Source organism: Carya illinoinensis, chromosome 4, assembly GCF_018687715.1.
Source record: "Carya illinoinensis cultivar Pawnee chromosome 4, C.illinoinensisPawnee_v1, whole genome shotgun sequence".
NCBI lineage: Eukaryota > Viridiplantae > Streptophyta > Magnoliopsida > Fagales > Juglandaceae > Carya > Carya illinoinensis.
Genome location: NC_056755.1, coordinates 22,819,699 through 22,891,787, shown reverse-complemented (window position 1 = coordinate 22,891,787; position 72,089 = coordinate 22,819,699). Strand labels below are relative to the sequence as shown.

General features: G+C 36.3%; 4 protein-coding genes across 4 annotated transcripts; 2 read left to right on the top strand and 2 right to left on the bottom strand.

Moving 5' to 3' along the window:
* Window positions 1-22,421: 22,421 nt before the first annotated feature.
* LOC122306639 (probable serine/threonine-protein kinase PBL7) lies at window positions 22,422-25,693 on the bottom strand. Its single transcript, XM_043119078.1, has 6 exons — window positions 25,355-25,693; window positions 24,476-24,714; window positions 24,091-24,226; window positions 23,261-23,519; window positions 22,992-23,124; window positions 22,422-22,880 (listed from the first exon to the last, which is right to left on the bottom strand). Exons 1-6 carry the CDS (start codon window positions 25,506-25,508, stop codon window positions 22,608-22,610), a joined length of 1,194 nt encoding a protein of 397 aa, XP_042975012.1. The 5' UTR covers window positions 25,509-25,693; the 3' UTR covers window positions 22,422-22,607.
* Window positions 25,694-28,890: 3,197 nt separating this feature from the next.
* LOC122306370 (protein FAR1-RELATED SEQUENCE 5-like) lies at window positions 28,891-32,659 on the bottom strand. The gene is made up of 5 exons (XM_043118800.1): window positions 32,390-32,659; window positions 30,333-31,849; window positions 30,228-30,240; window positions 29,680-29,766; window positions 28,891-29,172 (listed from the first exon to the last, which is right to left on the bottom strand). The coding sequence occupies exons 1-5, from the start codon at window positions 32,657-32,659 to the stop codon at window positions 28,891-28,893; spliced, it is 2,169 nt and encodes a 722-aa protein (XP_042974734.1).
* A 3,163-nt stretch (window positions 32,660-35,822) lies between these two features.
* LOC122306853 (phospholipase A1-IIdelta-like) lies at window positions 35,823-37,427 on the top strand. Its single transcript, XM_043119380.1, has one exon. The coding sequence runs from the start codon at window positions 35,942-35,944 to the stop codon at window positions 37,190-37,192; it is 1,251 nt and encodes a 416-aa protein (XP_042975314.1). The 5' UTR covers window positions 35,823-35,941; the 3' UTR covers window positions 37,193-37,427.
* A 4,952-nt stretch (window positions 37,428-42,379) lies between these two features.
* On the top strand, window positions 42,380-44,047 carry LOC122306738 (phospholipase A1-IIdelta-like). The gene has a single exon (XM_043119249.1). The coding sequence runs from the start codon at window positions 42,493-42,495 to the stop codon at window positions 43,792-43,794; it is 1,302 nt and encodes a 433-aa protein (XP_042975183.1). The 5' UTR covers window positions 42,380-42,492; the 3' UTR covers window positions 43,795-44,047.
* Window positions 44,048-72,089: the final 28,042 nt, after the last annotated feature.

Here is a 72,089-nt window from a genome sequence, read left to right as displayed (position 1 = left end):
TCCAAAGTGGGTGCACATATATCAAAGATGGTGGTACCAACCATATAACATAATCAAAATAATCATTTTAGAACTAGAATCAGAAAGTCATGCTAAAGGTTTTTCATATACATATCATATTAAACTGGGTGCTAAATATATTCATATAATTTTCACATATTCAAAACAAATTTAGAATATCTTCATATAACTTGTACAAAATTTTCAAATTTTATGTTCGCTCTTTTGCGTAGTTCAGAAACAACGTGTGAAAATATTACCCGTGTCTACATCAGTCATGCCAAAAAACATTTTTTCCTTTACATAAATTTTATGAATAATGCAGAACACATAATTGAGACTATTTTCACATTTGTTTTCAAAATATATCATGCACATTTTCATAAATCAACGCCAGTTCATTTTTTTTCATGCAAATTCTAGCATAGAAACTTCACTTACTTGGACTTTTTAACTTTTTCTGAATCTTTTCACAACCGTGCTGAACGAATATTAATCATCACTTATACGAAATACTAGACGTTACCAAATTTCTAAAAAGACTTGCTAAAATTATCCATTTACTTACATACATACTACAACAATAGCTTTAATAATTATTTACTTATCAAAAATCTAATAAATACTATTTAACTTAATTCATTCCAAAAATTAACTTAATCATATTTAAAAGTCATATCTTTATACACTATTATTGAAATCATAATTTAATACTACCAACATATAATGTAGTAGGAAACCGTAAATCTCTTAAACAATAGTAGTTCATAAAATATCCTTATTAATACTTACATTAGAAATCATTGTAAACTCCTAATCATATATAATTTAAAACCATCAAATATTTATTTTTATATAATTAATAGGCTTAAAGGTTTTAAAATAAAAGATTAAACACTTACAATGATCTACCAAAATTTAGTTTTAAAATTAATACTAGATAATATAATTAAAGTCTTTAAATGTTTCCTTTGAAATCAAGTTTATGGGCTAATACATTTATCTGAATAAAACTATGTTTAATTTAAAAATACTAAACACAACCCAAATTAAAATAATACATCAGTTTCCCAATACAATAAAATAAAGCCTAATTAAAATCGTTAACACAATTTCTGTAAAATACAACAAACTCAATTTAAACATCAAGCTCAGATGAAGTCAGCCCATTTAAAATGTTCTAATAGCTTCTGGATTATAATAAATTCAAACCCAACTCCAATACAAGTCCAATTCATCTTAAGCCCAGCATAAAATATGCCCATTACAAAATAGCAGGACGGAACTTTAGTGACACACTTGACCTAAGGGCTTGAGGCCCACGGCCCATCTCTAAACTAAAGGTGCCGTACACCTTGGAACACAAAAAGGAAGTGCGTGAGAGAGGAGAGACCGAGTGACACTCACTGAGGGAAAAGGGAGGTGCGGTTGCGGATGGCTGGACCTTCTACGACAGCAAGTACGATGGAAGATCACTAAGAGAGAGGTGTTTCCGTCCGCTTAGAGAAGGAGCGGAGAGGAGCGCTGCTCTGTTTTCTTTGGTGTAAGGCAGGGGTTGTTGCGGTAGTTTAGCGATGCGTGGCAGTGTGGTGGTTGACCAACGACGGCGACATGTGGTCATTGGGGGTGTAAGGGCAGCAATGGAAGAGATATGTGGAGAGGGAAACAGAGAATAATCGAACACAGAGGGGAAGAGTTTGAGAGAGTGGCTGCTCTGTTGCGGCTTGACTAAAACAGAGGTCTTTGTGCGTGCGTTGGGCCGTGCGCCTGTTCTGTTTCCATGGTGATTCAAGGGGGAGGGAGAAGCTTCGGTTGGGGTATAAAACAGAGGGCAGGTGTCCACTGCGAGGTCCACAACGTGGAGCAAGGCTATGTGGCGTGGTGAACGTGGGACGTGCGGCTTGCCGTGAGCATCCGTTGGTTGGCAACAGTGATGGTGGCTCTTGGTGGAGGTGATGCGGCTTGGAACAATATCGGAGGGCAGTGGTCACAACGTGGAAATAACTTTATTTTTCCTCCGGTGATTACAGCGTGGAAATTTTTGACATTCTGATCACCTTCCATAAGCCATTTCTTTTTCGCCCACTGAAATAGTATAGTCTCTTCACGTTGCTCCCAAGAGTCCAACTCAAGTTTAGTAACCAAAAAATCACATTCAACCTCAGGATCATAGCTGTCTTGCAAACGACTTTCTAAGATCTTCAGTCTCACTTCCAAGTCCTTAATTGTCTGCTTAACATGCCTGAAAACCTGTCTATTCCATGCTTGGAGAGACAGTTTGTTTTTTTTTTTTTTTTTCAATTTTTCCTCCAACCTTAAAGGGCCCAATGCTTGAGTAGGTTCCTTCCAAACATCCTCCACGCATTGCTTAAAATCTGCACGAGAACACCACATATTTTGAAAGCGAAAAAGATGAGGGCCGTAGCTTACCACCGATTTTTGATTTGGAGATTGTCCTCACCAATCCGAAACCACCCAGTGATCATTTGATTAGTCATGGACAGCACCTCCCATTCACATTTTTCACTCCAAAAAATCCACAATTTGCCATCCATAGCCTCATTACTACAATAATGTGGGAGCCCCAATGAACAAGCCAAGCAAGGCATTTTATCAACCGCCGCAAAAGGTTTCAAAATCCCAACAATAGTCACTACATGTTGCTTTACTAAACATTTTAATCTATTTCTAGAATTGCATAACCTTCTCAAGTTCCACACCAATATGTCGTCAATCATAAATTCAGTTTGGAGGGTCGAGATAAAACCCATTGTGATTGTCTCACCGTGTGTTTCTTGATTTCAAAAGTCATGACTCTTGGTTCTTGGGTTTCAGGATCGGAGTCCCAATTCTTCTCCGGAGCAAGGAGGTTTGCCTCCATCCTCAGGATCTGAATGAAAAGCTAATTGGTCCTCCCTTACTGCGACAGCATTATCGGCCACCATATTTGACCTACATTCCAATTCCAAAATCTCATAGATTAGTACAGTTCCCCTCCCCGCCCCCCCCCCCCCCCCCCCCCCCCCCCCCAAAAAAAAAAACAACACCTCTAGGTGGGACATCTTCCAATGGTAACAATTCTACAGTTGGACTCCCCACAAAAAGACAAACTCCACTTCCCCCTCCTTCCTTTCAAGTGTAACCACTCTCTCTGGCAATGGCTTAGAAACATCTAGTCCCGTGTCCAGTAAAACAGGACTTAACGTATTCCTGGAGTCTACCTCAAGAGGTCTAATAACAAGATTGGTACAGTTTGTCTATCTTTGCAAAATAAATGACTGATTCCTATCTTATTTCTTCAAACCCCCATCCGCATCAGCCAAAACCAACATCTTTCCAGCCTCGTCATTTCGAATTGGTATACCTTCTGAAGACGAATGTTGAGAAGGTTTTTCCAAACCTGAACCTTCCGCATCTTGCCCCTTCTCTCCCCCTCCTTCTCACTTGTTCTTTCTTTACACCCTTTCTTATGAGGAACTCAGTACCCTGTCCCCCTTGCAATAGGTCGAGACTCCCTAATACGACAAACCACCTCCGTATGACCTTGTCTGCAACATTTAGAGCAATAAAACACAGTTTTTCATACCTCCTGCTGGATTGTCCTATTAGAAGACACAACAATCAGAAAACCTTGGACAGGTTCCTCCTTCAGATCCACCTCTACACACAAACGTGCACCTGTAGCCCTCATTTTGTGTAAGGTTGCGTTGTCTGTGCCCAAGTAACGACCAAATCTTTTGATTAGAATTTGTAAACAATTGGTTCTATACATATGCAACGGCAGACCTGGTAAAAATATCCATTGCAGCGCCAACAAAGATTCAACATGAAGATCAAAATCCTTTGTCCACCGAACAATTTGAAAACACATCCATTAATCAATCAACCCTCTTGTGCCCAGGCATGCACGAAATCACACTCAAACTGCAGTTGAATGAGCACATGATAGTTATACATAAAATTGATAATAGGAACCTCCATTAAACCCCAGGTTTTAATAACGTTCAATCGAATCTGATCAATGAAAGGCCTTAAATGTGAGAACTTAAATACAGGTGCAAATAGAAAATCATCAGCAGCCTTTGTCATCTCAAAATTCGTAAACATAAAACCTGGCTCACCATTTACGTCCACCGAATACCGCATTGGAAGTTTGAAAGAAGAAGGTTCCTACCTCATGATCACTTGCACAAATGACTTTTTACCAATCGAGTCCCCTAACGGTGTCAAGGACACTAATGGAGGTGGGGCGGGGGCGCCACCATGGGTAAACCCTGTAGCGGTAAAGCCACTTTTATGGACTTTTATGGGTCAAAAATGGTGGCTAGTTGAGGTTGCATTCACACTTGCTTCCATCATCTTCCATTTGCTTCCGTCATCTTCCACTTGCTTCCGCTATCTTCCACCGCCACCTTTATGGGTCAAAAATGGTGGCTAGTTGACAACCTACATCAAGCTTGCGTTCACATTTGCTTCCACCATCTTCCAGTTGCTTCCGCCATCTTCCACCTCCCTTAACTCCTATAAATACATGTTTTTGCTTTTAGAAACCTATCCCATTTTGAAAGAAAAATTTAGAGAAAGAGAGAGAGTTTTAGAGAGAAAAATAGTGAGGTTTCTCCTATATATTGTCTCTCCTTTTATAAGAAAGAGTGAGTTTTCTCCTTTTATAAGAGAGGGTATTGTCAATTGTGCTCTCCTTATTCAAGAGAGAAATTCTTGTAATCCTTTTGCTATAAGTGAAATTCTTTTACAATTGGAGTTCCTTATTATTTCTTTTATTCTTTCTCATTTCTACTTCAGTTGTAATTGTATGCCCCGTACCACAACCTCCTAACAGTGGTATCAGAGCATCAGATTTATAGCCGGTTTTCGTGCTACAGTTAGATCCAGTTAGTGGAAAGGAGGCATCTTCAATAATGGCGACGAAGTACGAAATAGATAAGTTCAATGGGAGTAATTTCTCATTGTGGAAAATGAGAATAAAAGTAATTTTGAGGAAAGATAATTGCTTGACGGCAATTGGAGATAGGCCCGATGAGATCACTGACGACGGCAAGTGGAACGAGATGGATGGAAATGCTATTGCTAATCTGCACCTAGCACTAGCTGATGGAGTATTGTCAAGTGTGGCGGAGAAAAAGACAGCAAAAGAGATATGGGATACTCTGACAAAATTGTACGAGGCCAAATCACTACACAACAAAATTTTCTTGAGAAGAAAACTCTACACCCTTCGGATGATGGAGTCAACTATGGTGACAAACCACATCAACACTCTCAACACTTTATTTTCACAGCTCACAACAATGGGGCATAACATAGAGACGGGTGAACGTGCTGAAATTCTACTTCAAAGTCTACCTGATTCGTATGATCAACTCATCATCAACTTAACCAACAACATTGAAGTTCTAGTCTTCGATGATATTGCAGCTGCGGTTCTTGAAGAAGAAAGTCGGCGCAAAAGCAAAGAAGATAAACCAGGAGGTTCACAACAAGCCGAAGCTTTGGTAATGACAAGAGGGAGATCAACGGAACGTGGCCCCAGTGGGAGTCAAAATCAGAGTAGATCAAAATCCAGAAGTAAGAAGAATATCAAGTGTCATCACTGTGGCAAGAAAGGGCACTACAAAAGGGAGTGTTGGCATCTCAAGAAGAACGAAGAAGCCAAAGGAAAAAACCTTGAGTTGTCAAAAGCTCAGGGTTGTGTAGCAAGCACCTCAGATGATGGTGAAATTTTATACAGTGAGGCAACAACAGTTACTGAAGGTAGAAGAAGATTCGCTGATGTCTGACTTTTTGACTCAGGAGCAACATGGCATATGACTCTCCGGAGAGAATGGTTCCATCAATATGAACCTATCTCAGGAGGATCTGTGTTCATGGGAGACGATCATGCCTTGGAGATTGCTGGTGTTGGTACCATCAAATTGAAGATGTGTGACGGTACAGTTCGCACCATTCAGGAGGTACGACATGTGAAAGGCCTGAAGAAAAATCTATTGTCTTTAGAACAATTAGATAATAGTGGGTGTAAAACCCATATTCAAGATGGGATCATGAAAATAGTTAAAGGCGCGCTTGTAATGATGAAAGCGGAAAAGATAGCTGCAAATTTGTACATGCTTAAAGGAGAAACACAACAAGAAGGAGAAGCATCCACTGCGCTGGCAAGTTCGACAGAAGAATTAACAATGATGTGGCACCGTAAGCTTGGCCACATGTCGGAACGAGGTTTGAAGATTCTTGCTGAACAAAAGCTTCTTCCAAGGCTCACAAAGGTTTCATTACCCTTTTGTGAGCATTGTGTTACTAGTAAGCAGATTGAAATTCAGTAGTTCCTCTGCTAGAAGTAAAGCTATCTTAGAACTAATCCATTCTGATATTTGGCAAGCACCAATTTTGTCCCTAGGAGGAGCAAAATACTTTGTGTCATTTATTGACGATTACTCCAGGAGATGTTGGGTGTATCCAATAAAAACTAAAGCAGATGTATTTCCAGTTTTCAAAATATTCAAAGCGCGGGTTGAGCTTGAATCTGAAAAGAAGATCAAGTGTTTAAGGATAGACAATGGAGGAGAATATACTGATAGTGAATTTGATAGCTTCTGTCAACAAGAAGGTATCAAAAGGCAGCTCACGGTGGCATACACTCCACAACAAAATGGAATAGCAGAGCGGATGAACAGAACCTTGTTAGAACGAACAAGAGCGATGTTGAGAACTGCGGGAATGGCCGAGTCATTTTGGGCAGAAGCAGTCAAGACTGCCTGTTATGTGATCAATCGGTCACCATCAACCGCAATTGATCTGAAAACGCCGATGGAGATGTGGACTGATAAGCCAGCTGATTATTCTCACTTACATACATTTGGAAGTCCTATTTATGTTATGTACAACGCCCAAGAAACATCAAAGCTAGATCCAAAATCTAGAAAATGTATTTTCTTAGGGTATGCTGATGGAGTCAAGGGGTATCGCCTGTGGGATCCCACTGCCCGCAAGGTGCTAATCAGCAGGGATGTTGTATTTGTAGAAGATAAGGTACAAGAAAAAGAAAATGATAGCGCTTCAAAAGAGAAACCAGAGACTACTACAGTTCAAGTTGAAGAAAGACAAGAATTAGAAGTTCCAGATTCTTCTGAAGCAATATCAGAGCATGAAGAACAAGAACAAGCTGAGTGTGCAATTCCACAAGTTCGACGGTCAACTCGGGAGAGAAGAAAACCAGCTTGGCACTCAGAGTACATCATGGAGGGAAATGTCGCATACTGTCTACTAACAGAAGATGGAGAACCGTCAAATTTCCATGAGGCTACAAATAGCCAAGAAGCTTCTCTGTGGATGGTTGCAATGCAAGAAGAAATTGAAGCTCTCCATAAAAACAAAACATGGGATCTTGTACCACTACCACAAGGAAGAAAGGTCATCGGAAACAAATGGGTTTACAAGATCAAACGAAATGGCAATGATCAAGTGGAGCGGTATCGTGCTAGATTGGTGGTGAAAGGATTCGCTCAGAAAGAAGGCATAGACTTCAACGAAATATTCTCTCCTGTTGTTCGACTCTCAACGGTTCGAGCAGTCCTTGCGATGTGTGCTACATTTGACTTGTACTTAGAACAACTGGACGTGAAAACTGCATTTCTTCATGGAGAAATTGAAGAAGAAATTTATATGCTCCAACCAGAAGGTTTTGAAGAAAAAGAAAAAGAGAACTTGGTTTGCAGGTTGAACAAATCTCTATACGGTCTCAAACAGGTGCCGAGATGTTGGTATAAGAGATTTGATTCCTTTATCATGAGCCTTGGATACAACAGACATAGTTCAGATCCTTGTGTTTACTACAAGAGATTTGGTGATGGTAATTTCATTATTCTGTTGTTGTATGTTGACGACATGTTGGTAGCAGGCCCCAACAAAGATCGTATTACAGACTTAAAGGCACAGTTGGCTAAAGAGTTTGAAATGAAGGACTTGGGACCAGCAAACAAGATTCTAGGGATGCAAATTTACCGAGACAGAAATAATAAGAAGATATGGCTTTCTCAGAAAAATTATTTGAAGAAAATCTTGCGACGCTTCAACATGCAAGATTGTAAGCCAATTTCTACCCCTCTTCCTATTAATTTCAAGTTATCCTCAAGTATGAGTCCTAGCAATGAAGCAGAGAGGATGGAAATGTCTCGAGTACCGTATGCATCAGCAGTGGGTAGCTTAATGTTCGCTATGGTTTGTACAAGACCAGACATTGCACAGTCAGTGGGAGTGGTTAGTCGATACATGGCGAATCCTGGTAAAGAGCATTGGAGTGCTGTAAAGAGGATCCTGAGATATGTCAAGGGTACCTCAAATGTCGCATTATGTTATGAAGGATCAGACTTTCCTGTCAGAGGCTATGTTGATTCAGATTATGCAGGTGATCTTGACAAGAGCAAGTCCACCTCAGGTTATGTGTTTACTCTTGCTGGAGGAGCTGTAAGCTGGGTTTCAAAATTGCAGTCTATCGTGGCTACTTCTACAACGGAGGCAGAATATGTCGCAGCTACACAAGCTAGCAAAGAGGCAATATGGTTGCAAATGCTACTGGAAGAGCTCGGACACTTACAAGAGAAGGTTGATTTATTTTGTGATAGTCAGAGCGCTTTGCATTTGGCAAAGAATCCAACATTTCATTCAAGGACAAAGCACATACGAGTTCAGTATCACTTCGTTCGTGAGAAGGTGGAAGAAGGAAGTGTGGATATACAAAAAATCCATACAAAAGACAACCTAGCAGATATATTAACAAAGCCAATTAATAATGACAAGTTTATCTGGTGTTGATCCTCCTTAGGCCTAGCAGATATGTAAGCGGCATAGAGATGGAAAGTGTAGAAAAGATAGAAGGATTACAAAAGTGACTTTAAGTGGGAGATATGTAGCGGTAAAGCCACTTTTATGGACTTTTATGGGTAAAAAATGGTGGCTAGTTGAGTTTGCATTCACACTTGCTTCCGCCATCTTCCACTTGCTTCCGCTATCTTCCACCGCCACCTTTATGGGTCAAAAATGGTGGCTAGTTGACAACCTACATCAAGCTTGCGTTCACATTTGCTTCCGCCATCTTCCAGTTACTTCCGCCATCTTCCACCTCCTTTAACTCCTATAAATACATGTTTTTGCTTTTAGAAACCTATCCCATTTTGAAAGAAAAATTTAGAGAAAGAGAGAGAGTTTTAGAGAGAAAAATAGTGAGGTTTCTCCTATATATTGTCTTTCCTTTTATAAGAAAGAGTGAGTTTTCTCCTTTTATAAGAGAGGGTATTGTCAATTGTGCTCTCCTTATTCAAGAGAGAAATTCTTGTAATCCTTTTGCTATAAGTGAAATTCTTCTACAATTGGAGTTCCTTATTATATTTTTTATTCTTTCTCATTTCTACTTCAGTTGTAATTGTATGCCCCGTACCACAACCTCCTAACAAACCCTAGGCACTAAAAATGAAAGAGATCTCAAAAAGGCAACTTCAAGAATTACGGAGCACTGTCTCTAGAGCGGTGCCAAATTGCGCTGCTATGAGAAATTCAATTTGCAATGGTTCTAAAACCTTGTGAAAAAGTACATTATTAGCATCGAAAAAAGAAATTCTTAATTTGCAATTGAGTTTCGCCCACTCGACATTTTCCACGATCGGCCAACGAGGACAAAATGTTGCAATATTTGCATAAATCACTACAAAAAAAAATGACCTTTTACGATCAATTTATAGCAACGAAAAGACTATTAGCAACCAAAAATTTGATTGCTAATAGTCTTTTCGTTGCTATAATTTTTGGTTGTTAATAGTCTTTTCGTTGCTATAAATTGATCGCGATTGTTAATAATCTTTTCGTTGCTATAAATTGATCACAAAATATCATTTTTCTTATAGTAAATATTATCTCCTTGCAAAAAACCCCATGCATGGAGACTTCACAGTTGAAGTATTTGCTTTCATGGTCAGATTTCTTATCATTATCGTGCATGATACATTAGATTCTGATTGGACATCGTGCAATATTAAATGATAATGTTAGATAATATCATTATTGGGCATGTATGCCTTGTGCATTCTTCGAAAAAGAAAATACAACTCCATCCCCATAAAAATAAATAAATTTTTTTTAATGAATCTCTTTTTTTTTTCAAATATACTAGAAAAATAATTTTATATATTAAAAATAGCAAGTACAAACTATTTTTTACTTTTCAAACTATTAGAGCTGAAGTTTTATTGTTTTTTTTTTTTTTGGTTTGTTCCGTGGTTTTTAGGTTTGTTTAGAGTTTTCTATTTTTCCTATCTAGGCCTATTTAGATTTATTCCTATTATAGGATTGCTTAGTTCTGTTTATTTTTCTGGTTTTGATTTTGTTGGTTTTGTATTTGGGAGGATTTTGAATTCTTTATTTGTAATCTCTCATATACTCTATTTGTAACGGTATTTTTCTGCTATAAGTGATAGTATATCAATAAATTTGAGACGGGGCCACTAAACATGTACCTACCGACTCTTTGCCAAATAATAATAAATAAATAAAACCATTAGAAAAAAAAAAAAAAAAAAAACTAATCCTTTTTGCTTTCCATCGATATCCCAGGTCTTGTAAGACCTTATTTTGAATAAGTCAGATCATTTTTTTCTTCAACAAAAATGAGAGGTGGGGGCAACCAACATAGCATCCCTTCCTAGATGTGACCATAGTCCCTCCCCACTATATAATGTCCAGTTCGAACCATAGCTACTGCCCCAAGGGTGAGCCCGTCACCACAACATCTCAAAATATTCAGTTGATCCAAAATTCATCCCATGGCTCAAATGTCAAGTTTTACTATAACAAGTGGTTTTAACTTGTGTCTTAATTCAAACTCATGACCTCGAAATCATAAAATAACAGCTCCAACCAACTAGACTACCACAAGTGGTGAATAAGCCGAATCATTTAATTATATAGAGTCCATTCTCTTTCTTCTTTCGACATCTATATATTTCATTTTTCATTATCTTGTAAATCAAATTGAATTTCTTGTATATGATAGGCCAGTAAAGTCGACTCCTTTCTATGTTTATGGTTGTGTTTCGTTTTCTTCATATTTTTCATGTTTTGTTATTGCCAAACGTTATTGAGTTATTCCCTTCAAATAAAGATTGACATAAGGCTGAGAAAGACAGGGAGCTTCGTCTCTATTGTTTCTCGCCCCGGGGAGGGCTGGAGCTTCATCTCCTCCCTCATTCAGTCTGTCCAGCTGTTGTATATATGACTTTTTTCCTAGTTGTTTTTAGTTTTTCGGTGATAGTACCTAGATGCTCCGATCTGCTGTTCTACAGCCGTCTTCAACAGCCGCGCACCCCTCCATCAGACTCCCTAGCCACCGATCTGCCGATTGGTGATAGAAAACTTTCAATCTATGTGACGCATGTAGCTCATGCGCGGCTTACAGTGCGCGTGGGCCTCATGTGCCGCCGCGTCTTTGGGTGTTTCCATGTGTCATGCGCGGCACCTCCAGGACCAAGGACTTCGAATCTTTAAGATCCGTGTGCTTTTTTGTTCTTTAGTGTAGCCCGTGTCTCTCACGCGCTACCACCGTCAGCGGTGGTCCTTCACTGGTGTATCGGGTCATCTTCGAGCTGTTATTCTCTTATGTTCCTGCTTTTCCTAACTAGTGATCTAGACAACGTATTCATGATAGTCTCCTATAGTTGGACTGAATCAGTTAAATGCAGTGCACCTCTCTCAACTGCAGCTTTTAGTCGTAGGTTTACAGTCTGTTTATCAGACTATGTTATAACCGCTTTTATGCAACATCCCCGTGTGGGATTGGGTTGGAGCCAATCTTTTGGCGAGATGACCTACTTTATTGTATATTTTTTTAGCGCTGCTTTGTTTTGGAAAGACTATTAGAAACTCTCACTTCACTAAATCTTATGTCATTAGAATCACATAATTTTTCTATCAAATAGTTTGCTTGTCAAGAAAAAAATTAAGGGATGACATGGAGTATTTTTCATGCTATTTCTCGTTAACCACACGAGGGTATGTGGAATACCTTTATAAAAGATATGTAAAAAGGAAGGAAAGGAAATGATTAGACGAAAGAAACGCATCAATCATAATGTCGCTCATTTATTTAGGTATAAAAGCCAAGAGCAGTGGACACCAATCACCATCATGTATAGTGGCAAAGTGTTTTGTTGTTTTAATTGCAGTGGATAAGAATTTGGTCCCACGTCGCAGCCCGCAGCTCCAACTTATATCGGATAAGTAGCCTAATCAGAAATAAAAATTTACAATATTTTATACAGTTATATTTTATATTACAAATATTTTTATAATATAATTTATAAAAAAAATATCTTTTTATATAAAACATATATTTTTTTTTCTTTTGAAAGGATCATTTGTATTCATCATAAAACTGCATTACAAGGTAGCATTACACTTTAAGAGCAAAGACTACTCGAGTTCCACAAGAACATCATCAATTTCAAGAGCTTTCTAACTCACTCAAAAATGAGTAGCACTAAAGCTATCCCAAGTGCAGGAGGATGTCGTGTAATAATTAGGAATAAATTCCAGTAGTAGTCTCCTCAGGGAAAGTTACTTAAAAATCAAACTCGTTGAAAAATGTGAAACAAAGAGAAATTAAAATGATAGTATGTGCAATAGATGGAAAATGGTACTAGTCATGGACTAGATTCATGTTTTTAGATTTTGATTGTCGGATTGGAATATAAAGGACTAATAGATTAAACTCAGAAATTAATAAAACTAGATTAAGAATTAAACTAAATTATGAAGTAATTGATAAAATATGCACTGAAAATTGAAAAACCCCAAATTCAATGTTCTAGGGTTCATCATTATATTCAAATCACAAATTCTCAAATTAAACTACCGTAATTGTAATCACTACTAAAATGAAAGCTTAACAAAACGATAAAAATAAATAATACGAATTAAATGAATAACAAATAAATTACTCAAACGTCTAAATCAAAATTCTCTAAAATAATTCAGAAACTCAAAACTGAAATGAAATAGCAAGTAGAGAATTGAAAAGATCAAGCCAATTGAATGGAGATGAAGATTCAAAGCGGTTGAGGAGGCTGAGCTGCAGTGGCAATTGGACCCCTCAAGGAGTTCTTCAATCTGCTGCAGTGTGAGTGAATGATCAATTGTATGAATCCTCCTCTCCGAATTTGAATGAAAATCAATGGAAAAAATGAATTCTAAGTGTTTCTCTACCCAAAACCAAGTTTTTTCGGTCAAGATTCGTCCTAAGATGTAAAGAAAACATATATATACTCTGACGGCGGAATAAACTTTGATCTGTAAAAATGCAATATTCGCTCGAGCGGAGTGTCGAGCGAACATCGAGCGTTCGACTCTGCCTAAGTTCGCTCGAGCGGCCTGTCGAGCGAACATCGAGCGTTCGACTCTGCCTGAATTTGCTCGAGCGGCCAAATGCCTCCGCTCGAGCGATCTCTTTTCCCGCAACTCGCTCGAGCCCACTGTCGAGCGGAAGTCGAGCGTTTGAATCTGCCTGACTTCGCTCGAACGGCGGCTTTTGGCCGCTCGAGCGAATTATACCTTAATCCATATTAATCAACAGTTGATAAAATTAAAGCAGAAATTCATGCTTTTAATCAATTAAAATCGCAACTTTGATTTATTCATTTTTTCATATAAAACCAATGATAAAGTAATGAAAGAATTAATATATATTGGTTCCAAAAGCATTAAAAATGCAATAATTCAGCTCAATCACTTTCTTAGCTAAGTTGTGTGCCTCCAGGTTAGAGGATCGATTAGTATGCATCACTTCCCAGCTTTCAAACCTGGACAAGGTCTGTTTGACCTTTGATATGATCATTCCTGCCTGACCCCAGTTCTCACTATCTCCACCAATCTCTTTGACAACTTTGAGAGCATCACCCTCCAGAATTACTTTCCTTAGACCCACTTCCACGCCCAATAGTGCTGCATACGATTCTGCAAGGTAGGGTTCAAGGTAGAGTGATCTGTTCATCTTCATGGTCCCCACAACTTGACCTTCCCAGTCTCTGATGATTGTACCAATGCCCACTCGACATTTCCTATGGTCAATGGCAGCGTCCCAATTTATTTTGTAATGGTCAACTGGGGGTGCTTTCCATTGGTTTACTGATTTGACCACGACACTTGCACGATTTGAGTGAGTAGGTCTGAGGTTCAGGAGATGGAGGTCTTGCAGCTTCTGCTGGATCTGTTTCCACAGGGTAGAGGGGCTAGTGAAAACCTTTTGGAAGACAACTTCATTTCTTCTCTTCCATAATCTCCACGCAACTACTGCCATTTCAGTTAGCCTTTCTTTATCTAGCACTTCCATGAGGTTGGTTACCAGCTCTCTAAATGATTGACCCCTAATGCTCCTCTTCTGTAACTGCCTCGAGCAGAGTCCCCACACATCTCTAGCTGCCCGACACTCCCAGATAGCATGTTCAACACTCTCTACTTGTTGTAGACATATCGGGCATTTTGGATCATCAATGACTTTCTTCTTGAAGAGATTAAACCTTGTAGGCAGAAGATCATTGCAAACCTTCCATAGGAAAAGCTTCTCTGTATTTGGCACTGCTAGCTTCCACAAACTTCTCCACACACCAATTTGTTGAGCACTGCTTGCCTGATCTTTTTCCCTCTGTTGGATTTCAGTTTGTAGATGGTAAGCACTTTTTACAGAAAAAAGTCCATTAGTAGTACACCTCCAGGTGAGTTTATCAGGAGTGTTGTATAGACTGAGTGGAATTTTCTGTATTGCTGCTGTCTCACTCTCAGAGAAGATTGCTTGTAGTAGCTGTGTCTTCCAAGTCTTTGTATCTGTGCCAATTAGTTCAGCCACTCTAGCCTCTGCCTGTAGAACTTGGATACCACTTTGAACTCTGAAAGAGGTTGGAGATGGAAGCCACTTGTCTTGCCATATTCTGACAGTAGAGCCATTCCCAATCCACCGCAGAGAGCCTTCCTCAATGAGAGCCTTGGCTGAGCAGATGCTTCTCCATATCAGGGATTGGCTGTTACCTAAGCCAACTGTGCCAAAGTTACCCGTAGGGAAATACTTAGCTGCTAGGACCTTCGCTGCCAAGGATTGAGGGTGCTGGATTAATCTCCATCCTTGCTTGGCAATCATTGCCAAATTGAAAGCTTCAAAGTTTCTGAACCCAAGCCCACCTGAAACCTTAGACAAACCCATTTTATCCCAAGAGCACCAATGGATCCTCCTCTCTTCCATTTTCTGCCCCCACCAGAATTGCTTGGTGATCCTGTTCAGCTTACTTAGAATGGTTTTTAGGATTTTGAAGACCCTCATGCAGTAGGCTGGAATGGCCTGAATCACTAATTTAATGAGAATTTCTTTCCCAGCATGAGAAATGAACTTTGTTTTCCAGTTGCTTATCCTTGCCCTTGCTTTGTCCAGAATACTCTTGAAGCATTTAGATCGGGCTCTACTCACCAAAGCTGGCAAGCCTAGATACTTTTCATAAGGTTCTGTAGTCTGAATGCCAGCAATCTGAATGATTATATCATTTGCTTCTGATCTTGTATTCTTGCTAAACATTATGGAGGTTTTCTCTTTATTTAATCTTTGGCCCGAGGCAAGCTCATAGGTGTCTAGCACATGGATTAGTCTACTCCACTTCAAGGGGTTGGCTTTACAAAACAGGAGACTGTCATCAACAAAAAATAGGTGGCTTACACGCAGCTAGTTGTGAGCTATAGGAATACCTGTGATTGCACCTGAAAATTCTGCAGCTCTGAGGAAGCAACTTAGTGCTTCTGCACACAAGATGAAAAGATAGGGTGATAGTGGATCACCCTGTCTGATTCCTCAAGATGGGCTGAATGGTTTTTGAGGAATTCCATTGATTAGAAGGGAGTAGGATACTGAAGATACACACTTCATGATAACCTTAATCCAATGGTGGTCAAAACCCATTTTTCCCATGACTGCTGCCAAGAAATCCCATTCAATTCTATCATATGCCTTGCTCATGTCCAGTTTCAATGCCATATACCCCTCCTTACCTCTCAACCTTCCTTGCATCGTGTGTAGTGCTTCAAAGGCCACTATGACATTGGTTATAAGTCTCCCGGGTATAAAGGCACTTTGGGATTGGGATATCATAGTAGGAAGAAGCTTCTTGAGTCTGTTAGCTAGTACTTTCGCAAGGATTTAGTAGCTTACATTACATAGACTAATGGGCCTAAACTCTGTGACCTTTGTTAGGTTCTGTACCTTTGGGATCAATGCTATGTGAGTGGCATTGAAATCTTGAGGCCATTGACTGCATTGGAAAGCCTCTTTTACTGCTGCACAGACTCCTGGACCTACTACATCCCAATGATCTTGATAGAAGATGGCTGGAAAACCATCTAGACCCGGGGAGCCCAAACCATTCATGTGAAAAATGGCTTGCTCTACTTCAACTTGATCAATGCTTTTGACTAAAGAGGCATTCATAACTGCTGTAATGGAAGGGGTGATATGTTGGAGGCAATCTTCTATTCTCTCGGGTTGTGAGGTTGAGAATAGTTTCTGAAAAAAATTCTAGAAAAGATGGTTTACTTCTTCTGGTGTGGAGGCAGTTCTTCCTTCCTCATCTGAGACTTGTGATATGTGATTGGTCTTCCTCATCTGGTTAGCACACTTATGGAAGAAACTTGTATTTCTATCTCCCTTTTCAAGCCATTGTTGTTTAGCCCGCTGCTTCCACCTCATATCCTCCTCTTCAAGTAACCCATCTATCTCCTGTTTCAGTTTACTAATAGACTCATTCGCCTCCCCAAAATTGGACTCTTGAAGCAGCTTTAGCTGTTGCATTCTAGTTGAAATCAGACCTCTTTGTTTCTTAAAATTGACTTGATTCCATGCCTGAAGTTGCTGTCTACACTTCTATAGCCCTGTTGTGACTTTTTCCATGCTGATCAAAGGGTGTTGAGGTTGACCCCAGGCTCTAGCTATCATGGCATGACACTCATCTCTCCTGCCCCAGCTAGCTTCATATCTGAAAGGCTTCCTCTTGGGTTGAATTCTTTCCTCTGAACTTGTAGGCAGGATAATAGGACTGTGATCTGAACTATGGGCAGCTAGGGAGTACACCACACTGTTCTCAAAGAGGCTGAACCATTTCTGATTCCCAAGGGCCCTGTCTAATTTTTCCTTAGTGAATAAACTGCCCTATCACCATGTGGTTTCAGAAGTTTAAGAAGGTCCCAACTACCCTTCCTTTTCGAGGTTTCAGGGCTACCATAGAAACCCGTGAGAACTAGTTTATCCTATGAGTCATTTTTCTTAATGGATATAGATATAGAAGCCATATCATGCGCACAAATGGTCCTTCTCTCTCTACTCTAAGAGTATGAGAGTGTAAGGTGTTCGTTTCTTTGTCCCTGTTACAAAGAAGTAGTCTCTCAGACTCACTGAGAGCTTGTTTTCACCATCTCAATATTCTCAGCATTGTGCAGCCCCTTCACTGAAGACAGTTTCTAGTTTTTAGTCTAGTTTGTAGTACATAGTCCCTGTTCTCACAACCTTCACAAAATAAACACACCTGTCCAGGCAACCCACAAGTATGGGAGAAGAAGATCTCACAAAACTATGGGAAGGCCTGAACCTCACGGCAAATGAAGAAGATTTGATTAAGCTATCAGATGAAGCATTACAAGCAGCTGCAGTAAGAGGGGAGAATTGTCTAATGGCGATGGTCATCAGTGATAGAAGCTTTAACAAAGAAGGTTTTCGCACAACAATGCAACAAGTGTGGAAAGTAGAAGCAAACATGTCCTTTACAGAATCCTCCAAGGGAGACCATGGACTTTTGACAGAAGCCTTATAGCCATCCAAGATGTAGACAGTAACCTTTCACCTAGTGGAGCTAGCTTCACTTATGAGCCCTTCTGGGTTCAACTACACAATCTACCTTTGGCCGGGATGAATGAGACGTATGGAAACCAGATTGTTGCTGGTATCGGAAATGTCCTGAAAGTGGAAGTAGGCAGGGATGGGCACGGTTGGGGAAGGTGCTTGAGAGTGTAGGTAGAAGTTGACCTCACAAAACCTTTGGCCAGAGGAAGATGGATCCAATCTGGAGAGCAAAAGGTCTGGGTTCCCTTCAAATATAAAAGACTACAAAACTTTTACTTCAGATGTGGGGTTATAAAACACCAGGCGAGAGGGTGCCAAAACCAAAGGTATGGTAACCAGTTTCAACCTGATCTCCCTTCACAATATGGTACCTGGTTACGAGCAGCTCCACCAAAATTCCATACCATGGCAACTAAGCACTACAAAGGAGGCTCGGCACCCCCTGGTCAAGAAAACAAGCACCAGCATCAAACCAGAACCAAGGGGAACGAAGAGCACAGTAACAAGGAAGCAGGCAGCAGGCAACACACTAGGGTGTCTCATCAGGAAAAGGCTAGAGAGCTAATACTAGAGCCCCCAGTTTCGAGGCATAACTTGTCAAAAGGATGTCCAAGTCAAAAGGAAAGTCAAAGGGGTCACAAGCCAAGTGATGAGGTACTTACAGTAATCCCTAACAACTCCTGTCTCTTTTCTCAGAACTGTACTGTAGAAACTGATATGCACTCAGGGTCGAAACCAACAACCCCCCAAACTGAAATCGGTCCAGGTATGGAAATGGACCACATGCCAATCACTATAGAACTAAAACAGAAAAAGGCCCAACCAAACTTACCAAAAACAGGCAAATCCTCCCAGCAAGTGATAAGCCAGCCTCAACCAAATCAAACCTCAACCCCCATTACCACAAGGAAGGCAAGCTGGAAAAGAAAAGCTAGGGACCCAACCCCCACGCCCCAAATAGAGCCCACTGTTATTACCAGAAATACTCTCAAAAGAAGCTCACAGCAAGCTCTAGGGGATATAACAAACCTGAGTGAACCAAAAAAGTCAAAAATACAAAATGGATGAATCAAAAGGATCCATTCCAACTCTAAGGTGGAGGCTGCAATGCAGCCCCACCAAATCCCATAAATTGCATCAGCTGGAACTGTCGAGGGCTTGGGAACCCTCGAGCAATTCGTGAGCTTCACCATTTGGTGAAGGACAAGAACCCGGACTTAGTTTTCCTCATAGAAACTAAGTGCAGCAGACACAAAGTGGAAATGGTTAGAAGTCAGATTGGTTTCCAGCACAGCTTTGTTGTGGACAGTAGAGGACTGAGGGGAGGCTTGGCTTTTCTCTGGAAGGAAAACATGGATGTGAATCTTCAAACATACACCAGCAGCCACATATCTATATCCATTAAGAAAAATATAAAACATAATTATAGACTATAATTTATCATTCCCTTTATATATTTTATACAACTATTTTATAAAGTAATAATATCTTTTAAAATCTCTCAAATTCAACGCTTTTAATTCGGAGTAAATGCCAAATATTTTGAAAAATAATTACTGTGAACCGACATTTTTAAAAGTATTTGTCGATCGTTTAGTAAAGTTAGGCAATTTGGATGATTCTTTTATCCGCCTTTGAGAGTTTTGTCCATTTTCAAAAGTGTATATATATATATATATATATATATATGTATATATAAATCAACCATTCTAATATATTTTGACGGTCAAAGTGGTCCCTTCTTTTGAGTTTTTTTAGGCCTAATTTATTTTTAGAGATAAGATAAAATAAAATAAATTAAAATTAAAAATTAAATAAAATATTGTTAATCATAACTAAATGATAAATTCATTTATAAATTGAATGGATCTTTAAATAACGAAATAGCAATAGTATAAGATAAATCCATATTCGAATTCAACAAGAACATACTAAATACCAAACCACTTAGTTAAGAGCACTAGCATTAATTTTTCTAAATATTACTAATTTCATATATCAAAATGATTAATTTTATTAATAAATATTAATATGTACTAAAACACACTTTATATCATAAACTTAATACAAATTTTATATATCAAAATTATCTTAATACAAATTTCACAAACTTGATTTTAATGGGTGGAAGAGAGAAAAAAACATTAAAAATATTATTTGGATGGTGAAAAATAATTATTCAAACTTGAAGAATCACTATTCATAGCTATGTAAAAATTTAGAGATGCATAAGCTAATATAGATGAATTATAAGATATATTCTTCAAATTTGAAGATGAAGATAAAGATGACTAAGCCAATGTTAGTGCTCTTAGGGGTCCTTGATGGCACACTACTAAAATCTTAATAATCAAAAAGTAATAAAAATAAGTTTAAAGTAACTATAATTAACAAAAATTAAAATTAGAAAAAAAATTGAAAGATGAAAAGGTTAAAAAATTATAAACTACAATTAAAAAAATAACTAAAAGAAAAATAAACTAATAACAATAAAGATTAATTTTATTTTTTTTAAGAACAGTAGAGTTAGATATCAAGCATAGAGCACTCTCAGATTTTAATAAAAGAACAAATGCACTTTACGCCCTCAAATCATAAAGTGCAAAACCTTTGATAGTAGTTTAATGATGCAAATTGTTCTTTTTCCTAAAAACAAAATAAAGGATTGATACACCTTGCATCCTCAAATTATTAGGAATTTTGTCTCTTAGCCATCAAACTATCAAAATCAATACATTTCACCCTCCAAATATTAAAACCTGACATTTTGCACCCCTCATTAAGATCTGACCAGCAAGATAGTGCCACGTCACTTATTTTTCATTATACTAACAATCCGAATCAAACTAACCACAAAATGCAAGCTATAATTAGAGAGCGCACTTAGAACTGTTTATCCAAGCCGAAATTTTATTTTATTTTTTTATTTTATCAATCGGTGGATTCGGATATTTGCTGTATTGTTTCTGTGCATTCTACTTCTGCCTCCAGCATTTCACAACTATCTATGGCTTCCCTTTTTTCCATTAGCAGTATAAGCAAATCAACTTTCACTGCCAGAATTTACTTTCCTTACTTTCTTTTTAGCCAAGTAGATTTTGCAATGAGATGAGGGAGGTTCTGGGTCGGGCTCTGGTGTTGGGTTGGGTTGGATTGGTGGTGGTGGGGGAGAAGGTGGACAGGGAGAAGAACACCTTTGATGAAAAGCTCATCGGCAGAGAGGAGATTGGGTTGTGGGAAAGTCGATTACAGACCATCTAGATCTCGAACTCGGGCGACACAGAACAACTGCTTCTTCTTCCACTGCTGCTGGAAGAGAGGTTATACGCTTCTAAGCCCAATCTAGAGGTAGCCATGGAGAGAGAGTAGGTGCCTTTTGGAAGTGAGTTCAGAGTTGCAGTGCAAGTGACCCACTTGATGTTTGATGATGATATAAATTAAGAAAGGAGAATTGAGTAAAAAAAATTATTCACTTTCTATGGCTTGCAGATTGAGCCATGAAAGCGAGAAAATGAAAGGAGAAAAATAAAAGAGCTAGGAAAATAGGTAGGCCATGCAACCTAAAAAATTGACCTTTCATGAATACCGTTGGACAAGGAAAGAAACTACAAGTTTTATCTCTTTCATCGTTGCAGGCAACGCAGACCCTTTATCGTGCAACACAACCAGAGCCAAAAAATAATACAAGAAAATAGGAAAAAGAGTTGGTAACTTTTACTGATCATCTCTTTAATTTCGCTCTCTTCGAGAGATCATTTGGTTTCTTTGAGATTTGGGACTGCATGAATCATAAAGAAATTGGAAACGACGGAAAGCAGATCAGAGTATTGATTTACAATAGCTTTATTCACATGAAAAATAAAATAAAATAAAAAACCAACATTCCAGAAAATCCGGATTTCAGACTTTTAAATTTGGGTTTCAGCCTGAATTTGACCCAGACTGAATGCAAATCTGGATTTGAAACCCCGGTTCTGTCCGATTAAACCCAAGTTCCTAAATTGAAATCCGGATGAAGAGACCTAAGCGCAATGTGATAGTTTTGATGATTTGGGATATAAACTGCCACACACCTCTACTGCTAGTTCAAGGGCGCAAAATATACTTTTTTTCGATTAGAAAAAGTTTTTAATATTAAAAAATCTAAAATTCAAAATTTTTTTGTTTATTTTTGAAGTTTAACCACCCGTAAATAAAGTGAAAATTAAAATAGAGGAAAAAAAAAAAGCACTACCACTCGCGAGCTGGCACTTCCATGGCCACCCAAAGGTAGCTCTGGCGCCCACCACAAAGGTGGCTGAGTCAACAATACTACAAGCATCAACAAAGTTAAAGTTTGAAATAAAGGTTAAATAAGAATATTATAAAGTTGAAATATTATTAGTATGTAATTTTTTAATATTATTTTTATTTTTATATTTGAAAAAGTTGAATTGTTTATAGTATTTTATTTAGAACTTTGAGAAAGTTATAATGATAAGATGATATAAAATGATTTCTAAAAACAAAGATGAGATGATTTCTAAAAACAAACGAGGCCTGCTCATCGCTAGAGATAACAATACTACAGACAACTTAGTTTTCTTTAAATCGTTCATAGATTACACGGTTCATGTTAATCTAAGTTTGCGAAACAAGCACATGGAGATAGTTTAAATTGTGTACTAAGCTTTAATCAGTTTCATACGCTAGCTTTCCCAAAGTCATGTGTTGTGGGCGATTTAACTTGGAAACTAGAGCAGCTGCCTACCTTTGAACTTGACCTGTAAGCCTTCACCAGCGGAACCAGTGATTGTACAACATCAGCCATCAGCGGCCTGTAATCTGCCTCTGGTTGCACGCACATTACAGCAATTGCAGCTACCTGAATAACCTCCTTCAGTGAGTACTGACCCTGCAGAGCAGGATCCATAATCTCTACAACCTTATCTCTGTCTGTCAGCCGGGGTAATGCCTTCAAAACAATCAGATAGAAAGGTATAAGAAAGCATAAAATTTAACCCAAGGTTTCAGAAGGAAAAGTCAAGGGAGAGACAGCTGATCTTCTAACTTCATGGTGACCCACCCAAGATACTAGAACACCTTCCCCAGGAGGTCTCTTCATATCAACTGGAACTCTGCCTGTGAGCAACTCTAAAAGGACAATGCCATAACTATAGACATCTGACTTAGTAGTCAAATGGCCTGTCAAGGCATACCTGCAAAACAAAAACAATGGAATACAATATTAAAATGAATTACAGCTGAAGGCTTTTAAATGATGTCAACAAAATAAATAAAAGGGAAATCGGTTAGAAAGAATACAGCATGAACAGAAAGATCACTGGTTCTTACTCAGGGGCAACATAGCCTTGGGTGCCTAACACTCGGGTTGAAACATATCCACCAGCCTTTTCCGATCCAAGCTTCGCCAATCCGAAATCAGAAACTTTGGCATGGAAATTTTTGTCTAATAGGATGTTACTGCTCTTGAAATCTCTGTGAATCACTGGAGGACTGACGTGTTCATGTAGATATTCTAAACCCTTCGCAGCTTCAAGGGCTATTCTCAATCTAGTTTCCCAGTCCAATTTTAGGGAGATAGAACTAGTACCTGAGAGAATATTCAGAAAACTACTCACATAGCAGTAAAAGCATCGCAGCATATATGCCTGACAAGCAGACAGATGCAAAGGGCCATGCTTCCATGTTTTAGTTCAATAACTTGCATCCTGTTCAAACTTTATATGCATGATCTTCACATCATATCATTCAAAGAATTCATCAGCTGGTTAAAAGAGTGGAAATCGGAAGTCTAGCCGATAAGAACGAAGCATTTAAACAGTGGAAACTCGACTCACATCACAAACACTATGAATAGTCCATTTGACTATCATTTTTTCTTTCTTTCTTAAAAATTTCATGTTTTGTTTCTAGTTAACTTGGAACAAATAATGCAACCAAAAAGAAAATTATAGAAAAATTCAAGAAACATGTCTCTCATTTTATTATGCTCCTGAGATCTCGAGTGGAAATAAAATAATTACTGACATATGATGTGAATGGCAGAAAGTTGGAATCAACCTCACACTTTGGGTTACCTCAACCCATGAGAAGGGACAAAGGCTTCATTCCATGTGTAAATGTCAAAAGCATAAAGCTGTTAAAAAGAAGTTACTACTTACTGCTCACAGGATATAAATGTTCCTGCAGACCACCATTTGCCATGAACTCGTACACCAGTAGTTTATGGTTATTATCAGAACAATACCCAACCAACGCCAACAAATAAGGAGAATGCAGCCGACCTAGCAATTCCACCTATGGTAAAATATAATCGTAAATAAATCATAACAATTCAATGCAAAGCCCAAATTTGAAAATCTGGAAAAAGAAAGGTCATATCATGCTCCAGTCAGTTGCTGAGAATACCAAGGAATAAAAATCGACATTTATTTAAGAAAAAAGCTTAGTAGTGATGTGAATATTCAAATCCAGCCACCTTCTCCATTTGTTACCTCAGAACCCGAACAAATCCAAGGAGGAAAAAAGTGTATAACAGGATCAAACCTCCACTTGAAATTCATCTTCTCCTTGTTTTCCTGCCTGATCCATCAACTTAATAGCCACTTTCCTACCATCATTGAGCACCCCTCGGTACACTAGCCCGAATCCACCATGCCCAACTACATTTGACTTGCTGAAACCAGCAGTTGCGGAATGAAGCTGCTTGAAAGTGAATACCTGGAGCCCCTTCTCAGCCGCAACTTGCAGATTTTGAAAGCCACCTTTGCCCTCATTATCATCCCCTTCAGAGAATAAAAACAACCACCAGTTACCAACTAATACAGCATTAGATTTTAAGTAGGAAAAAATAGGAATTAATCAAAAGCACAAAGGGTTTCAGATTAGAGAAAGACTACTTGGATTGGCCTAGAACTAAAAGTTTAATTTTTAGAAGCTTAAATATACATATCATTCCTATATCGTTTTACTTATCCACTTTTCGATTCAGGAATGCTTTAACCGAACAAGTAAACTGGGACTAAAGCTCAGTGTTTCTTTATTCTTTTGGATTTGTTATCTTTCTCACCACACCAATTTTAATTAAAACACGTCCCAAAACTTTATCAGTAAACAAAACTCAAAAGTTAACCTCTTTTAGTTTCTTACCCCGAAAGTTTCATCAGCTACCACAACAACATACAGAGACGTATATTAGACCATGTCAACGCCACCAGAAAAGTTTTTCCGAAAAAACAATGAAACTTTATACATTAAACTCGCACAAATCTTGGGGCACATTTTCGAACTTGGAACATTTTTTACAAGGGAACAGGAATCTTCTTCAAGTTTCCCAATACTTCTTTCTTTTTTTGTTCTCAGTAAGCAGGAAAAGGATAAACGCGTGGGGAAAGGGGTTGGAACATAAGCGAGAAAGTGACTCACTTTGGCGGTCCTTGAGGCGCTTAGAGACCTTGTTGCGAATGTAGCAATAGTAGCTGAAGGCGACGAGCAAGGAGGACACGGCCACCGAAGCCAGTACCACTATTACCACCAGCACTGTGCGCTCTCTACTTCTGTACGCTTCCTCTGCCTCCATTTCCCAATGTATCAGTTACGCCATTGCAAACACCTAAAGGCTAAAAGGAAAAAAGGACAAGAACCCTAACCCTGAAAAATGGATTGACGAACAAAGTAAGTGGACGAGAGACCAATTTTTCATAGCTTTAGGGGAATGTCTTTCTATTTTATGATTTTCTTCTCTTTATTTTTTGTTCTCTCTTTACAGAGTACGGTAAATGACACAATATTAATAGGGCGGGGTACTTCCACCGCTTGGAGCTGAGTCCCGCTCGTGCTTTTGAGATCTTTTTTAAAAATCACAGCAGTAAACTAGCAGTAGAACCCAACAGTTTGGTTAATCGTAATTAAAATATCATCTCATCTCATTTTAATTTATCATTATATTTTTTCAAATTTTCATATAAAATATAATAAATAATCTAACTTTTTCAAATCTCAATATAAAATTAATATTCAAAAATTATATTATAATAACATTTTATTCATTACTATTTAAAACATCTCATCTCTTCTCATCTGTATAACCAAACGAAGCCTAAATCTAACATTTTTTATAAAAAAAATTTAGTTACAAACACAATTATGTATTAATATATGCATAAATTTAATATGATTGGTTAAAAAATAAATTTTATTAAAAATAATATTAATTTAAATTTTAAATATAAAGGAATCAGTATTGATATACAGAATAATATACGACATTACTTGTACATAATAAAACTCTTTTTTATATTAATATTATTAATTAAAACAGTATAATCTTGAGTGAGTAATTAAATTAAAAATATATTTTTATCAATTTAAATCGATCAAAGAATTATAAATATCAGGGACATTAAAGGAATAAATAAATAAATAAATAAAGTTTAAAAAAATGAGGAATAATATTTGTAGTTATAGTTATATAAGCGTCATGTAATTTTTTTAAAAAAATAAATTAATACAGAACTCAGGTAAAAAAAAATTAACTTTTTAATCTTAGACATTTTTTTTTTAAAACGATTGTATGATAATTACACATTCTACGATTGTATATAATATTGAAAAAAATGAAATTATGAAGGGTATGATCATTTTTATATATTATGATTATTTAAATTAATTATTTTATAATAAAAAAGTGATGCTATCTATTGCATAAAAGGTATATCTATAACAAAGAAGATTTGTGAAATAACTTAACAAAGGAGTTTCCCTGCCCACGTAACCGCCAACTCTGATATGTAGTTTTTTTTTTTAATTTATTTATTTACTTAGGTTATAGGAATAGAGGATTCGAACTTGATTATTTTATTTAGAAACTAAGTCTTGACGTCGATTGTGTTTTCTTATTTATATTTCTTACGAGACAATTTATGGAAGGACGATGGTAATTGGCACAACTAGAATTGATGTGAACAAAAAAATAATTTTAATTCTTCTTTTCTTACAATTAGGCCTCGTTTGGATTTAAAAAACGTTTAATTTCATCTTATCTCATATTATTATTACAATTTTTTCATATTACTATATAAAAATATAACAAACAATTCAATTTTTTTAAATCTCAATTCAACATTTTTAAATCATAAAATAATAATAATATTAAAAAATAATTTTTTTTCTTAAATCTTATATATGTTAAAAGGAATTTCAAATAATTTTGTTTGGTTATACAGTTCAAATGAGATGAGATGATCTGTTTTTTTGAAAATTAAATAAAATATTGTTATAATATAATCTTTTAATATTAGTTTTGCTTTGAAAAAATTGAATTATTTATTATAATTTTTATATGAAAATTTGAAAAAATTATAATGATAAGATGAAATGAAATGAGATAGTTTAGATTTGAGTAAACAAACAGTACTTTAGCAATTTATAACTCTTCGTATATATATAGAAAAATATAGTCTCATATTAACCTACGATTATCAAAAATCTTGTTTATGAAATCAATAGCTTATAAGGATGGTGGTGTGTTGGTTGAATTATACCTTCAAATCTGATTCAAATCCTTCCTATAGATGAAAACTAAATGATGATAGTGAAGAGGAGATGAATATTATTTCCTTTTAATAATTTCAAAAGGCAACCTATCAACTTTATAGTTTAGATACAATATTACAAATTTTTATTGATGAATGTATGAATCTTATTATTCAATTACTTCTCCATTTCAAATAAAGAAATGATAGTTTTAGTTGCGATTGCGTAAGTGTCGTACAATTATTTTAAAAAATGTAAAAATACAAGATTTATATGAAAAGAAATTACTTTTTTAATAATAGATCCATTCTTTTTTTAAAGAGTAAACCTTCCCACCGGTGACACCGATAAGCTTCACTTATCGGAAACCAATGAGTACGTGCCATGTGTGCGGTACATTAAGTTCCTATCCGAGCGGGCAATAGACCATCCCCTCTCTCTTCTCTCAGGCTCTCGAACCCCCTCTCTGCTCTCAGACTGCTCTCTCACTCTCTCAGACGAAATGATCCCCCTCTCCACTTCCAGACTCTCGATCTCCCTCTCTCTTTCTCAAGCTCCACTCTCGATCTCCCTCTCTCTTTCTCAAGCTCCACTCTCGAAACCCCTCTCTCGAAACCCCTCCATCTGCTCTCAGACTCTCAATCTCCCTCTCTCTTTCTCACTATCAGAGTCTCGATCTCTCAGACTGCTCTTTCTTTGAGCTCCACTCTCGAAACCCCTTCGCTCTCTCACTCTCGATCCCCCTCGCTCTACTCTCTTTGTCGATCCCGAAAGGTGAAAACTTGAGGTATTTTTAGATTTTGATTACAATTTGTTCTTCTCCTGACAGTAGGTTAGGGTTTTATTTATTCTACTCCTTTATTTTTGGTTGTTTGTATTTGTAGGCTTTTTTGAGAAATCGATATATGACCAAACCCTAATCCTCCCAAATTTCACCGAAGATGAAGGTACGAATTTCCCTGCTTCCAGATTGCCCGATTTGTAGTATTAAAGTAGATTGCTCTCGAGTTATTTTTTCTTCCAGATTGGCCGATTTGAAATATAAACTAGATTGCTCTCGGGTTATTTTTTCTTCCAGATTGGCCGATTTGAAATATAAACTAGATTGCCGTAATTTTTTTTTTCTTCCAGATTGCCCTATTTGTATTATTAAAGTGATGCCAGAATAATCTTGAAATGGAGTATTTGTGTCTCTTTGAATGTTCCATAAAACTGTTTGAATGATACAATGTCTTTGATTTTGAACAGAATGTTTTGATTGAAAGATTTTGAGCACATAATGTTTTGGTACAATTTTTTTGCCTTTTATTTTGGCTGTTAGCTAGTTGAAAGATACATCATGATACAATTTTGTTTGCCTTTTTGAGCACAGAAAAGATTTTGATCAACTGTTGTCTTACTTATGTAAAAAAAAGAATGTTCACATATCAACTTGAATGTTCCATTCTGTTTAGAGGTCGGTCCCATGTCCCTGTTGTTGGATAGTATATGTTCTGAGGTGTTACATAATCCATTTTGGTAGTATGACTAACGTGTAAAATGCAGTATAACAGTGATGCTAGTTGTAGTTCTAGTTCAAGTTCTTGGATTTCAAGAGCAGAAGATGAAGTCGCGTTGGATAGACCACTTTGCCACTGTGGGATCCCATCAAAGTTAAGGATTTCTGCCAAAGACACTAGCTTTGGCAGACGATTTTTCAATTGTCCAAACTATAAGATGGGCAAACAATGCAGATTTTTCCAATAGATTGATTTTGAAATGGAACAAAGCAGTTGTTGCAAAATGACATTGGAGCTTGCTCAAAGAAGGAACGCCTCGATCAATAAAGAACGTGTATTGGCTGAAGAAGCAAAATTCAAAACTATGGAAAAGAAGTACAAGAAAACATTAAAAGTTCTATTCTTGTCATGGTTTTCTATAGTTTTGCTTTGTGTTGTAATTGTATTTCATTGGATGGTTGTTGTAACCAATTAGGTGACAATGTAATGACCATTTGGGGAATGTAATCCATTTGGTGAATGTTTTTGTTGCAAGTAGATATCTATTGCAGTCCATATGTAATGACTGCAAGTGTTGTTATATTTTAGCTACCTCCTTAATTTAATGGTATTTGCAGGTTGTGTATTCTGGAATATTGTAAATTTGGTATTATTTGCTATTTCATGTTTTTCCCTGCTAGCATTAAGTTCCATCCTCAACTTCATCAAACTATGTACATTATCATCGACCTTTGGCAATTGAATTTTTGGGAATTTGTCTTCGGACACATATTGTTCAACATCAGCTTCATCAACTTCATCAAACTATAGTACAACATTCAGCTGTCTAAATTAAAGACCAAATTGTTCAACGTACATTGAACCATAAGATGTTACAAATGCCCACCTCTTTGGAATAGCGTGCCAGTTCTGAATATTCAAACACAAATACAAATTCCTCTAATTCATCTAATAAGCAAAATACAAATAGTTGAGTTCTTGGACTTTGCACACCCAATACACAAATACAAATACATTACACATCTCCAAATACATTTTAATCCCATAAATTCTTGAACTCCTTGGAAACAAATGCAGCATGCAAAATAGGCATTTCCTGCAACATAAAAAAAAAAAAAAAAAAAAAAGCCAAGTTATTTACCAAATTAGTGATTAAGCCGATTAATGCTTGGACAGAAAATAAGCAGTTGAGTTTTCATTTTTCTTGGACACCAACCTCATTTTTCTTGGCTGTTATCAACCCCTTGTGATGTGTTCTCATTTACATTTCCAAAATTCCTACAGGAAAGACCAAAAAAACATCAAAATGAAATTATTAAATTAAAACACAAAAAAATAAAAATAAAAATAAAAAAAATCACGTAATTTACCCCAATGAAGGACAGTTATTCTTGGTATGACCCTCAATCTTACAAATGCTACATCGCCTTTTCTTCACTGATTGAGTCTCTCTCGGGTTCTTTGCTCTCAAAGATTTTGGTCTTCCTTTCGTTGGCAGTCGTTGAGGATCTTGTATAGTTTGTGAGAAATTTGATATTACTTGTGATCTTAACATTGGGGAATCATTACGTGACATGTCTCCGACTTCAAAATTTTGTTCTTCAACATTACCCATCAAAAGCAACTCCTTGTGTACCTTATCCAAGGCAAGAGAAAGGCGGTCCATTTTAAACCTTGATTGTGAGCCAAGTTCTGCAATGTCGTAAAACTGCATCATCAAACGGCTTTTTCGAATTGTCGGATCTTCTTGTGTTGAAACATGCCCCTCGGAATTTGGTATATCACAGATAGCTCGACTCTTTGCATTGATAGTCCATCGCTCTAGAACATAGTGATGTGGCAAACAGTCTAAGTTATTTTTCTTCATGAAGACACATAGGATATGCCTACACATAATGCCCAGAAACTCAAACATATGACAAATGCATATTGCCTTTGCTTCTATACAGTCTAAACTGACATAATAAATACGTTTGTCATTGCCCCTAGGTGCCACCTCATACGTCTTACTCTCACCCTCTTGATGAACTTTTGTTGCTTTATATCGTTGGCAATTGAATAGCTCGTCTTGAAATATATTGAAAGACTTCCTTGTATACACTTTGGCAGCCTCTTCTTCAATTTCCCAACATGTTTTCAAAACCGGCCTAGTCGATTTCGTTCTCACATCCTTCTCTTTCTCCTTAAAATAGCGTGCATCTAAAGCTTTCTCGTACTGATGCACAAAGTCACTTACCATCGTGCTTGCTCGCACATAATCCTTAAAAAACTTATTCATACTCTCGCTCCTTTGTGTGGTCGACATACCGGCACAAAATGTGGTTCGCAAGTAAGCCGGAACCCACTTCTCCCGTCGGTTGTAAAGATTTTGCAGCCAATCATTACCGACTAGACCATACTTCACTACTATTGAAACCCATTCCTCCTCAAACTCATCAGATGTTACAATTTCATGTATACAATGATGAAACTCTTTTTGAAACTCTGGAAACTTGTTATAGACATGTGCCAAATGTTCTGGAAATTTTTGTAAAATATGCCACAAACACAATCGGTGAGTTGTATTTGGGAGTACCTCTGCAATAGCCTTAGCCATAGCTTTGTCATCATCAGTAATAATAGTTGAAGGGGCACGCCCGAGCATTGCTTCCTGCCATGTTCTCAATAACCATATATAGGATTCAGCTGTTTCATTGACTAACAACGCACAACCAAACATTATAGTTTGGTGATGATGATTAACTCCTGAGAACGGCACAAATGGCATTTTATATACGTTTGTGAGGTATTTCGCATCAAATGTGACAACATCTCCGAAATATTGATATGCAGACCTTGATCTTGCATCTGTCCAAAAACAGCTTCCCATACACCCATTCTCATCGACCTGCATTGAGTACACAAACCCAGGTTCTTTACACTGTCGTTCAAGAAAGTAGGCGTACAACCTTTGTGCACCTCCCTCTTCAAATAATTTTTTTCTTTTATTTCCCAAATAATTTTCGACGTCCTTCCCAATACAACCAATGTTAAAATCACCACCTGCTTCCTTACTTAACACCGACATTATTTTCCTCGTCGGTACACCAGACTCATTCAAAGTGAGAATGAGATTTTTTTGCACGCGTGTTACTCCTCTATGTCCGCGAAGCATACTAGTACTTTTTGGTGTGAGTAGCTCATGATTATGTTGGGCCACGAACTTGCATACTACCCACCTTTCCTCCTCTTTTCTTATACACATGGTCGCTTTACACCCAATTTTTGTTTCAGCAGGTTCGGGAATTTATCTTTCTTTTTGTTTGAGACTTTCACGCCTAAATCCTTCCCTTGTACAAACATAGTGTACTCCAATTAATTTTTTGTCCCCTCTCGATAATTGCGTATGGTTGGTCCTTATTGCAAAACCTTTTCGTCTTGCATATGCCTTGTAAAATGCTTGCGCATCCTCAACTTCATCAAATTCCTTTCCAATGAACGGGTCAAAAGGTCCACTACTAGAAGTAGAAATGAAATTGACTCCATCAACATCTCCCAAATTCACGCCATCTATCATATTCAATCCATTGCCCGCATTCGCATCACATTGATCATCCACGGTTTCATCCTCAATACTTTCATTTACAACACGTGGACAGTTTCTACTCATTAGCATCTCAACATCATCACTATCCGAACTCCACCCAAATTCCTTCATCCCAACATAAAACAATAAAATTAATATTAAATAAATCTCCTAAACCACAATATTTCTAATGCAAAGGAAAATATATTTCTAATGCCAAAGAAATGCCTAATTAAAAATAGAAAAGATTTAAGGACATCATGAAAACTCAGTCGATTAAAATTTATAGCGACTGCCCCAAGCAATACAGTATTGAAAAAGGAAATTTTCAGCTCATCCATTATCTGCTCAAGGTAACACAGATTTCTCATTCTAGATAACAACTGGAAACTAGAGAATAAAAAAACACAAACCATGATTTTCACTGGTTCGTCGTTGTGCAGGCAGTGAGAAATCAAAGACAAAAACCCTACAACAAAACACACAAAACACAGACCATTAGAAATTAGGGATTACAAAAAATTATAAATTACAAAATTATAGAAATTCGTACCCCGATGAAGTCCTCCAACGCTGAAGTTGCAATATAGAGAAACGGCTCAATAAATCTGGGTTCCTGATTTCGTAAGGAGAGAGATCGTAAAACTGAGAGGGAAGGAGAGAGAGATTCTGAACTTCGTCTTAGGGTTTTCGTGAGGTAGATCGAAGGAGAGAGAGGGAAGGATACAGACGGTTGAAGGACTTCCTTGGGTTTCAGTTCCTCCTCTAATGGGAGAGAGAGAGCTTCAAAATCGGGTTGCAGCTCGTTCACGGAGTCTTCGAAGGAGAGAGAGAGAGAGAGAGAGAGATCGAGTTGCAGATCGTTCACGGAGTCTTCGAAGGAGAGAGAGAGAGAGAGATCGGGTTGCAGCTCAGTTCCACTTCGAAGGAAGAAGGAGAGAGAGAGAGAGAGAGAGAAATGAGTGTGTTCTCGGGTTGCAGTTTGGAGCTTGAGCGGGAAAGCTTCTTCGGACATGATGATCCTCTGCTTTACGGCCCACCTGGTTTCTCAAGGCAATTGCTACGTGGCAGCTCGTAATTGGTTTCCGATAATTGGGGTTTATAGGTGACACCGGTCTGAAAAGGAGCTCTTTTTTAAAACGACTGCATAAAATTTATACACTTCACAACTATACCTATCATTACCATTCCAACAATGATAGCCACATATTCCAATATCTAAGAACCTCACTCAATGTATTCACATTTAAGAGAGAGATTGTCATTGATATAATTTGTGCAATCATCACCAATGAGAAGATATAGCCTCTCTCCATGTAACCCACTGCCGAATACTTGAGCCCAGCCATAAAAGCACAATGCAGTGGCCTATAAATAATACTTGCCAATAAGCTGAACATTATATACCTTTGCATATTTATAGCACGAAGCTACGTGGCTTAATATGAGTACCACATCTCTCACTTGCACACAATCAGCATAATTCCGAGTTTGCATATTTTAAATTTTAATGTGTTCTGAAATTTAATTTTTGAGATATTTGTGAGGCGGGTGGCTATGTCGGGTGTCGGTGGAGGTGCAATGCGAAGGAAAGGAGAAAGAGAGAGAAGCTAAAACTTGGGCTGTGCTAAAACTTAAAATTCAGAAGAAAAAAAAAAGAAGAAAAGAGAACCACCTGAGCTGTGTGGTTCGATAACGTGGGGTGGGTAGATCTAGGACTATAATGTCTGGGGATGAGAAAATAGCCTGTATAGTCATACAAAAATAATATCTGCAGTAATAAAATATGAAAGTGTGTACTTTTAAAAAAATAAATAAATATAAGGTTTATTATTTTTTTAAATTATTTCTTTTTAATAAACCTCAATCTTTAAAAAACAAAATATGCAAAAATTCCTCAATTCATGACAACATTGCTTGTAAGCACGATATAAGACTCAAGAAGCTGATCTCCTAAAGGGATGTTTGCCGGGGCTTGGCAGAAGGAAGCTAAATTTTACTGGGTTAATGAATGTGAAGGGAATTAATCTGGTCTCACGGTCTTTGGGCAATGAGCTTTCTCGAGAATTGAGGAAGGGATTGAGGATGTTTTGGCGATGCCAAGTTGTTTGTGGAGGAGGGGAGGGGGGCGGATCATCTTCCCAGCTAAGAGCTTTCATCTCTGCGACGAGAATATGAATAGCTTGAAGATGCATAATTTGGGGGTTGAAGCCTGCAGGATGCAAGGAAAGGAAAGGTAGGTATAAAGGGAGGTAAAGCGAGACTTCTCAATCCAACTTGCATTATGTTATTGGAATTCTTTAAACATATTGAAGAATATAATGGCTTCTATTGTGAACACCAGCCATGGTGTCAACTGTAAACCATGTTGGTCCGCAGATATCTTCTTTCTATATCACCAAGTTATTTTTTAAGAACATTTGAATAGTTCCTAACTTCATATAGATGCTTCTAGAGGTCAACTCCAGCTTTTGTTCAACACGCTTGATTTCTGATAAATGATCTGTACAAATTTAAAAAAAGTAGACTATACTTAAAAAAATATAAAATAAAAAAAACTTTTTTATAAAAAAAAATTATTTATTTGAAACTTGTAATTTACAATTTGCATTACTCTTCCTTTCTAGTCGAGATTGTCCCCACATTTGTGTCCTCATTTTGAACGAGCCAATTTAAAACGACCTTCACGTGGGCCATAATAACACACCGAAAACGAGATCATGTGGGTTCTTCACTTCTTCATGGGGTCAACGCCATCTGCACCACCGACCGACTACCGGCTCCAATTTTATTTATATAACTTAAATACATATTATATTAAATTGACATTGTGCTATTTTTACAAAAACGATGTTATACGTACTCATAATCTTTTTCATAATTTTATATATATATTGAGTGTTATTTTTTATTTTATCGATATTTTTTTCATTAATTTGAAATTAAAAATTTTGAATTAAAAATTTTTTTATACATTTTAATAGTTGATCCATCATTACGTAGTATTATATAACTAAAATTGTAATATAGATAGCATTTAAATTTCTTAAAATCCTAGAGAGGACATTATAAAATTTTTAATTTTTTTTTTGTTACTGTTGGATGATGAGTTGAGATGAAAGTTTAAAATTAAATAAAATATTATTTTTTAATATTATTATTATTTTAAAATTTAAAAAGTTAAATTATTTATTATATTTTAAATATAAATTTTAAAAAATTTATAATAATAAAATGAAGTGAGCGGAAATAATTTAAGGCGTATTCTACACTCCCTGAAATCCTATAAAAACCTTCTTTTTATCAAAAGACGGATAAAAGAAACAGCATAAATCATACACTTTCCCTTCTCGTTTGTCAACAACCATCACGAGAAAGCTTCCAAGTTTCCAAACACATACTCCAATCGAGACCATGAACACAACAATCAAAGCAGAAGAACCCACGTGGCCAGAACTGCTCGGCAGCAACAGCTGGGAAGGCCTTTTGGACCCTCTCGATCTCTCCCTCCGCAAACTCATCCTCCGATGCGGCGACTTCTGCCAAGCCACCTACGACGCCTTCAACAACGACAACAGCTCCAAGTATTGCGGCTCCAGCCGCTATGGCAAGGCCTCCTTCTTCCACAAGGTCATGCTCCACAATGCCTCCGACTATGAAGTCGTCGCCTTTCTCTACGCCACTGCCAAAGTCGGCGATCGCTCGGCCTTTCTTTTCCACTCCCATTCTCGTGAGTCATGGGACCGCGAGTCTAATTGGATTGGCTATATCGCCGTCACCACCGACGAGGTCAGCCGCACCCTAGGCCGGCGCGAGATCTATGTCGCGATGCGTGGAACTACTAGGAGCTACGAGTGGATTGACGTGTTGGAGGCTAAACTCAAGCCTGTCGTGTCGTTGTTGCGTCCAAATGCGCGCGATGAACACAGGGATGATGGCAGTAATAGGGACAGCGATGGAGATAATGAGAAGGTACCAAAAGTCATGAAGGGTTGGCTTACTATCTACATGTCGGAGGACCCCAACTCGCTATTCACCAAGAAAAATGCAAGAACTCAGCTTTTAATGAAGATCGATGAGTTGATAAAGCAATACAAAGACGAGGAAGTAAGTGTGACGTTAACGGGGCATAGTCTTGGCGCAAGCTTAGCAGTCTTGGGAGCTTTCGATCTGGTGGAGAATGGTGTTGCTGACAATATTCCGGTTTCAGCCATTGTTTTCGGGTGCCCACAAGTAGGGAACAAAGCTTTCAACGAGAGGTTCAAGAAGTATCCAAATCTCAATGTTTTGCACTTAAAGAACACCATTGACGTGATACCACATTATCCAGGGCTGATGTTGGGGTACAAGCACACGGGGGTTGATTTGGTTATAGATACAAGGAAGTCCCCAAGCTTGAAGAACTCGAAGAATCCATCAGATTGGCATAATCTGGAGGCCATGTTGCATGTGGTGACTGGGTGGAATGGGGAGAAGGAGAAGTTTGAGTTGAAGGTGAATAGAAGCTTGGCTTTGGTGAATAAGTCGTGTGAATTTCTCAAGGATGAGTACTTGACTCCAGGATCGTGGTGGGTGGAGAGGAACAAAGGGTTGGTGCGTGATGAAAATGGAGAATGGGTTCTGGCTCATCCAGATGACGACGACCTTCCGGTCCCCGAGTATTGATCAGATGAAGATGACATTCCGGGCCCCGAGTATTATTAATCGAGTTGTAGGGACATGATTTTAATATAGTTGGTGAATATTTATTCTTTGGTCACTTGGTCTTCTTTTTGTGAGATGTATCTATCATGTATGCTTCCTCCCTTTTCATCAATCTGGAACTATAATAGTAGAGCGTCGTGCTTCTGATCTGCTCAATATTAATTAATGCGTATAATTTTTATGCTTTCACCTTCTATCGTGTAAGAATAGATACTGTACGAGTGCCACTTTTTTTTTTTTTTTTTAACTGTGGGATCTAGCTGTTATTAAAAAATTTATTTTATATATAGATCTTATATTTATTTATCTTTTTTTAAAAAAATAAAAATTATTTGTACATTATGTGACTGTAAATATTATTTTTCTTTTTAAAATTCTAATAAAAATTATTGCATTTAGGAGGAAAAATGATAAACTAAGTGTCAAATTAAATTCTGAATTTTCATTCTACTCACCAAAATTTATATTTCTCATATAAACTTTGTTTTAATTCTAAATATCTAATTAAAAAATTTAAAACATAACCCAACTACGTCAAATATGCATATATATAGGTCATAACGCGTATAAGCCAAAACTCTTGATTTTTATTGCAATTCTTTCAAACCATATTTTTAATGCTAAAACCGAAATATTCAACATACGAAAATCACATCCTATGCTTAAATAACATGCTAGAAAAACTAACAAAACTTATATCATAAAAATTACAACTTTCTTCATAATAAAATTTCAAGTATTTTGACCTTAAGAACAACCCTTGATATTAAAGGTTTTATCCCTTTTCCAAACAACACCAATGACTTTGAAAACTCAATAATAGACTCTCAATACATTCATATCACATTTCTGAGAACTATCATACTTTGAATCATCAAATCAAAATAAAAATTTTTTTTAAAAAAAGTCACAAAATCTAACTTAACACATTTGGTTTTCACCCTTTTACTAAAACAGAAAGTTATGTGGTTTGGTTTTGATTAAATCATTAGATTTGAAACCTTTCACGAAATAAATTGTGATGCTCCCAAACCTCCACTTGGGATGGAATGAAGACTTAGAGTATCGGGATATGAAACACAAGGTTACATACCTCCATTTATGACAGTTAATATGCAATACATCCTAGAATGCAACTAGTAATATGTAATAATTGCAACAGGATAAGGGTGACTAAACATAACTCATGCCATAATGAACTAAAACACCCCAATAGCATTAATAACCATCATAAGTTCAAACTTAAAGCCAAGTCTCAACAATTAAATCAACTTTCTCATACGCTCTATCATATGCAGAGTTAGTGCTATGAACATCAGAATTAGATCTAATCTCCTCTCTAGGTCTGACTCCTCATCAACCAATTATATCCATTGGCCTGTCCTTGTTGGTCTCCTTTGGTTCTGATACAACTTCTATTATTTTCGGAAAAATGGTAGTGGAACTACCATAGAAAAATTCCTTGAAGTCTTAGTAAGTTAAGAACTAATATAAACAAAGATAAATTATGCATGATAAATAATAAATATGAAATGTATGCTATACAGAAAATCAACATTTGTCTCTGTAACGATTCGGTCCAAATATTCTAAGGTCAAGATATTAAAATTTTTTATTGGGTCTAAATTATATTTATTGGGCCATATTGGTAAGCCCACAAGAGATAAATTATTGAAATTAATTAGGAGTTTTAATTAGGCTCAATAACTAGGTGAAATTCCATTTATTATTTATTGAACAAGTTAGACTTCTTTTAGAATTTAAATATTAGTCATTAGAAATTTATTTTAATTGAAAATATCACTGATTGAAATCCCCTACGTAGTCTGTGGCGCCCTCGACCACTACCTGTGATTTGGTAGGAGTCGCAACACCGGGGTGATGGCCGCTTGGGTCACACACCCCAACGCAAAGTGCAAGTGTATGTAAACATGCAATATGTGTACATGTTAAATATAAGCAGCGGAAAAATAAAGGTAGCTCAAGCTATGTACTAGAAAGTTAAAGTTTACAACCCAATCAAATACTCTTCACATAGTTAATATAGTTATCCAACTGATAAAGTGAACTAAAGGTAAAACTCTCAAATCACCCCTACAAATGCTCCAATTTTGCACTCCTTGGGTGGGGTCGGTTCCTTGAAACTTAAATCCATCCCCTGCATCAAAAACTATGGTACCATGCAACATAACTGTAGGTGGAAACATCACTTGAGATTTCACAATTTCAGCAAGGAAAAAAAAAAAAAAGGAAAAAAGCAACAACTAAGAGTTTAAAACACACATTTATACCAACAACGTAATTAATAGTCATATCAGAAAAGAGAACAAATAACATTTTCCACCCCTTTTTTCTGAAAATGATGCTTTTTAACCACACCTGCCAAAAACACCATTGGCCCAAACATTACCATTTATTAAATGCACACCATGGTCTCCCATCAAGACCAAACACACATCCCAGCTCCTTTCGTCACACAGTCTTAGTTACTGCTAATCCTGTATTTAATGAATTATTAAATCATGTTTTTAAATTCAAACTCTCTTCTTGAATTATCGTAACTGAGTCCAACTCAAACTCTAACTCGTTGGCATCTTATTCCACAACTCTATAAGTTATCTTTACGTTAAAACTCTTTAAACCGAGACCAACTCAAACTGATTGTCACCATCTCTCAAATCTCTCTATAAATATATATCTTCTGCATGTTCTTTGAAGAAAAAAATAATAAACCTCCCAATTAGTACCGTGGTCAATTTTGTGTCAGAAATTTTAAGAAGCAACACTATAAGGTAAGTATCTTGATAAAAATTAGGATTAACATACGTTAGCTAGTTATATATAAATATATATATATATATATATATATATTATTCAAGCCAATTCTTTCGAAACCAATATTTACGTATCCTGCATGTTATGATATTTACAAGCATGTCATTCATTATGTTTCATTTTACATATTATAGTTATATATGTATTATGCATCTTGTGCATCTCATGTTGGATAAAACTTGTAAGCTTTCATAAGATCACATATAAAATAAGCTCATAATAGTTAAATCAGATGAAAATTCAGATGCATGGTAACAATGCAGTTTCAGGATGGGCGTGCAAGCCATGGACTCAAGTCTGGTCTACTATAGTACGACAGAGTACTGCACAGTCAACTTCCTTTGTTGCAGTAGGGGAAGTTATTGCACAATCTTGTACATAGGATTAAGTGTGTTAGTCAGTTAGATAAGTCAGCTAATTCAGATAAATAAGGCATACACAATATAAGCATCAATATGATCAGTCATGATTTTAATTTCTCAGCATAAAAACTTTTATGAAAAAACTTATGTTAAGTATGTTTACGTTATGATGAGTTTCTTACTGAGTCATCAACTCATTTTAATTTATTTTTACATTTTTAGACCACCTAAAGTCATAATATTTATGAAACTAGAGTTGCAGGATATGACTTAATCCAGAGAAGCGTGACAGTGGCCTAGATCATGTATAGAGATTTTAAGTTATAATTTTTATGGCACATATTTTGAGAAATTTTAATAAAATCTTCCACACACTCTCTTTATGATTTTAATATTTTAATACAAAACGACTCTATTTATTATAAGAAAATCTTTGTATTTAGTGCTTCTTTAAAAAAAAAAAATTTCTAAATCAAGTTTAATAGTAGCACTCCGACTCCTAAGAATTTCTAAAAGTGATTTTATATGTAAACCTAAGGACCGAGGTGTTGTAGTCTCCAGTCCAAATTTCTCAAAACTTTTAGAAAAACAAGATACTATTATTTGTAAATAGCAATTGGTTCACCATAAGAGCCCCTTTGCACACTCTAATGCCTAAAATCTTCTTCCTGTGCCAGCTTGAGTCAAAAGAGATACATGGTGAACTGGTTCACTAAAACATTGGAGGATTGTTCAATGGGGGGAAAAAAATAGATTTTTACGCTACTTCACGGATGGTAATAGAAGCTTTATTGTTTAGTGCCCACCATCACTACATGGCACAAGTGGAGTATGGAGGTGGTGGTAGACGTAATCTTATTAACATACTATAAGAAATGGATGGAAGAAGATGGCGGTTGCACAAAAAGGAATGTGAGCTTGCCCGGAGTTTGGAAGCAACGTGGGTCGTAACAGATCAAGGATCGAGGTTGGGCTTCAATAAAATGAAAGAGACTTCTAGAGGAAGGAGGTCAACTCTGGTGCTGACGGTGGAGGTAAATCAAAGTGTTCTTACAAGGAATTCCTTAAGCAGTAGTCATGGTCCCATTGTCGTTCCAAGTGCAGAATAGGTGATGAGGTTATGGTGATTTGGCGGCCCATGGAGGAGCCACCGCTGGTCACAGTAACGGTCATCGTCTTCGGAAGGCTCGATGAATAGTAGATCAATCAATTGCTTAGTTGAAAGGGGGCGGTAATAGGCTCGATGAAGGAGGCTTGCATGGCATAAGGTGGTGTATGTAGTACTCGGATATGAAGACGCAATTGATTGACTTAATGTGAAAGTGAATAGCTTAATATAGTGCGTTGAGAAGGAAATAGAAATTGGCGTGGGCTTTATACTGAATGTGGTCCACGTAAGCTTTGCTTCAAACTGAATGTGGTCCACGTAAGCTTCTTAACCCATGAAGTGTGTCAGGCTTCATTATGTCACACGGCACACAAAGCCTAGGGCAAAAGTCACACAATTTGATTACTATTTATGTAATTATGAGATATTCTTCTAAAAATAATAGTAAAATGATTTGTGAATATATATTAAATAGTAATAAAATTATTTGAGTTAATATATTTTATTAAGTTTTAAGAAATGAGAGATAAAAAGTTAAATAAAAAAAATATAAAGTTAAAAACTTGTTTAAATATTATTTTTATTTTAAAATTTAAATTTTTTTCGAAAATTTGAGAATCTTGTATTGGATTTTGCGTTTAAATAATGATTAGATGAAAAAAATTAAAAATTAAAAATTAAAAAATATTTTATATTTAAATGATATCTGATAAAAATTGAGAAACTTTTAGAATATGTGAAAAGGAAAATACTTTAAACGGCCTAATCATGTGAAAATAACTGTTTGAGTGTCCAAACGGCCTAATCATACAATCGTTAAAATCCTATAAAAACCTTCCTCTATCAAATTAAAGGATGGATAAGATACGAAACACGCATAAATCATATACTTTCCCTTCTCCTTTACTCAATAATTATCACGAGGAAGCATCCAACCCCCCCTCCCAATCGAGACCATGAACACAACAATCGGAGCAGAAGAGCCCACGTGGCCGGAACTGCTCGGCAGCAACAGTTGGGAAGGCCTTTTGTACCCTCTCGATCTCTCCCTCCGAAAACTCATCCTCCGATGCGGCGACTTCTGCCAAGCCACCTACGACGCCTTCAACAACGACAGCAACTCTAAGTATTGCGGCTCCAGCCGCTATGGCAAGGCCTCCTTCTTCCACAAGGTCATGCTCCACAACGCCTCCGACTATGAAGTTGTCGCCTTTCTCTACGCCACTGCCAAAGTCGGCCATCACTCGGGCTTTCTTTTCCACTCCCAGTCTCGCGAGTCATGGGACCGCGAGTCTAATTGGATTGGCTATATCGCCGTCACCACCGACGAGGTCAGCCATGCCCTAGGCCGGCGCGAGATCTATGTCGCGATGCGCGGAACTACTAGGAGCTACGAGTGGATTGATGTGTTGGAGGCTAAACTCGAGCCTGTCGTCTCGTTGTTGCGTCCAAATGCGCGCGATGAAAACATGAATGATGGTAGTAATGGTGATGGCATTGGAGATAACGAACGTTCATCGATTTTCTCTTATTTCTTCAACTGGGCGTACCTGATCTGTCAAAAGGAGCCAAAAGTCATGAAGGGTTGGCTTACTATCTACATCTCGGAGGACCCCAACTCGCCATTCACAAAGGAAAATGCAAGAACTCAGCTTTTAACGAAGATCGATGAGTTGATAAAGCAATACAAAGACGAGGAAGTAAGTGTGACGTTAACGGGGCATAGTCTTGGCGCAAGCTTAGCTGTCTTGGGAGCTTTTGACCTGGTGGAGAACGGTATTTCTGACAATATTCCGGTTTCAGCCATTGTTTTCGGGTGCCCACAAGTTGGGAACAAAGCTTTCAACGAGAGGCTCAAGAAGTATCCAAATCTCAATGTTTTGCATGTAAAGAACACCATTGACTTGATCCCACATTATCCAGGGCGGTTTTTGGGGTACAAGCACACAGGGGTTGAGTTAGTTATAGATACAAGAAAGTCTCCAAGCTTGAAGGACTCGAAGAATCCGTCAGATTGGCATAATCTGGAGGCCATGTTGCATGTGGTGACTGGGTGGAATGGGGAGAAGGAGAAGTTTGAGTTGAAGGTGAATAGAAGCTTGGCTTTGGTGAATAAGTCGTGTGAATATCTCAAGGATGAGTACTTGATTCCAGGATCGTGGTGGGTGGAAAGGAACAGAGGCTTGGTGCGTGATGAAAATGGAGAATGGGTTCTGGCTCATCCAGATGATGACGACCTTCCCGTCCCCGAGTATTGATCATCGATTGAGTTGGAGGGACGACATGTTTGAATGGTTGGTGAATCGTGACCGTACGTGTTTAACTGTAATTTCTGCTTAATTCTTAATTTCCATTTTCCTTTGGTCGTAGAAATTTAATGTCGGATTAATTGTGGTGATAACTAGAATATTGTATAATGATCCCAGAGGCCTACATGACTTTTATATCGCTCTGGTACTGAGAGGTACTACTGCTTGTGCGCTAAATCAATGCTTTGGGGTCCATTTCCAATATGTTGGTATAGTTTCCATTTTTTTCCAATAAAATGAGAAACTAGAAATATTACCATAAATAATTTTCATCATCTCCAAAGTAGCTTGGAAAGCACAGACCACCTACGAGCTAAAAAAACCTAACATACTTTTTATGTAGGTAAATGATATTCCCACTGCTTCCATTTTTTTTTTCTCATAATTAAAAAAGTATTTTTTAATGATGTTCTGAATTTTTAAAAAAAAAATATTTAAAAATGTTAAAAAATACATAGAAACAAAAAACTAAAAAAATAAAACACTACATATAACTAATTACGGTAGCTCTCAATACTTGTAGAAACACTCATTGCTTCCCTTAAAAGGCCTAATAAGAGAAGTATGATAACTCCTTATAAAGTCCAGGATGAGTTTGTTCCTAAGCCATGTGGGACTACTCAATACGCCCCCTCACGTGTGGGCCGGTATTTCCGGTATCATCATCGTGGGTAGGTCGCAGGAGCCCATCATTGATCATAGGTTAACCTGACTCTGATACCATGTAAAAACACCCATTGCTCCCATTAAAAGGCCTAAGAAGAGGAGTATGATAACTCCTTATAAAGTCCAGGATGAGTTTGTTTCTAAGCCATGTGGGACTACTCAATAATACTCAATATATAGTAGCTCATGTGAGCGGTGGACGTAGCGCCATTAATATTTTATGTATGTATAAATGTTATTTTAGCCACACAGATAACTTCCAAAAGTAAATCCACAATCGAACATGATTTAATATAATACATTAGATTGTAAAGTAGATCTTGCGTATCATATAAAATCACAAAATATATTTTTATAGGACTTATTTATGGCGGTATGATTTATTTAGATAATACTACATGACATCATGCATGTAATTAAATTATTCTTTGAATTCACTCTAAAGAAGATAATTGTGTCCACCTTTTTTGTTATTTCTTTATATTTATTTGGAGTATACGTAATATTAGAATTATTAATCGTGTTTTAGTCGTTACGTACCGCGCGCATGTGTAAATATGCAGTGTGTATGTAAGTATATTGTATAATTATTTGTGTAAATTATGTTTTTCCACCTTAATTTACGTATATAATTCGAAACTTGTTCCAAAATTCTAATTTAAACAATCGAACTACCTCTAACTAATCAATAAAGACATGATCTCTTACCGTTAAATCTAACTGATTTTAGGCATATATACTCATGCAACTGATCTGTCGTTTATCATTCATTCATTACCCTTTTATTTTATAGCATTTCTAATGGTTTATCTATATTTTTTTTTTATCCAAAATAACCAATAAAATTTTATTCCATTTCTATTTTAAATAACCGTTTTTAAGAGTACTCTCCAATAAAAAGTAATGCTCTAGATACAATCATAACTAGGTTGTACAAGCGCCGCTCACTTTTTTGAAAAATAGTAGGATCTACTATTAAAAAAAATAATTAATTTTTATGTATATCTCATATTTATTTATTTATTTCAAAAGTAATGCGCAGCTTATGTACACTCTATAATTGCGAATATCATTTCTCTCTAAAAAAATTATCAATATTTTTTATTTATTTCAATTAAAAAGTAAACAAATGAAAAACTTAAGAGCAAAATAAGAAAAAGAGAGGTAGATAAAAATAGGAATGACAACATGTCACATGACTTGTGAACTAAACACGAATATGACACAAAATTAGAGGACTTGGATTTGATATAAATGGGTTTGGGTAAAAATAAGTAGACCTATTAAAACATGATTAATACGCTGGTCAACTTACTTAACTTGAAATAAACCCTCTTTATTATTAGGTTTGTAATATTAAATTTCTATTATATGTTAAAATCTGAAAAATATTGATATTTTTTGTTAGTACGTAGTCTCACTGTTGATTTTAGATATTGTGATTAATAATAAATGTATATTTTATATTTCATTTAGATAATCGGTTCGAGGGAGTTTCATGAAACTTCTTATCTATTTTAAAATACATGATTTCTTGAGAATGCTTTTAACTATTATGAGAAAAGTTGGCATGCAGAAGTTACGTTAAAGACAATTAATTAACCTACCATGCACGTAAAGCCTTAAAAAAACAAAACCTACGACGTAAGAGCTGATCACATATGAGCGAGCTAGTTTCGAAAGGTCAAAAACTATTGGTTAAGATGGAGAAGTACTACAAATACTCTTTATTTTAAGCTTTGTTCATGATCTGATCAATCAATTATCCTTTATGTTTTCTTTTTGTTCTCTTTGTGCTTTTTCGGATAGGTTACACCTAGCTCAACTAACTGCTCTGAAAAGTTATGGTCGGAGTCTTTGTCGAAAATGACCAGATCAGACAATGAATCGTCGTTTTTCAGTGAAACCCATGTGACTAAAAGAGACCGACGAACACCAGTCAGTCGTCGAGGTCTATCACACACGTTAAAATATAGATATAAATAATTAAATTTATTTCTCTTTTTTTCTTATGTAAATTTTTAAAGAAAATAATTATTTTATATAATATCATAACAGAAATTCTGAATTTAAACCATATTGAAAATGAGGCGATTTCTAGATAAATACATAAACAAAAATTACTCAGTCGCCCCAATAGATCAGTTTAGGCTGAAGAAGATGCTACAGAAAAAATGCCTTGAGATGGGCCCAATAAGAAAAGCCTAACGAAAGAGAACTTCAGAAAACAGTCATCGAAGAATCATCCGTTGTCCAAAGGGGTGACCCTAATTTCTTGGCGGTGTCTCTTTGCACTTTACAGGTCCACCTGGCCTGATGCAAACCTAACCCAGTACTCATAAAAATAGTGTACGTGTCTAGTCTATATACCATTGGTTTTTCAACCATCTGCTTCAGCTACGTACGTGAATCTGAACGACGAGCCATAGAAGCAAAATCGAAGAGCAGCCAATAATGCATTGCAATCAGGTTACACGGAAAAGACAAGATTTTAGCTAGCTGGCTAGAGAAATTATAATAAATATAGTTTTTAGTGATGGATTAAAGATAGTGACAGTTTTTAAATCGTCACTAAAAATTTTTTTTTATGAAAATTGTCATTAAATGTTGGGAAAGAAATTTTTAACGTTTAAACGTTTTAGTTAATTTGTTCGCACGTCACCTTAACGTTCGAATGTTATGTATATTTACGTGCAAACGTAAAAAATTTTAGCGCCCACGTTCGAACGTTATATGTAATTATGTGCGAACGTAACAATTATTAGTGCTAAAGTTCGAACGTATAGTTGTAAAATTTGAACGTTATATGTTAATTTGTAAAAATTAATCATAATATATATTTGTTCAATATTAAGGTTGCATAATATTAAAGAAAATTAAGAGTATAAATTAAGGTATAATACATACATTAAATAATATTGTCTATTACATATGTCGAAAATAGAAAACAAAATATGATTAATTTTTACAAATGACATTTAGAACTGCTGGTTTATAAAATATCGAAATTCCTCAGTCAATGTCTCAACCTTATTATTTAGCACATCTATATGATGTGCAAGATATACGACAGCTTGATCTATATGCGCAATCTGTCTATCGATCTGTCGGTCTATGTGCGCCTTCATATCTGTCATCATTGCATCAACCCAAGCAGGTCGCACATCCCCTGCAGATGCAGTCGCCGGCCGCTGACTAGTACTCGCAGACAGGGGAGCAACACCAGCCTCAGCCTCGGTTGGAGGAACAAGATCTGATATAGGAGCAGCATGACGCTGAGCTGAGCCTCTCCCCTGTGCAATGCTCCGACGGTGTGTGGTCATATTGACGGGGCTCATCTAGTTTAGCATCATCTCCTCTGCCTAGAGTGACACTCGTCAGGCTAGTAATAAGCGGCTGATGATGACTCCGTACGGGAGATTTATCCATTGTAACAATGCTGGCCTCGTAACGGATCCACTCAAATATGCCGAGTGGCAAGTCAATGGGATCTCCATGTGCCAAGCAAATAAGGAACTATGCGCGAGCCCGACTGAATGTGGTCTTATGTGCCACAGGGTCTACATTTGTTGCAACAAAAATTTACAATATGCGAAAGAAAGGCAGCTACTGATTCTGGCTGAAGGAGTTTGGCCTATCCGGCTTCGTGCGGCCTGTGCCAGTGAGGATGTAGAAATCTTGATCTCGCTCGTCATCACCAACCTCAGGATCAATATCCTCGCCCTCGGGTCGATATCCCTGTTCACTGGACATAGTGTCAACAGGGCCCATAGATGAAGCAAAAGTGGCTGGATCTGCCTCAAAAGTGCCAGGAGCAAATGTGGCTGCTGTGTCACCAGCTTGAACAGTTGTCGCCTCAGGTAGTATCCACAGAATCTGGAGTAACTCGGCGATAACATCCGCCGAGAACTCAAACTGTACACCGCGTACAGTGAGGGTATGGGACGATGCATCGTTAGGCATGGTGGTCATTCCAATGTAAAACTACCAAACTATTGAGAGGTAAATCTTTTCTCTCAATGTGCAAATTGGGCCCCAGCCTCTCGTGACGAAGACTTCTCTGAGCGTCTTCCGCTCCCAACTGAGCTCATCGAACTGATTAATAAGAATTTCTCATTCACCTATAACAGTTCGTACCCCCAGCCAAGCAATGTCCGGATTGCCTCCATCCCTTCCTCGTTTCTTGATTGTCATAAAGTGAGTCATATCCTGAGAAAAAAAAAATACAAGTTAAAATATATAAAAAAAAATCTCTAAATTTACATATATATATATATATATACATATTACGACATATATAGATTATCCACAATTAAAATATCATCATTATAAATTTACATAATTTCAACCGTAAATATATTAAAAAATTTCACTATTTAAATACCCAAAATAATAATAATAAGATGAGAAAATAGAAATTATATTAAATGGAGATATGTTCGAACGTTACTCAATTGACGTCCAAACTATAAAATTATGATAATTAGAATCAAATTATGTCCGTATGTATAATGATTTTACGTTCGAACGTATATTAAGATAGTCGAACGTAAACTATTAACATTCAAACGATGATACTCAAACTAATATAACAAATTTATGTCCAAATGTAACTTCGAACAAACGTTCGAATGTATTCAGATAAAATTCTAATGTAAATCTGATCCGAACGTCTTATACATACGTTCGAATGTTTTATTAACGTGCGAACGTATTATCCAACGTCATCTTTAAACATTCGGACGTAATGAATTTCAAACGTCACACGTTCGGACGTTTTTGCTAAGGAAAAAATACGAACGGTTTATGTTCAAACGTTTTAGCCAATGTCCTCTAAAAGCGTTGGATAAAAATGTTTGAATATTAAAATTTACTTTCGCATGTTATAACGTAACGTTCAGACGTAAATAAACTATAACGTCACACGTTCGAACGTTTCTTTATAACGTTCAAACGTTACGAGACAGAATGACTTAGTCAATTCAGCCATTTCCGAAAGCACGTTGCGTTTCGAAGCAAAAAGAAATCATAAAACTACTCTATAGGCTATGGGGAATGTTTCTACGGTGATTGTTTACCGTTTAACAATCAATGGTGGCCGAAAAATCAAGAAGAAAATTCGGCCTTGGGTGGGTTTCGAATTTTTGAAACCCACCGATAAAACTGAAAGTCTCTATATGAGACGGGGAGGGCACATTACCTTTTAGTGACGGTTGTGGTGGTGTATGACGGCGGATGCGGCGGCGTGCGTGGAGGAGAGAACAACGTTCAAATTGTTTTTTGGACGAAATGAGTCTTCCGCTACCATCAGGGAAGACTTTATATACAGTTAACGTTCGAACGTATACATACATACATTCGAACGTTAAAAAATGACATTCGAATGTATCCAGTAAATTATATTTTTTTTATATAGTTATATATATTATAATACATAATATATTATGTATTATAATAACTATAAAATATATATTATATCTAATACGTATATATTAATATATATTATATATAATAGTACTAATATATAATATCTATATTATATGGATATATACTATAGTATAGTTACTAATATATAATAGTATAATAATATATGATAGTATAGTAGGAATATGTCATCAAACCTCATCCTTCTCTCAAAAATATTATGTTCTTGGCCCGCCAAGTCTCTGTAAAATGGTGGGAAAAGTATAATTATGATCATGTTGTATAGTACATATACTACTATATGTACTATACAATATGTAGTATATATACTATATATAGACTATAGTAGTATAATATACTACTATATTATGAATACATATATATTATATAATATATATAAACTATATATATATAAATGATATATAATATACAATTAATGAAGATTATTTTTTCATTTAATCAATGAAAATTTGAGTTTACATGAAATTATATAATATTATATATAATAATATATATAATTTTGTCCCAATACGTTCGAACATACATGTTATACGTTCGAACGTATTAGAAAAATGGGCGGGATTTTTCCCGCTTTAAGGTTGGAACCCTAAAACGTTCGAATGTTTTATTATTACATTTGAACGTTAAATTGACGCTGTGGGCGGGATTGTAAATACGTTCGGACGTATTGTTTAGAATCTGGGAGGGATAACTTATCGTTCGAACGCTAAATTAGTTACGTTAGCAAGAGAATGGAACGTTCGAATATTCATTAATGAACGTTTGAACGTTTATTGCATTAGAAGCAAAAAATAAAACTTTCACGCACGAGAAAGCAGAACCATTATACTTCATCCCGTGCGTAAATTGAGAGAGAGGGAGACAGAGTTTTAAAAAGAGAGAGAGAGGAAGAAGAGGAAGCTTAGAGTGAGAGAGGATAGAGAGAGTGTTAGAGAGAGAGAGTTAGAGTGAGAGTGAGATAGATTGAGTTAGGGAGAGATTTTGTGTTTTTTTTTTTTTGTGTATATTTTTTTCTTCCCAAAGGAGAAAGTAATGTAAATTTTTCAACTGTAAATGTATTTACAATTTATATTATATTTGTCAATTTTTTTTATATGTATTTAACTACCTAATTTTGTGAATTTTTTGAAGGATTGTTTGTTGTGGATTGTTGAAAACTTGTGATTTGCAAGAGGAGGATATTGTGAGCACAAGGTATATTATACTAAACTCTATTGTTAAATTTTGTTGTCAATTTTGTTGAAGGATTGTTTGTTGTGAATTTTTTGAAAGATTGTTTATTGTGGATTATTTGTGTAATATGTGTAAAGGATTGTTTATTGTGGATTATTTGTGTAATATGTGTGAATTTTTTGAAGGATTGTTTATTGTGGATTATACTAAACTCTATTTGTTGTGCAATATATGCAATATATTTATTATATTTGAAATTATATAATAACATTAAGATTTTTTAGATTAAGAATCCCTAATATTATAATATAGTATTAGTATATATAATATAAATAAGTACTATATAGTATAATATAATTATATAATAACAATTAAAATTTATTAGATTAAGAAATTATAATACAAATTATAATCTAATATATAGTATAGTATTAGTAAATATAATATAAATAAGTACTATATAGTATAATATAATTATATAATAACAATTAAAATTTATTAGATTAAGAAATTATAGTATTAGTAAATATAATATAAATAAGTACTATATAGTATAATATAATTATATAATAACAATTAAAATTTATTAGATTAAGAAATTATAATACAAATTATAATCTAATATATAATATAGTATCAGTAAATATAATATAAATAAGTACTATAATATATAATATAATTATATAATAACAATATAATTTTGTAGAGATTAAGAATCCCTAATACAAATTATAATCTAATATATAGTATATATTAGTAATAGTAAATATAATATAAATAAGTACTATAATATATAATATAATCATATAATAACAATATAAAATTTATTAGATAGTGTATAAGTATATTATTCTATCTAACCTATTGTTTAACAATATATAACACATGGGAATATTTGTTTGTAGTTTTTAATTCAATGAACATGGTTGAGAATTTGTTTGTAGTGTTTTTTTATTGTATGGCATTGCATAAATAACCTTAGACCCGTTTGGGAATTAGTGTACATTTAGGTGTACACTAATTCTTGAATTTTCTAGTATGGACGGTTTGAGATTATATTATCTGTATTGCATATTTTTGTTATTCCTACTGAACACGTTTAGTATGAAGTTTCGGTGTCCTCCTTTATTGTTCTTCGGGTATACTGTTCATAGGGTCACAATCCCTCTATGTGAACATGTATACTTGGAAAACTATGGGGAGGTATTGTCAAAATTTCTACCTACATGGAAAGTAGTAAAGTGATGGAACTTCTGCAATATAGATAATATAATCTCGAATGGGATAGGACCAACTACCTTAAGAAAAAGTAATTTGAGTGGGAGCATGACATGCATGTGTATTATAGTATACTACATATTACTAATAATTAGATGTTTTTAGAAATGGATAAAAGTTGGGTGCGGCTAGGCGATAGACTTAGAAAGGATTACATACCCTATGCACGTGAAGTAAAAACCTTTATTGATTTTGCAAAGGCCTCTACTGATAGTCGTGGTTACATTAAGTGTCCATTTCGAAGTTGTAAAAATTTGTGTGCGATAGGGTTGGATGAAGTTGAAAGTCATATGTTTGTGAATGGTATGGATTTGGGGTATACTCGCTGGGTATTGCATGGTGAGCTGTATGCACGATCAGCGGATGGATTATTCGGTCATCCAAATTATTTGTGGCACGTGGATGATGATTATGAGCGAGATGAGATGGAGGAGGTGTTGAGTAATATTGGAGCTGGGTTGTTTATGGATGAGATTGACGACAATGCCTCAAGTGGCCGAAGGAATGATTCTGAGAATTTTCCTGCAATGTGGGAAGATGCAAAGTGCGAGCTGTATCCAGACTGTACAAAACATTCCAAAATGTTGTTTATTGTATGGTTGCTTCACATTAAGTCATTGTGTGGGATATCAACCAAAGAATAAACATGGTATTAGACTTATTTAACAAAGTGCTTCCTGAAGGGTCTTCATTGCCGAAGAACTTTTATGAAGCAAAATAGTTGAGAAAAGGATTAGAGTTTGAGTATAAGTCCATACATGCATACGAGAATGATTGTGTTTTATTTTGGAAGGAGAACGAGGAGAAACAATCATATCATGTATGCGGAGAGTCGAGGTGGAAGGATAAGAAAAGCCTGCCAGTTAAAGTCTTACGATATTTTCCATTGAGATCTAGGTTGCAAAGATTATATATGTGTAAGAAAATAGCTTACGATATGAAGTGGCACAAGGAGAAAAGAGTTAATAATGACAGATTTATGAGGCACCCAGTTGACTCACTTGCGTGACAATCTTTCTATAATCAGTATCCAAAGTTTGGGATAGAACCTCGGAACGTGCGTCTGGGACTCACAACCGATGGATTCAACCCTTTTGGGAATATGAGTACAAGTTATAGCACTTGGCCTATAGTGTTGATTCCGTACAACCTTCCACCATAGAGGTGCATGAAGGCACCCAACTTTTTGTTAACTTTACTTATCCCCAGCTCGAGATCACCTGGGAATGACATTGACGTATATATACAGCCGTTAATTGAAGAGCTGAAAGAGTTATAGGAAATAGACGTCAGAACTTATGATGCATCGACGTCGACAACTTTTCAAATGCATGCTGAGGTAATGTGGACGATAAATGACTTTCTGGCATATGGGAATCTTTTCGGTTGGAATACTAAAAGGAAGTTAGTGTGTTCGATGTGTAATAAAGAAACTACTAGTGAGTGGTTAAAATATTCTCAAAAGTTGTGTTTCATGGGTCATCGACGTTATCTACCAACAATCATGCATGAAGAACAGAATCTGCTAAGTTTGATGGGCGAGTAGAGGATAGAATTGAGCCAAATGAGTTGTCTGGGAAAGAGATACTGGAACAATTGGTACATATGGCAGCAAACAATTTTGGCAAAAGTCGGGGAAAAAACAAGAGAAAACGAGGTGCAACAGAATTGAATTGGACAAAGCGTAGTATTTTTTTTGACTTGTTGTATTGGTCATCCTGCATGTTGCGACATAGTTTGGATGTAATGCACATAGAGAATAATATTTGTGATAATATACTGGGTACATTGATGAACATTAGTAAAAAGACGAAAGATACGATTAAGACGAGGAAAGATCTTGAGAGAATAAGAATTAAACATAATCTACATTTTACGGGTGGAAGGTGATAGGGTGGTCATGTCGCATGCATGTTTTATGATGACAAGGGAGGAGAGGATGGGCTTCTGCAAGTGGTTGCAATGTGTGAAGCTGCTAGATGATTATGTTTCAAATATCAGTAGATGCGTAAGCCCTGATGACTGGAAAATTGGTGGATTGAAAAGTCATGACTGTCACGTATTTTTGTAGAAGTTATTACCAGTGGGAATTCGTGGAAAGCTAACATTTGCCATACGTGTCGCCATAACCAAACTGTGTATGTTTTTTAAGGATTTGTGTGCTCGTGTAGTAAAATAAGATGAGTGATGATACACTTACCACTCTTTTACTACTACTTTACCACTTGTAGTGTATTTATTTTTTTATCATTTTCTTTTAAATATTTTTTTAACATCCTTAGCCATTAAGAAAAAATTTTAAAAATATATAATTTTAGTGATAGTCACTTGCTTAATCATTAAGTAAAAGAAAAATTTAAAAAAAAATCAAAAAATTAAAAAAAGTGATAAAGTAGTGGTGAAAGAGTGATGAGTGTATCATTATTCAAACGAGATATGCTGCAGAAACTGGAAGAAGACATTGCTACTATATTATGTAAATTCGAGCAGATCTTTCTACCGTCATTTTTTGATGTCATGGTCCATTTAGCAATACATTTACCCTAGGAGATAATGTTGGGTGGACCGATGCAGTTCCGTTGGATGTATCCAATTGAAAGATATTTGGGTCAACTGAAGCGCATTGTTAGGAATAAAGCCAGAGCTGAGGGTTCAATAGCAGAGGCCTATATATACGATGAATGGTTAACATTTTGCTCTTTATATCTTTGTGGTGTTGAGACACGATTTAATCGTCAAGAGCGAAATGCTGATCTTACTGCTTTGCCTTCTCGTGAGCTATCAGTGTTTTCTCAGAATGTACGACCCTTGGGTGCACAAACGGGTTAAGATTTACTTGATGCAGAGTTGGGTAAAGTTCGGTAGTACATGCTAAATAATTGTCAGAAAATTGATCACTATCTCAGGTATATCGTTGTAAAAGGTTTAAATATTTCTAGATTCAATGAGGTTAACTTTAACTTTTGTGACATAAAATAATATGATTTTGCATATATATACAGTGAGCACATGGACAAACTTAAGACAGAAGGCGTAGAGAATATAGTGGCAAGACACGAGGAAGAATTTTTTGGATGGTTTGAACAACGTGTATGAACTAAACTCTACTTGATATGTTAGATTATAAAAGTTTTGACTCTAGGTAATATTTAATTAATAACATTATTTCAATTGTTAGATTTTGGAACAACGTGTTCGTGATCCCGTATCTGTCTCTTTTGAATTGTATGCATTGACCCGTGGTCATTCAAATAGAGCACTTCGATACACTGCATGCACGGTTTGAGGTTATAGATTCCATACTCTGGACTGTGAACATAATAAAAAGACCCAAAACTGTGGTGTGTTGGTCAAGGGGAATCATGGAACAGATGATATTGATTATTATGGTGTCATTCATGATATTATCGGATTGAAATATCTAGGTGGGTTTATAACATATGTCTTTAAATGTGATTGGTGGGATTTAGGTGGTGGTCGGGTTTCGATATATAGGGATAATCATTTTACGAGTGTCAATACTGCATATAAATGGTACGAAAATGATCCATTCGTATTGGCTTGTCAATCTACTCAAATCTATTACTTGATTGATCCAATGAAAAGTGCTGATGAAGATAGTGGAGAGATAACTTGGCGAGTCGTTCAAAAATTTGTCTCTCGAAATATATATGAAGTAGGAATGAATGCAGATTACGATAATAGTGAAGATGAAGATGACACTCCAAATCTAGAGGCCTACCAGGAAGATGGAGGGGGTATCAACTTATTTGTTGACCTCCGTGCACTCGAGTTGCTCCCCTTATGTAAAAATGACGTCCCACTCATCCATCTCGATCCATCTGTATTAAATGATTATTCAGTTCCAAAAAGTGAGAAAGAAGAAGAAGATGAAGAAGAATCTGGAGGGGAAGTGGATAAGGAGGACGAAGAAGAGATTGATGATGATGATGAAGATGTTATAGAGAGAGATTCTGAAACAAGAATGGAAAATACATCCAAAGAAGAAGACTAAAAGTACTAAAAACTTTATTCATATATGAGTATAGAATTTTATAATAATAATTAATTTCATCTAATTAAATTTTTTTGGTATATATATCAATTTCAAGTATGCCGCCAAAAAGACAAAGAAGAAATGTGCCTCCTCCACCAAGTCCAAGTCCCGAACCCATTAAGGACTCCCTACCTGAAAAGTCCGTTCCTGAAGATGAAGTTAACACTGCAAAGAACGATGCACAGTCGACACCTACTAGTAAGAAAATGTCGTTGATAATTATTTATATAGTTAATATTTTTGTCTCAATAACTATATAACTATAAAAATTATACACATTATCTATATTAGTTGATGCATCCGCTCGTCGCGGTTGTGGCTGTACACGCGGCATCTCACTTGAGAAAAACTGAAGGCATGGCAAACTGAAAGTCACAATTCCTGATAATTCCACTGGAGGAGTAGATGATAGTGCAGCAGAGCTTTCCTCTTATATTGGTACAATAGTCCTAGCTTATACTCCATTTTATATGCGCTCCTGGTGAGATGTGCCAAATGAGATTAAGAAACACATTTGGAGTTGTGTGCTGGTGAGTTTACTTTGATAGCTCATTTTTTTCACCTACATTAGTATATCATATTTTTTTACCCAATTAATTTATAATTAGAATGAATTTGACCTCGACTTTGATCGTAGCAAGGATTTGAGAACTGTGAATGAGTTAATGGCTACACTATTCCGACGTCACAAGGGACAATATCACGACCACTTCAAAAAGTTTGAGTCGTTTGAAGAGGCTGCACAGTCATCTTTCTAGCAGATGAAGTTAGATGACTGGATAAAGTGTTGTAATCTTTTTGCATCTCCAGAATATTAGGTATTCTAGATTTATTCCATTAATTATTTAAATTAATATTTGTTGTTCATCTTATATGTGTGTATATATATATATTACAATTAACATTCTTAATGTGCATTTGTAGCACTTAAGTTCTACAAATGCAAATAATAGATCCACTCTGACTTTTCACCATCATGCTCGTTCAAGATCATTCCATCATCTTGCTGAAAAAATGGTAATTAATAAACTATATAATTCATTTATTTTCCTGTTATTCTTTTATATAAGTACTGACACTATTTTTTTAAATTTGCTAATGTCGTTTTGTTAGAAACGTGATGATCCTGAAAACTTTTCCCTCGTTCATGTTTATGCTGCTGCTCACACTAATGAGCATAGTGAGTGGATGGATCCTGCCACTGCAATTAATTATGTAAGCAGTGTTCCTTTTGTTAAATAAATTATGCAACATATGGTTAAATTCTTTTTTATTTGTATTTCTTTTAATACGTTACCTATTGTGTGTTTTGATCTTTCAAACTGCAAGGAAAAATGATGGAGTTGTAGTCAGCTTCCGGGGAATCCTCTACTAGTGACATAAACATTTTCACACAAGTGCTCAGGCCCAACTCTAGTATGGCAAGAGGTTTGGGACAATCTTTCAAGCATTCTGGTTCATCCTCCTCAACCTCATCGACTTTACAAATTAATAATCTTAGCAGAGAGTTAGAAGCTGCACGACGCGAGAATGAGTATATGAGGTCCAAACAGCAAGAGTTGGAGTCCCCTTTTGAGTGACAGTCTCATTTAGAGACACGTTTGCAGGACCAACAAAGAGACTAGGAGGAAAGAATATGTAGTGAGGTCCAAGAGTAAGTGCAGCGGGAGATGATGCTGCAAATGGAGCGTGTTATGTCATTGCAATAGAATCGTGGTGGACGAGGAAAGAAAAAGAAATGAATTTTATTAGTGTATTAAATTTTTAATATCTATTTGAAAAATAATTACAAACATTATTGGTTGTGAAATATGTTATGTAATATGATACAATTGGTATAATTGGTATATTTATTAATGGGATGAGTTTAGTATTTCTGATATGTACGTTCGAATGTAAATAAATACGTTTGAACAGTATTCCACATTCGAACATTCGAACGTAATCACACAAAATTGTGCCATAACGTTCGAACGTTTACACCGACAAATGAAAATTATGTTCGAATGTTTAAACTTTTAACGTTCCAAACCTCCGAACGTACTTCTTGCATTTGAACTCTAGTTTCTTAACATTGGAAAGAACGTCCGAACGTTATGATCCGAACGTTCAGACATTGTTTCCTTTACGTTGGAATCTAAATTCGAACGTAACGTTTGAACATAAATATGATACATTCAAACTATAATCAACAAACATTACCTGCTCTCATTTAGACATCAATTTGTCTAGTTTACATTCGAACGTTATATTTTTCGTTCGAACGGAATATTCTGTGATAGATTCTAACCGTCACATAAAAGTAAATGTTCGAACGTTATTTAAAACGGCATATCACAAACCGTCACTAAAAATATTTTTAGTGACGCTTGTACAGTAAACTGTCACCATATGTATTCTGTAATACACATTTCATGACGGTGGGGGTGACGGTTTATAATTGTCACCTAATGTATTTCATGATATTTTTTTCATTTCTTGTAACAGTTTCATCTGTCACTAAATCTAATTTTTGTTGTAGTGAGAGCTGCCTATCGAATTATGAAAGTCCTCAAGATCAAGGAAGGCGATAACGAGGGTGATGTAAATGCATTGGACATGCATATAGAAAAGAACAAATACTGGATCTTGACGAAAGTTGTGCATAATAATCATTGATTTTCATATTCATGCGTTAAGTCAGTGGGGGCTATATTTAGCATAATCCTTCTGCATGCGTTCCATGGTCTCTATAGTACTGCTTGTTGCCTTCTGTATTGATGAGAGTTGTGCATATAGAAAAGAACAAATACTGTATCTTGACGAGAGTTGTGCATAATAATCATTGATTTTCATATTCCTACGTTAAGTCAGTAGGGGCTATATTCAGCATAATCCTTCTGCATGCGTTCCATGGTCTCTATAGTACTGCTTGTTGCCTTCTGTATTGGAATGAATAAAATGAAGGATCGACATTGGTGTTAGAACTCCCAAGACTAGAACTTAGAGAAATAGATCTAGAGAGGGTCTAATCTTGCAAGATTATAAATCGTAAAGTTGGTTGAAATACCTAGTTGGCTATTGCATTAATTACTAACTTAATAATAGTTTACTATCTTAAAAATAATAATAGTATACTAAAATGTATGCTGATTAACTAACTAAGATTTATGTATCTTAAATATTATTTTAAAATCATTAATATATATTATAAAATTGTTATTCATCATATTAATCTATAATTTTGTGCTGAAATTTAGCATATTTTTATTTTATGAAAATAAGTTTCTACTTTAATTTATCTTATGATATATATATATACACACACACATTTAAAACAAAACAGCGATAAGATGGGCTGCCAATTAAGGCCCCGTTTGGATAGTGAAAGTATTTTATTTCATTTCTTCTGATCTTATCTCATCATTACAACTTTTTCAAATTCTAAAATAATAATAATATTAAAAAATAATATTCTAACAATATTTTATTCAACTTTCAATTTTCATATAAAATCATCTAGGGGTGTAGAACCGGGTTGGATTTTTTTCTTGTCCAGTCTGAAACCTGGGCGAGTCTAAAAAATTTATACCTGCCTGGATCTAGTTACAAATCTAATTTTTAAACCGGTTACCTGTAACCGATTGCTTTAAAAAAAAAAATTAAATGATACGACATCGTTTTGCACCCCATAGGATTTCATTTTGGGCTTAGGGTTCCCATTCTTCACTCTCTCTCTCTCTCTCTCTCTCTCTCTCTCTCTCTCTCTCTCAAGCCCCATTTCTCTCTTGCTAGTAGCAAATCCTAGCTACGCCACTGCGTGCCCACTACCATATAGAATCACCGCCATTTACCCCACCCTTTGCCCAATTTCTCTCTTGCTAAGAAAACCCTAGCTGCGAAACTGTTGGTATTTTCCTCTCTCTCTCTCTCTCTCCTAAAAGTTACATGTTTATATATGGGATCATGGATGCATAAATAAATCTCAGTTTATATAGAGATTTTTGTATTTGTATTTCAAACAGGATGCACTTTGGATATGAGGAAGTGGGTTAAACTGCATGAATAACAAGGCATTAAAACCAGAACTCCATTGTTTTGACTAGAAGCAATAAAAATGGGCAAAATCAATGTAAGACCAAGCTATCTTTTAGGCAAAAAAAATTACAAACAATTTGGTATGTTTGTTTAACAAATCTTACAATTTGTTTAATAAAAATAGTCCTGTTTCTCTCTTACATTAACACCTAAAGCCATTTACTGTGATGACTTTGTTTAACAAATCTTACAATTTGGTATGTTTTCTGTTTGTAAGTGTCTGTTTCTAGCAGTAACTGTTTGAACTATTAACAGAGAAAATAAAAAATAAAAAACAAGGCCTAAATCTTGTGTCTGTTAAGACAAGTAACTAGTTTTGCAATTTGCACTCATTGATAAGTACAAGTTTATCAGAATCCTTGCTTCCACAAAACAACATGTATATATAGAAAGGGGCACATGATCTATAAATGTCATTCCACATGATCTATATATAATTCTTCAATTGATAGTGAGATAGAATCAAATTAGAACTCACACCCACCCAAATCCAATGAATCATGTGATTTTTTTTAAAGGTATGAATTTGAAACCAACTAGCTTTTAGTTTACAAAATAGAAAACAAATATATATTACAAAAAGCTCTAACAACAAAGCATTTCTCTTTATAATTATGAAGTTAAAATAGATTTCACCTTTTTAGTTTAACGCCATCAAAACTTTTGTGTAGAAGTTAACCTTGTGCTATGGAGTGGAAATTCTCAATGCTATAGTGTAAACTTCATTGCTTTCCTTATAAATAACTGCTTCTGTTCTGCTCACTTGGGCACCACATTTTCATAATTTATATGTTTTATAAATAAAAATTGCTGAATATTTTCAAAGAATATTGGGAATGGCTTTGTTTTAATTGAGGAGGGGAGAGGGGAGGGGGGTGCTTGGGGTGAAAGTTTAGTTTGTGGAGTGGATTGTAAGGGCTCACCTACACAAAAAGCATAATTTCTTATTTCACACGAATGTTGATAAAATGATATTGCATGTAATAATTTCTTGACATGATAATGATCAGTCTATTTGGTTGCAATTATTCAATTCTTCTTGCATTAAGCCCAACAACCTCCATAACTTGCTTAGATTATATATAATATTTATTATAGCCGTGTATGTTAGCTATGTTTTATGTTTAATTCATATCCTTTTTTATGTTTGTTTGGATATATATATATATATTTGTATTGCTATTGATTTGATTTTTATTATATTTCTTTTTCTTTATTTTTTTAAATAGATGGAAGGTAGTTTTAGGTAGTATTGGTGGTTCACCTTATATTTGATTGGACATGGAGGAAAACACTATTCCTTTAGTGCCTTCCTCCATGAATACCTAAAACCCCACACCATCCCTACCCCCCAAGACAAAAAGAGTCAAGAAAGGCTACCAATCAATCTATTGTATGGGATCATTTTACAAGAATTAAGCTTGTTGATCCCACTGAACCTAAAGCCCAATGCAAATATTGCATGAAAGTTTATGGATGTCATTATAAAATGGCACTTCCTCAATGTCACACCACCTAAGATTTTCTTGCAAGGACTCACCCATTAGAGAGAACAAAAATCCTAGGAAGTATAAATCACCATCACAGCCTAGAGTTAGGATCAATGGTAAAGGATCTAGTCCTCAAGGATTAGGAAAATATGATCCTATAAAATTAAGGGCAAAAATTGCCAATTTTTTATCCGGTGTGAATTGCCATTCATGGTTATAGAGCATCCATCATTGGTTGAACTCCTAGATTATTTTGAGCCTAGACACACCTTGCCATCCTAAACCACCTTTCAAAAAGAGTATATTAGTTTATACAATGAGGAGAAGCAAAAGTTGAAGGCTTTGTTGAACGGTCAAAGAGTTTGTTTAACCACTAATTTATGGATATTAGTGCAAAACAAGGATTATATGTGTGTTACTTGTCACTATATTGATTGAAGTTGGATATTGAACAAAAAAATTATAATGTTTTGTGATATTCCTAATCATAGGGGTTCTTCCATGTTCGAGCAGACTTAGGGCTGGACTCACTCTCCTCCATGGGGGAGGTTGGGACAGCATGGAGCCGTTCCCACCTGTTGACACACATGTGGAGGTAGTCTGTTTGGGCAGTTTGCGACTGTACCCACTCTCATCCATTGACATCGCGGGAAGGGTAGGTCATGTAGGAATATGGATCTCACTCTTGAACATGTCCTTCCCTGAAACGGTCACATTTTTCTCATTACTAGTGATTATACACGCAACCGCGGGGTTGACGACAATAGCAATAATAATAAAAGCACATATGTATTGCAAGGTCCTTATTGATAGAACATTCGTAGGTGTTCGGCATTCCACAGATACTATAGTTCATTCCCATGAGAGTCTCATAGCTAGTAAGTTTCAAAACGGTTGTTGGTGACTACTACGTAAGACCCTGCGATTGAAGCAGCCCTATACCCTTTTTCTATACACTACCATTGTTAGCTCTGCCTCTTCTACGTAAGATTTCTCCTATCAGGTCAAGTTGCTCTTCGAGGTGTCAGTCGTTGAAGCACTGCTCATAGTGGTGTACTCGATAAGTCGGGATATCGATCTCAACTGGTGGCATGGCTTCGTGACCATATGCCAGGGTGAACGGGGTTTCCCCTGTCGGTGTCCTCACGGTTGTCCTATATGTCCACAAAACAGCCAAAAGTTCTTCCAACCAGGCTCCTATCCGGTCCCTCAGCTTCTTCTTCAATATTCGTAGAAAGGTTTTGAGGTTTTGTTAGTTGCTTCCACCTGATCATTTGACTAGGGTGACCTGGGGTGGAGTACTGGAACTTGATTCCCAAGTCTTGGTACCAATCTCGGTAATGGTTGGAGTCAAATTGCCCCTCGTTGTCAGACACGATGCTGCAGGGCACTCCACAGTATCGTGGTTGTTGTTCCATAAAAAGTGGGTGATGTTACTAGCCATAATTGTTGCCAACACTTCAGCCTCAACCCACTTAGTAAATTAATCCACTGCCACCACTATAAAATTTACCCATTCTTTTCTCAGAGATAGGGGCCCACTAAGTCGACCCCCTACTGGGTGAACGGCCAGGGAGAGGTTATTGGTACTAACTCCCCCGGTGGGCGATGGATGATTCCCACTTATTCCTGACATTTCCTACACCTTGCACATACCCCTCAACGTCTTTTAGGGTGCGTGGCCAGTAGTAACCAGTTCACATTGCCTTTCTTGCTAGTTTCCTTCCCCCAACGTGGTCACCACATATCTCCTCGTATATTTCAGCTAGCACTTGTCGAGCCTACTTACTTGAGATGCATCTTAACAAGGGTACATTGTATCCTCTGCGGTATAGCACTCTGTCAATCATGGTGTAGCTTGCCGCTTGATTTCTCACTTTCCTCGCTCATTCCCTACTATCGGGAACTTTGCCGTCATTCAAATACCGCAAGATGTCCTGTGCCCACTTGAGTTGGCTTCCTGCCTGGATGCTATCTTTGCCAATCTATCTGCTACGTCATTCTCGACTCTCAGAATTTGCTGCTGGAAATGTTGAAAGCGAGAGCTCGTTCAGTCTGTATCAATGCCAGATAATTTTTCAATTTTTCACTCTTCACCATGAGTTCTCCTCACACTTGGTTGACTACTACCTGGGAGTCTGCTTTGATCACCACTGCCTCGGCACCCATTGACTTTGCTATAGTCATGCCAAGGAAGAGCGTCTTGTACTCCACCTCATTGTTTGTAGTCTTGAATGCCAGCTTGATGGCATAGTTATGCTCTTCGCCCTTGTCTGTGATGATATGCAACTCCACTCCCCCTCTAGGTTGGCAAGAAGAGCCATCAACAAAAACTTGCCAGGGCTTTACAGGTGGTGCATATCCTTCCTCGCTGGCAAAGCCAGTGAACTCTATGACAAAATCGGCCAAGACTTGTCCTTTTAGGGACGTGCACGGAGCGTACTCAATGTCGAACTCGCTCAGTTTCGTGGCCCAGTTAGTGAGGCGACTTGAGGTGTCTGGACATTGTAATGCCTTTCTTAAAGGGGCTTATGTGATGACCCTAATCGGGTGCACCTGGAAGTAAGGTCGGAGCTTGCGGGTGGTTATTATTAGTGCAAAAGTGAGTTTCTCAATGCAGGGGTACCTGACTTCCACTCCTCTATATGCTTGTCTAACATACTAGACAGGTCTCTAGATTCTGTCATTGTCCCACACAAATCTAAAGAGACCACCTGTGGGGAAATGGATAGATACAGGATTAACGTTTCCCCACACTGGGTTGACTAAACAACGGAGGATTGGTCAAATAATGCTTAAGCGATGCGAATGCAACTTCACACTCTTTGTTCCTGTCTTAGGCCTTCCTCAATGCTCTAAAAAAGGGTAAACACTTGTCCATTGACCGTGACACGAACAGGTTGAGGGCCACCAGATGGCTGGCAAGGAGGGGACTTGCCCAAGACAGTGCACTTTCTTGGGGTTGGCCTTGATTCCGCTCTCTGATACCACAAACCCAAGAAATTTTCCTAACCCGACCCCAAGCACACATTTGGCTATATTCAGCTTCATTTCATACCGCCTCAAGACCGGGAAGGCCTCTCAAAGGTCGCTCAAGTGTTGTGTCAGGTCCTTGCTCTTGACTAGCAAGTCATCCATGTATACGTCCATATTCCTCTTGATCTAGGATTTGAACATTTGATTGACCAGTCGTTGGTAGGTGACCCCTGCATTCTTCAGACCGAACAATATGGTGGAATAAAAGTACAATCCCTTATCCGTGATGAATAACATCTTCTCCTCATCGCTGGTATTCATTCGAATCTAATTGTACCCCGAGTAAGCATCCATAAAGCTCAGCATACAATGGCTAGCCGTTGAATCCATGATGTAGTTGATGCAGGGGAGCGGGAAGTTGTCATTGGCACATGCTTTATTTAGATCTGTGAAGTCCATGCACATTCTCAACCTGCCGCTGGGCTTTTTCACCAGCACCACGTTGGACACCCACTTCAGGTAACGTGCTTCCCGTATGAATCCCGCCACAAGCAGGCGATCAACTTTTGCTGTGATGGTGGTATTTTTCTCTGCGCTGAAGTTTCTACGCTTTTGTCGAACCCTCTGGCTTTGGTGTCTACACTTAAGTGATGTTGCATGATGGCTGGATCTATCCATGGCATATCCTCGTGACTCCATGCAAAGAGGTCTTGATGCTCTATAAGTAGTTGTTGTAGCGCTTCTCTCATGTTGGTGGTCATTCCGATACTGATCCTAGCAGTTGCTTCCATTCGGCTAGGATCTAGTAGGATGAGTTCCGAAGGCTCGTTTGCCTCAACCTTCTTCAATGTATATTCATCCTTCGTTTCACTTTCTACAGGGATGTATTCTAGAATCAATGAGGGATCAGGGAGTGCCTCTCTTGTTGGCAGCTCAACTAGGACTCCCCCTCTAGTGCTCTCTGGTTGATCACCTGTTTTGCATTGCCTCATCACTCGCATTCTTTCTTGTTGTCTCTCTTCCGTGGTCATCCCCTTGGCACTTATTGGCTTCAGTGTCCTACTCGTCCTCCGAGCCTTCTAAGGAGGGGTTCTCATAGGCATACGAAGGACATGTTTGAGTTGTCTAGTTTTTCAGATCCTACAAATGGCGCCAACTATTAACAATGTGTTTCGTACACCCTTGGGCCAGGTCCTCAGTGACTTGGGTCTTGAAGTTATTCCTGGATCCAATGAAACACTCCTGGATCCAGTGACCGGGGGGGTGGCTAGATGGAGTCTCTGATACTTAAGTCAGCAATTGGTTTTAGAGGGAAGAAAGTCTTATGGAGAGTCTGGTTAGTTCCCAGAAAAACCAACCTATGATCCAGCGCTTGGAAGACTGCTCGTATACCTACACTTCCTACAACTGGGTGGGAAGACGCCCTTTGATGGAGCTTACTTAATGTGGTGTGGCTCCCTGGTATGGGTAATTCATGTAGCCTGGCCACCACAGTGGGGGGCGTTGGGACGTAGAGTCCCATCAAGGTAGCGTGTTCTGTGCTCTATGTCTGGACAGGGGGAGATCTGGTGTCCTCTAAATGCAGGCTAACCCGACCCATCAGCTAGGTCTATGCCATACTGGCCTGGGGACTTCTCGAGTGGGCCAACGAGGGGTCAAGCGAGCTTCGGCCTATCTTTGGACAATGTTGCCATGAACTGGGTTGGGCTCGCACCTTTGAGGAAAACCCCCCTAAAACATAACTTAAGCAATAAGGTGAATTTCTAATATTGAACTCTTGGAGCAGGGTCTTCAGTGATGGCTTGTTCCTACCAAGTCTGCAGGTTATATTATCTGGAACAATGGTGCACCAATGACATTATAATAGGGCTAGTGTATACTCTTGATCTCTACTAGGTTATTTATATGTTGAGGGCTCTAAGGAAATTTATAACAGCTTTGATAATTTCTTTTGTCTACTAATAGGATAACTCATGATCTTCAAGTAATGTACAATCTATGCAGTCTGTATTCATCTTTGGAAGGATGCTCATTTCAAATGGTTTATTGTAAACTTACTCTACATTTAGTGTAGGTTGGTGTAAGTATTCTGCCATATTTTGCTGCAAGTGCATTCTACCCAGATGTATATTATTATTCTATAATCTTTGTTGATTATCTCCTTAAATAACTGTAGAAGAATCAGTCATCTTTTCTGCTTGGTTGCATTTGTCTGCTGATATAGACCCAAGAACTAAAGCTATAAGATAGTAATTATTGTAGTGACTTTGTGAGGCTTTGTTTCTAGTTTTCTTCTCTTATTCTCTTTTACTTATTGTTTCTAACCATTATAGTTTTCATTTTTCTATTGTAATTGATGATGTTGGCAGCTTATGGAAACTTAGTCCACTAGAAAATTTTCCAAAATGGAATTTTTCTATCAAATTCCCCAACAACCCTCCCCGCCCCCCCGGCGCCAAAGATTAATGCATAATCTAGAATCCACGAGAATGATCCAGAAAATATTCAACAATGTTATTTATTTTGCATTGTTATGTATTAGTTTAATTAGTTGTGATGTATTATTATTTATTTTGTTCTTTGTAAATTTATGTTTTGCATTGTGATGGAACAAAAATATTATCTATTTTTCATGTTTATTTATTTTGTTCTTTAATTTATTTTTTTTATAAAAATCTTTTAAAAAGTGTTTAAATTATTATTTTTAAACCTTGGCAATTTAAGCACGATATCAGATTTTGTTTTTTTTTTTTTAAAAAAGTGCTATTAGAACATTTTTTTAAGTTTAGTCTTCAGTTTTTTTTTTTTTTTTAAAAAGTATTAAAAACCCGGATTAAATCCAGTTATAACTCGGATATCCAAGTTTATAATAAAAAATAGTGAAAAATCAAGACATCCGGTTTAAAACCGGATATCTAGATTGAATTCAGTTATCTGCTCAAATTATTTCCAAATTAATTCGGGCAGATAACCACCCAGATTTTAGTATCCGTATCAAGTAATGGCCAAATATCCGGATCCGGTTGCATACCCTTGAAATCATCTCATCTTATATAACTATCCAAACTGCACCTAAAATGCTGCCAACCTATTAATATAGATTGTAATTAATGATCACCTGATAAATAGGAAGCAAGTCATGAATGCCTAATGGCATAATAAATTGACTTGTTAAATATTAAAAAGATTACTTATTACTAAAGGAAGCAAGTCACGAATGCCTCTCTCTCTCTCTCTCTCTCTCTCTCTCTCTATATATATATATATATATAGAGAGAGAGAGAGAGAGAGAGAGAGAGAGGTGTTTTGGGTACTATAATTAAGAAGAGTAGTGCTACACACTACATTTTAACACACTAGCCATACTGGCCAATGTGTACAGTACTATGGACTTATGTATAATAATAAAATATACTGTTAAAATATAAGACAAAACACAAAAAAACATATTTTTTTCTCCCATTTGTTTTTGAAAAGTTTCCCTAAGCTAGAGTTGCAACCAACAAAACCCACCAACCGGAAAAAGAGAAGCAAACTTAGAGAGTTATGTGCTCAACTTCATTATGCTGCTGAAGAATTCTTATACACAAAATGATGTAAAACTAATACACGGAACTCAAAGAAAAGAACACTTGAATCACAAAAAAAGAAAGGTTGCTAATAGGGGTGTAACCGGTCCGGTTCGGTCCGGTTTTAGACAAAATCTAGGACCAAACCGGTAGGCACCGGTTTTACATTTTTCAAAACCGATTACGCACCGATTACCCTCCTAAACCGGTATTCCGATTTTACCGATTTCCGGTCCGGTTCGGTCCGGTTTTTCGGTTTTAATAAAATATATATTTATTATAAAAAAAATCTGTTTATAAAAAAAAAAAACTGCTATGTGAAAAAATTCTACTTAAAAAAAAAACTACTATATAAAAAGACTGCTATGTAAAAAAAAAAAAGTGCTATGTAAAAAATTTATGCTATTAGTATAGCTTTGGTATGGCTTTATATAAATTATATGCTAATATATATAATTTATATTTATCTACTAATATCTTATGTACTTATCAAAAAAAATATAAAGAGTTTTAAGTGTATTAGGCCATTAAAATTTAGTAATAATATTTGAGTGATTTTCTTTCTTTTTAGGTTCTTACTTCTTATGAATCTATGATAAAATGTTATTAATAAATAATATATATTTATAATATTATATATTTAAAGCATATGATCAATTAAATTTTCATGTTTGAGATTAAACTTTTATTTTATAAATTAAAATAACACTATCTTATATATAATTATAATTTATATTATTATATATTATATATAAAAAATTATATATAATATAAAATATATAACATATAACATTAAATAAATAAAAAAATATACACATATTAAATAGTACCGGTCCGGTCTAAAAATGGCCGGAACCGAAACCGGACCGGTTCCGGCCGGTTTTTCATTTTATGAAACCGGTTCCGGACCGGACCGGTTCAAAACCAGCACAACCGGTCCGGTTTTCCGGTTTACCGGTTAAAATTTACACCCCTAGTTGCTAAAGAGATGTCAAATGAATTTAATATATTCCAACCCATATACAAAACTCAAAGATACAAATTCCTAGACCCAAGTTATAAAACCTAGTAAGAAAATTGCCCAAAACTCAACATGGCTCAAATTACATGCATAAAAATCAGTGAACCCACCGACTGAATGGAAGTAAAGAATATTCTAAAAAAGGAAGCTTTCAAATTTTGCTTTCGCTGGTAATGCATCCCATGCAATTTGCCATAGGAATGGTTTTTTTGTTAGAAATTTGCTTTGTCGACAAGAAGAGCAAAAGGCAAGGAGGCCATGGGTTTAACAAGGGAAAGCTGGAACTGGGGAAGGGGGAAGGGAAGCAGGTACAGAAAGGGGGAGAGAAGCAGGTATGAGAAACTAAGTCTTGGGGCTTTATTGTCTTTTCTAGATTTTGTGGGGTTATTTTTGTCTTTTCTAATATGCTAACATGGCAGCATGGATGGTGTGTTAAAATGGTAGGTTGAAGAATAGATTTTCTCAATTAAGAATTTGTGCAAAGTGTCTTTGTGGAAGTGGCTTGTTGAGTGTTGAACCTAAGAACAACACAAATCTCACCTTTTATCAGTCGAGGGAAAAGCCCAGGTGCATTTTTTTATCTGCGAATCATGGTTGTTTAAATTTCCAAATTTAGAGCTGAGTCTAACATCCTTTTTTCCCTATACTTCTAGTTTTCCACTAATTTCTCTTTTCTTGATAGTTTTAAAAGTGAAACTTCTACATTCTTCACTCAATTTTTTGGTAGATTCCTTACATCTACTTAGTTCGCGACTTCTCTGGCTAAGCCTTGATCGTCTTGGGTTCTTGCTGTAGCAGGCACTCTACTTTCTTGCTATTCTTCTCTACAAAAGTACTAATATTCTACTTCAGGATAGAACCATCCTATGAAAGCCATAACGTTTGTTTCTTTTGTTGTTTATATGTATACTTGTAGGACATCTTTTCATTTTTGTATTGCCAAGAATTAATCAATGAAGAAGCAAATTTCTTCGAGGAAGCTTCTGACGAGAGACAGTAGAACAATTGTCGCAATGAACTAACGATATTCCTCAGTTTCCTTTTATAACTTCATATAGTGCTCTCCACTTCTAATTGTGTAGATTCCTTGTATCTGTTGAGTATTTAAACGCCAAGCTAACCCAATTCAATTTGGAATCTTATTTAAATTTGATTTTGCTAACTTTGAATACATATTGCAATTATTAATAATCATATTGCTATTCTAGAATTACCACTGTTTCTTCCAGTATAGTTTTGTTTCCCTACATATGCAAAAAGGTTGGCTTACCGTGTGTGCAATCTTCAGGCTAGATAATGTTTTAAAGTATTATTGAAACAAGACACCTTTAAATTACTTATCTGAAAGACTTTCATACCTGTATTAATGATCTTCATAAAGTTTTGACTTTGTTACTTGTTGCACCTCAATATATTCTTTGATATGGAACTTGCTGCATCTCAATATGTAATTTTACTAGCTTAAATTGTTATTTTGACATTAAAATACTTGCTTACTATTTTGACTGTCTCGCCAACTTAAATCGTTGTGTTGACTTTATTACTTATTGACTATTTTATGAAGGATGGATTCACACTTATTGGACAATCTCTTTTTCATCACACTCTTGCAAAGAGGTGGAGAATGTATTAATAATCCCCCATAGCTAGTGTATTGCATGATAATGTTGACATTGAGATTGAGGTGACACAATCTGAAGGGGAAGTAAGGGCACAAACTAAACTATCCCAAAGGGGTGTGTCCTTCATTGTAGAGGAAGACAACCTGCTTGTATCAGGGTGGCTCAACATTAACATAGACGCTATTAGGGGGACTGATAAAAAATCTACCCAATTGTGGATAAGAATTTATGATTACTTCAATACTTATAAAAAACCTAATTGGCTTGAACGCTCTATGGGATCATTGACTAATCGATGGTCAATTGTCTAAAAAGCCACAAACAAGTTTGTGATTGCTTGGCCCAAGTCAAATCAATGCATCCAAGCAGTACCAATGAACAAGACAAGGTATGTTTCTAATTATCATAAATTTGGATTTTAATATGTATTAATATTTTTATGATTGTTGTTTAGATTGAGAAGGCATGGGTAATGTACCTATCAACACAAAAAGGCAACTATAATTTAGAACATTGTTGGAACCTATTAAGGCACCAACCAAAATGGCAAGTGCATATAGATAATTTGCCGACAAAGAGAAAGAAAGGCTACTCTACCGTTCCAGCTGCCAATGCCACAGATGTTGACATTTGTGAGAGCATGTCTTGTGATGACCCGTTTTTACATGTATTTTTACTGAAAGAGTGTTTTTAATTTAATTAATATATTGGTTTATTTATTTTTAATTATTATATTTTAAATTGGTTTTTTTTATTTTATTTGATGCAGTGTTTAATTTATTTTAGTTGTTTTATAGTTTTAATATCGTTTTCGGCATATCAGTTTTTGGTTTTCGGGAGTGAGGATTGGACCTCATTTTCTTTCTCCCT

Excerpts from the sequence above, each read along its gene's own strand:
- LOC122306639 (XM_043119078.1), bottom strand. The coding sequence starts at position 25,508 with ATGGAGGCAGAGGAAGCGTACAGAAGTAGAGAGCGCACAGTGCTGGTG. Across the intron at positions 23,520-24,090 it reads ACATTTATATCCTGTGAGCA|GTACTAGTTCTATCTCCCTA; the intron begins GTAAGTAGTAAC and ends ATATTCTCTCAG. Across the intron at positions 23,125-23,260 it reads CAAGGCTATGTTGCCCCTGA|GTATGCCTTGACAGGCCATT; the intron begins GTAAGAACCAGT and ends TTTGTTTTGCAG.
- LOC122306853 (XM_043119380.1), top strand. The coding sequence starts at position 35,942 with ATGAACACAACAATCAAAGCAGAAGAACCCACGTGGCCAGAACTGCTC.
- LOC122306370 (XM_043118800.1), bottom strand. The coding sequence starts at position 32,659 with ATGAAGGAATTTGGGTGGAGTTCGGATAGTGATGATGTTGAGATGCTA. Across the intron at positions 31,850-32,389 it reads ATGCGCAAGCATTTTACAAG|GTCGATGAGAATGGGTGTAT; the intron begins GCATATGCAAGA and ends TACTCAATGCAG. Across the intron at positions 29,173-29,679 it reads TGCCAAAGGTCGATGATAAT|TTTGGACAATTGAAAAATCG; the intron begins GTACATAGTTTG and ends CCCATCTTATAG.
- LOC122306738 (XM_043119249.1), top strand. The coding sequence starts at position 42,493 with ATGAACACAACAATCGGAGCAGAAGAGCCCACGTGGCCGGAACTGCTC.